Source organism: Salvelinus alpinus, chromosome 2, assembly GCF_045679555.1.
Source record: "Salvelinus alpinus chromosome 2, SLU_Salpinus.1, whole genome shotgun sequence".
NCBI lineage: Eukaryota > Metazoa > Chordata > Actinopteri > Salmoniformes > Salmonidae > Salvelinus > Salvelinus alpinus.
Window position 1 is genome coordinate 31,179,531 of NC_092087.1, and position 72,089 is coordinate 31,251,619.

Here is a 72,089-nt window from a genome sequence, read left to right on the forward strand (position 1 = left end):
CCTCCAAATGTTTTCTTAGATTGTTTGTATAAGAGACAGGTAACCATCTGGAATAATGGTACTGTGCTGTCTGCATATGCCATAATGTTGTGTTTCATTGAAGAGAATATAACGATGTCAAGGATTATTTCACGGCTGTCTGACCATGACGGTGGAAGGGAGAGACAAAGATAGACTGTGGCTGGGTTAGAGTTGACTGGTCCTATCGAAATGACATAGAGGACTTATAAAACATAGTGGTTAGTGCAAAGAGAATGTTAAAAAATATTTCCATAAAACACAAACATACTGTTCAGTATACTGTAAAACCTGTTTTTTCCCCAGTTACTGTAATTTGCCTCCTTTTGAAATCTATATGCAAAATGTTCCCTCCAGCGGGATATCATCAAGGTCATACTAATTACAGCTCTCATCCGAACTCGTTGGAAATGCAGTTGGAACACTGTGAAAACCAACCAACACATCGGTTGTCTATTTTTAGATTTAGAGGCAGAATACAAAGCTGTGTGTGGTTGGAAAGGTTGACAGGTTGACTTTACTCAAAAGTGTCCTATTTCCTGCTTTATTCTAAATGTATTCCCATTAGCCTCATTACTAGAGGTGGGTAGGGAAGCCAAGAGGCACCAATCCCCTCTCCCAAATTCTGCTGTGTTGTAGTGGATTCATACCACACTCCACTCAGATAAGATTGAAGTCATTGAAAGCGCCCAGCGATTCCTCCCTATTCCAAAAGCTCCTTTAACGGCCATCTCTTCCTCCTCTCTCCCTCTATCAGGACAGGAAGAGCCTTGCCCGGAGCACCCAGCACTGATATGGGACAACAGCTCCACTTCCCTCTGCTTTCCCTTTTCCCAGCTCTGGGGCTGTGTCAACAGGAAGGAGACACAGCATCCTGCTACGCGTTAAGAGAGTAGTGTAAGAGGCAGAGGGATTCTACTGTACAAACAACGACAGCACAGGATGGGCAAAACCCCCGAGAGAGACAGAGCACTTTGTGGGAGCATGTCAGCATATTGTTAACAATATCTCTGTGAGAGAAAACAGGCCCTCAAAGAGACGTCACTAGTGTAGTCATGTTTTCCTAGTCCAGAGCTAGTCCTGTCACCCTGAGAAACCAAGTATCACCGTGTTTCCCAACAGAGGGAGGTCAGGAGATACAGTAGGGATAGATAGGGATGAGACAGGATTCTCAGAGACGTGCTAACCAGAGCCTAACACCTCACAAACACACAGTCCAATAAATGGGGCACTCCCTCCCTGCTGCACGCTGGCTTTTGTGTTCTGGAATGTGGGCACAGGCACATGTCCTCACTCCTGTGTCATAGTCCTTATAAGACATGGGCAAACAGTACTATGTCATCCTCGTTCAGTGGTGTAGTATTGTACAGTAATATTAGCAAATAATGAATCAAAGCACGTTCAGTGTGTGGGGGCAGTTATAATATGTGCCAAGCAGGCGTTGATTTCTTCCCTGGTGACTCAGAGGGAAAAGAGAGAGAAAGAGGAAGAGGGAAAGAGAGAGAGAGCGAGAGAGAAGGAAGGATGGGGGGAGAGGAGACTAGTCACTGGGGTGACACAAGAAGAGTAGCCTCCCACACTGACCACAGAGTTCTGACTCATATTTTGGCTGCCTGGCACACAAGACGGGTAGGGGAAGTGGCCAGCCCAGAGACAAAGTTCTGCCAGAGGCCCTCCGTTTAAATCATCTCAACACAAACCCCAGCTCCCACTCTGAAACCAGCCATACTGTAATGCCAATCTCAAGATCAACATGGGGGAGACAGACAATTATCCTCATAATTCAATGTGACCGTGGAGAATACAGTCATGGATGTCACCCCCTATTTCATTTAGTTATGGGTGTGTAAGCTACCAGGCACCAATGAGTGGTTGTTATTAAGTCCTGTGCTCAGCCATATATTTATTTTATAATTATACTGCACTTATGATTTGTTTTGGTAGGTTTGGACTATGCTGGACTGTTGTTAATGATCTTGTCTATGCTTTAGACACTAAAATGAAATGTGCTGCTTTATTTGTAGACCTGTCAAAAGTTTTTGATACTGTTGATCATGCTATTTTATTGAATAAGTTGACCTAGATAGGCCTGAGCTCTGATGCCTCGATAGGCCAAATCTCAAATCAAATCAAATTTTATTTGTCACATACACGTGGTTAGCAGATGTTATTGAAGGTGTAGCGAAAATGCTTGTGTTTCTAGCTCCGACAGTGCAATAAAATCTAACAAGTAATATCTAACAATTTCACAACATATACCTCATACACACAAATCTAAGTAAAGGAATGGAATTAAGAATATATAAATATATGGATCAGCAATGTCAGAACGGCATAGACTAAGATAAGTAGAATAGTATAGAATACAGTATATACATATGAGATGAGTAATTGTCGTGTTCGTCGTATGAAGGAGACCAAGGCGCAGCGTGGTATGCGTACATTCTTCTTTATTAAAAGAATGAACACCGAACAAACTAACAAAATAACAAACAAACGTGAAGCTATACACTATAGTGCTGACAGGCAACTACACATAGACAAGATCCCACAACACAAACAAGGAAAATGGCTACCTAAATATGATCCCCAATCAGAGACAACGATAAACAGCTGTCTCCAATTGGGAACCATATCAGGCCAACATAAACATACAAAAACCCCAGATGACATACAAAACCCTAGACGACATACAAAAACCCTAGACATACAAAACGAGAGTACCCACCCTAGTCACACCCTGACCTAACCAAAATATAGTGAAAAACAGAGATATCTAAGGTCAGGGCGTGACAGTAATGCAAGATATCTAAACATTATTAAAGTGACTAGTGTTCCATTTATTAAATGGAAGTCCAAGACCCAGTTGCATAGGGCGGGGTTCAGACCCAGGGCCTCAAGTTTAATGATGAGCTTGGAGGGTACTATGGTGTTGAATGCTGAGCTGTCGTCAATGAGCAGCATTCTTACATAGGTTCCTCTTGTCCAGATGGGATAGGGCAGTGTGCAGTGTGATGGTGATTGCATCGTGTGGATCTATTGGGGTGGTAAGCAAATTGAAGTGGGTCTAGGGTGACAGGTAAGGTAAAGGTGATATGATCCTTGACTAGTCTCTAGTTGAATAGTCTTTAGCACGGGTACTTTCTGTTTGAGTTTCTGCCTATAGGAAGGGAGGAGCAAAATGGAGTCGTGGTCAGATTTGCTGAAAGGAGGGCGGAGAGGGGGGGCTTTTAGGCATCCCGGAAGTTGGAGTAGTAGTGATCGAGTGTTTTAGCAGTGCGAGTACTAGAGTCGATGTGTTGATAGAACTTCGGCAGCTTTTTCCTAAAATGTGCTTTGTTAAAATCCCCAGCTACAATAAATGCAGCCTCAGGATATGTGGTTTCCAGTTTGCAAAAAGTCCACTTGAGGGGGGATATACACGGCCATGACTATAACCAAAGACAATTATCTTGGGAGATAATACAGTCTGCATTTGATTGTGAGGTATTCTAGGTTAGGTGAACAAAAGGACTTGAGTTCCTGTACATTATCACAATTACACCATGAGTCGTTAATCATGTAACATACACCCCCTTCTTCTTCTTCCCGGAGAGATATTTATTCCTGACTGCGCGATGAACTGAGAACCCAACTGGCCGTACCAACTCAGACAGTATATCCCGAGAGTCATGTTTCCGTGAAACAGAGTATGCTGCAATTCCTGATGTCTCTCTGGAAAGAAACCCTCGCCCTGAGCTCATCAACTTTATTATCCAGAGACTGAACATTAGCGAGTAATATACTCGGAAGAGGTGGGTGGTGTGCCCAAAGTCGGACTAGAAAACCACTACGAGTACCTCTCCTCCTCCGGCTTTGTTTTGGGTCGGCCTCTGGAATCAGTTAAATTGCCCTGGGGGGTGCGAACAAAGGAGCCGCCACTCTGATATCCAGTAGTTCTTTGCGGCTGTATGTAATAACACAAAACATTTTCTGGGCTAATAATGTAAAAAAATAAAAAAATACTGCAAAGTTTCCTAAGAGCTAGAAGCGAGGCTGCCCTCTCTGTCAGAGCCATTTTTCCTAATTACTCCTTTTTGTTTACAAGGCCCTACTTCATAAACTTCCATCTTATCTAACTTTGCTGTTGAAGTATAGACACCTGAGTTGCCTAACCTGTTCACAGGATTGGTTAACCCTTGAGGTTCCTAGGGTCTCCACCGAGCAAGGTAAATCTGCTTTTAGTTTTAATGCACCGTATTGCTGGAACAAAATTCTAAATATGTTTCATCTTGTTCTGGTGCCGTTCTGGCAATTTAAAGTATTGATTGGGGACTTATTTGTTGAGGAATGTAACTGTTTTCTGGGTGATTTGTGATGTTTTATTTGTGCTTCCCATGACTGTGAAGACATCAAAACTATACAATAACACATATGGAATCATGTAGTAACCAAAAAAAAGTGTTAAACAAATGTCATTTCTCTTTGCTTATTTGAGCTGTTCTTGCCATAATATGGACTTTTACCAAATAGGGCTATCTTCTGTTACCACCCCTACCTTGTCACAACACAACTGAATGGCTCAAATGCATTAAGGAGGAAAGAAATTCCATGAATTAATTTTTAACAAAGCACACCAGCTACTTTGAAGAATCTCAACTATAAAATATATCTTGATTTGTTTAACACTTTTTTGGTTACTACATGATTCCATATGTGTTATTTCATAGTTGTGATGTCTACAATGTAGAAAATAGTACAAATAAAGAAAAACCCTTGAATGAGTAGGTGTGTCCAAACTTTTGACTGGTACTATCAGGAATCAAGGTAAGACCCAAGTGCAGACTGTGTGAAGTAACAATGTTTATTGGAACCACAGGGGCAGGTAAACGACAGGTCAAGGCAGGCAGGGGTCGATAATCCAGAGCAGGAGCCAAGGTACAGGACGACAGGCAGGCTCAGGTCAGGCAGGGGTCGATAATCCAGAGCAGGGGCCAAGGTACAGGACGACAGGCAGGCTCAGGTCAGGCAGGGGTCGATAATCCAGAGCAGGGGCCAAGGTACAGGACGACAGGCAGGCTCAGGTCAGGCAGGGGTCGATAATCCAGAGCAGGGGCCAAGGTACAGGACGACAGGCAGGCTCAGGTCAGGCAGGGGTTGATAATCCAGAGCAGGGGCCAAGGTACAGGACGACAGGCAGGCTCAGGTCAGGCAGGGGTCGATAATCCAGAGCAGGGGCCAAGGTACAGGACGACAGGCAGGCTCAGGTCAGGCAGGGGTCGATAATCCAGAGCAGGGGCCAAGGTACAGGACGACAGGCAGGCTCAGGTCAGGCAGGGGTCGATAATCCAGAGCAGGGGCCAAGGTACAGGACGACAGGCAGGCTCAGGGTCAGAGACAGACAGTGGTCAGGTGGGCGGGTACAGGGTCAGGACAGGCAAAGGTAAAAAAACAAAACAATAGGAGGACGAGAAAAAGAGAGACTAGGGACAAACAGGAGCTGAGACAAAATGCTGGTAGGCTTGAACAAACAAGATGAACTGGTGACAGAGGCAGAAAACACAGGTATAAATACACAGGGGATAATGGGGAAGATGGGCGACACCTGGAGAGGGGTGGAGACAAGCTCAAGGACAAGTGAAACAGATCAGGGTGTGACAGGTACGGTATATACAAGGCACATTTGTCACAGAGAGCTAGGTCTCAATGTCTTCCCTGTTAAAATAAAGGTTAAATTAATACAAATAAATCATATAAATGCCTACGTCAGAAGTGGTTGTTTGCATGGCCTCAGCATCTGGCACATTGTGTGCTAGCTTGTTATTGAAGTTCCCTCTGTTTCTACAGTCTGTCATATTCACATTACATAACAGGGCCATTCCCTGCTGAACAATGTCCAACACTGTCCAGTGTGCCATCCTCTCTCTTCGAAGAGAACGCCATATAAACTGCTGTACTTTTTTTTAAACTTTGAGAATACCTATAAATGTAGGTGTGGATTCTCTGTCACCCACCAGAGAACAATAGTGCTAATTTTCCTTCTATTTCCTATAAAATCCCACTAACCTACAGTGAAACCAGATACTTAGACCTGCACTGTCTCTCAAACACACTTTCCTCAAAACACTAATGTTCTATGTATCTCCCCAATATCCATTCACAGTCACAGAGAACAAAAGCTGTGTCCCTGGAGTGTACTATTCACGTTGTCCCAATTGTGCTTCTACCTTTGCACTGTCCCCTGAGTATCTAATTCTTATGTTGTTTCTCATCTGTTTTGGCCCATCTCTGTCCCCAGTGAATTTAATTCCCTCATTGTTGTTTCCTTTGTGTCCAAAGAGCGTATGATAGGGTTCTGTGTTTGTTTCCGCCTTTAACTTCCGCTTTCTAGTTGTTTACCTCTCACTGTGTCCCCAGTGTATTTACAATCCCTCAGTGTCTTAGTACATCCTGTTACCTACCACACAGCAGGCCTGATAACCACTCAGTTCTCATATGGACAACCAGACAAGGCCTATTGATTATGCCCCAGGTTGAATGGCCAATGCCCAGTCTGTAGTCTCATCAAGACTAAATACACATGTGACACCAATAGGTTCCCTTCCCAGCACTGGGGAAGACTCCAGGCTATTTACTGATGGGACAAGATGAAATCCCCTCTGGCTACGGAAGGAACAGAGTGACACACGGACTAAGAACTCTGTTCATTGAATGCACATGCTAACTCTTACTCAGTTGCCCAGGGGGTAAGTCATGTTTGTCATTGGGTACCCCCTCATTTGACTAATTGCAGCTCTCGCTATGTGACTATGAGTCAACTACTGGCAGAAAATAATGAGTGTTTCACTTAGATTTTTGTTTGTGATAGGCGAGGAGTAGGAGGTGGCATGTGTGCAGTGTGCCTCCCTGAGGTTTTCTCTTGGTGAATCTTTGTGCAGAGAAAAAAAAAACTGTAGACCTTTTATAATCAATGTACCTGCGTAGGCATAACCCAACACCTAAACCAGCTGGGTACTCAAGCACTATTTGAGAAGGTCCGGTCACACACATTTTCTAGGTGGCAAAGGTCCGGATGGATAATGTAATTTATCAGTCTAGTAACAAACCCCCACCTTCCAACCCATGTGACCCCAAACTGTTTACACACCTTTTTTAGAGTGACTAAAAGGCTGAACATTACAGAATTGTGATGTATCCTTCCCCCTTGTATTTCAATGGTTTACAGGGCTTCAGAGAAACAATGGAGATGATCATTATGCCATCATGCTCCCAAAGGCCTGGGAATAGATAATCAGTATGCAGCCAACTCAACCAAACCTCTCCACAGCTCACCCCCTCCTCTTCGCTGGGCTGTGTGGGCCAGCCAATGAGCCATGGATGAGAACACAAAGCCTTGGGAGAATAATAACCCTGTGGCACATCCTGTATTTACAGAGTTCACAATTCTGGTAAACAGAGAAAACCTAAACAGTCATTATCCCAGAAACCCATTCCACCCACATGCTTGGTTGGTTCTAAGGAACAGGACTTGTGTTAGAGTCTACTAATTACTCTGGTCTTCTGTGATGACTTCAGATCTCAATGCATTTTGTGTGGTGGAAGGCAGTTGTGGTGGGTCTAGGGTTTCATCCACATACAAGCCCACACATTGTTTGTTTGACGTGTTGCCCTAGTGATAGAGTCACCCCTCAGTAGTGGAACTGAATAGATTAAGCAGGGGAAGAGTTGTTGTCAGTTTGTTCTGAGCATTATCTTTTAGATGTACATACCTCCCCTGATAACAACACTGAATAGGGCCTATCAAAAGCCAGACATGTGTTAGGGTGTTTGCGCTAGTTAGCATTATTTGTGTGCACTTGTGGAAGCTTTAGACATTCATACATTTGTCCCTTTGCAAGCATCCAATCGCAGGTCCACTTTCCTGGCTTTCCAAATATCTAGGTGGGTGTGTAGCTAGGCTACTAATCAGATTGAGAGCCAGAGTCCTGTATGCATCAACAGATTTGCAGCACCGGAGAATAGGAGCTGCAGCTCTTTGGGCCTGTCTAGCTCATTCCCTTTCAGCACTACCATTTCCCCCTGCTGTGTCTTGGGCAAACCCTTTCTAATAGATTAGATCAGTACATAATGTTCACTCAGTCTGAGAGCTGTGAGTATGGGATTGGTAACCTTACACTGCAAGGAGAAAGACTGGGTGTCTGTGTGCCATAGAGGCTCTCTTGTGACAGCGACTGAGGGGCCGGGGAGGGGCAGTGGCCCTGTTGTTTGTTCCTACGTGACCTGACTCAATGGGCCCATCTCTGCTCTGTTAGCTATTTGATAGGCAGGATATATATATGGCCGTCTCCTGATTGTTTTATGGCCCCTTGGCACCAGCCTGTCTGACTCTCGCCAGGTAGGATCTGCACCTGTGGATTTAATAGGAGAGATATGACACAGACAACGATACAGACTGAGCTCTGGAGACAGCTACCAGCTTCACGCAGGTTGAGATTCTTCATGAGTAAATCAAATACAGGTGCTGTGTAGAATGGCACTGGTTATTATCAGTTGTGGACCTGATATCGAAGTCACATTAGTGACAAAGTGGACATATGTCAGATTTATTACTGGGAAAAAGTCTGGAGTCAGAGGGACACAACCTAGAGGTCACAAAAAAAGACTATTTATTGAATTTATAACCCTGCGCCACAGTACTGGATTCCAGTCATCTCATGCCTATAAAAATAGGTCATTAATCAAATCAAGGTAACAAGGTCTTGTCTTTAATATGTGGCACAAATGCAAATTAGTTTAATAGGTGTGATTTCACACTCGGAGAAGGCACACGCTTGAGTCAGATCGACTTGGAGCAATTCCAAAGGCTTGTCATCTGTGACCGGTTGAACCAGACCTGTCAGATCTATTAGTGTCCTTTCTCCCTGCACAGAGGGTGGGGTTTACTCATGTCCTGTCTGTTTGAGACAACATAGGAGAGTCCCCTCTTCCATATCCTGTACAACAGAAGAAGAGTTCCTCACCTCAGGGGCTGGGCATTCAGATCTCTAAACCCATAAGATCATTCAATATATGTAGAGCATCCTTACAGCTGAAATCCAATGTACACAGCATGTCAAGTACCATGTTGTGGTGCCGTTAGATTTAGGCAGCGGAAGTGTGTGACTGCTTGGACAGGCATTCAACATCATGCTTCCTAACTCATTGTGCAATAGACTGCCTTCATATTTACCTCAGAGTGTGCTTGGGTCTGTGTGTCTGTGGGTTTGCATGCATGTGTACATGTGTACTAACATTGTACAGTCTGTCCATGCATGAGTGGATGTATTGTGTAATATTTACCTGGACACTTTCACCACCAGTTTGAGTTTTGTGGTTTTGTATGTAAAGTTATTTCTAAGGTTGAATAAATCAAGCACAGCCTCTCACTGAACTGAGCACGTGTTTGAAAAAAACGTCAAACAGGTAAGTCAGGATTTATGAAAGCAGTAAAATGTGTGGCTGCGAGGTTCACCAAGTGCTGTACAACACAAGACATACCCGCTGATAATAACCTTGGTCAACCCCTCCCCTCCATGCTCCCTATCTTTCCCTTTCCTTTATTTTGAACATACATACATACATATGTTTGTGTGCGCTGGGGTCGCCTGTGTATGTGTGTGTGCGCACTGGGGTCTCTGTGTGTGTGTGTAAATGTGTGTGTGTGTGTGTGTATGTGTTTGTAAGTGTGCAGTGCTTGCCCCAGTTACCTCTCTGCATGTGTCATATGGTCAGGGTTTACAAACAGAGAGTCTTCCATTAGCGAAGACCGGGTCTATTCAGGCCTCCCCTCCTGAGGGTTGCATGTGGAAGTCTACATACAGGCAAAGGTCATCAGGTCACATTCTACCAGCCCGCTGGCATTCTGCCCCAGAGTTACTGTGTATGTGTGTGTCTGTGCGTGCGTCTGTGTGTTTGCATATGCATGCATATCTGCATTAAGGAGCCTTCCTGCAATGCTTCTTTACACTAACAGAATGCAGTTTGTGGCATGCTCAACACACAGGGAGACACACAGGCACACACACACGTTTTGTTTTTCTATCTTCATGCGGACCTAAAATGTATTCCCATTCAAAATCCTATTTTCCTTAACCCTAAACCTAACCCTAACCCTAACCTTAACCCTAACCCTAACCCTAACCTTAACTCTAACCCAACTTCTAACCCCCCCCCCATAAGCAGGCACCAGCAGTACTAATCTACAGTACAGTGTGTAGGGAAATTCTAGAATGGCAAGTTGAAACAAAAGTGCTGAGGGAAATTACCATGTGCTTGATCCTTCAGAGTCGATTTCAGGAAAGTGCTCTATAGTTGAATTGGAGTCTTTTTAAAGCTTTAACATTTAATTTGCATTGGTATAAGTAAATGCAGTTTCATAAGTGAGTCATAACTCTAGGTCAGTGTCTGTCAAATGATTGGGATGTCAGAAGCTCCTCTTGGTGTATTATAAGCTAGCCTCTGCTGTGTGATAGCATGTTTTGTTGTGACAGTCCAGTGAGAGGTGTAGCTAATCCCTGGCTGAAAGACGATCTGCTCAGTCTGGACAGCAGCAGCTAGGCAGGGTGGGCAGGTGGCCAGTGGCCCCGTAGAGGGAGACACAGCAGGTCTCTCTGTCTGTCCATGGTGGGTGGTGGGACAGGCGTGGGACTGAGAGAAGACAGAGTGTTTTTCTTCTTGATAGAACAAAGCAAGTTATATCATAGCACTACCAACCACCTGCACTGAGAATAAATGCCTTTAAAGGGCAACTCCACCACTTTTCAACTTAATTTTCATAATCTCCAGCACAATACCAGTGTCAACATATGTGAAAATGGCAAATTCCTACGTTTTGTAGAAACAAATTATAAAGTAAAAAAGTTCTACCCAATGACATCATCAAAAGTTAAAACATTTTTTAAAAACTGTGATTTTCAAACACTGCGATTTGCGGTGATGTGGGGAGCAACAAAATACCCTCCCTTGGGCTAGAAACTCATTGCAGATGTAAAAAATCACAGCTTTTTCAATCCTACCCTGTGATGTTGGTGAAGCATTTTTTAGGATCTTTCTTCTAACCTTTTTAATCATAGATCATAGAAACACGCTGTTTTTACACATGTAGACACTGGTTTGGTGCTGGAGATGATGAATATGAGGATGAAAAGTGGCAGAATTGCCCTTTAAGACTGACTGAGGCTCATAGCCACGGGAAGTAGGGGTGCTGAGGGTGCTGCAGCACCCTCTGAAAGATAAGAATAAACAAATCTGAATACAAAAATATATATGTGTGGGCCTTTAGTAGTCCTGTATTAGCGGACCGATATAGCCGTCTGTAGCGCGGGCAAAACATGTATATTTGCCCACCCGGAGAAATAAAATCGCAGCACCCCCACCTCCAAACATCTTCCAGTGGCTATGCTGAGGCTTTAACTATCTTTTGAGACACACAGTGGGGAGTGAGTTTGTGTTGTTATTATACTGTATACAGCAGTAACCAAGGGATTGGTTTGTTTACGGCAGAGAACTGAGGCCAGACTTGACTAGAACCCAAACAAGGCAGCGTCCCTGGGCTTCCTGGAGCTCCGTTCCCTGAAATTCCAAGACACTTGCCGGAAATCCGACATGAGGCAACAGGCAACCCCCCCCCCACCCCAAAAGGGGGTGTAGAGCGTGAATGAGTCCACAGAGTGAGCAAGGCTATGGCTGCCAGACGAACTGAGTCAGCGCCGCATTCCAGTGGAGTCAACCATCCACTTTACCCCCACCACACACACACACACACACACACACACACACACACACACACACACACACACACACACACACACACACACACACACACACACACACACACACACACACACACACACACACACACACACACACACACACACACACACACACACACACACACACCTCTCCAGCACACAGTCACACATACACCCACATGTTAACCATATAAACATACACTCCACACCTACACATACAGACTCAAGTAATAGCCTACGCACTAGTGATGGGGAAAATAATCGATACAGTTACATATCTGGATATAGTTTTGTACGAAGTATCGTATAGTTTTTACAGTATCGCAGTATTATTTTGGACGAAGTATCGTATAGTTTTTATAGTATCGCAGTATTATTTTGGACGAAGTATCGTATAGTTTTTACAGTATCGCAATATTATTTTTGCGCTAGTTAGCCGTACCTGCACCAAAACTCCAGTATTTTTCCTTCATCGCTTATTTTCCATCTTCTTTTTAAATAGGGAGCCAATTTATTTCCAGCAATTTTATTTCCATGACTGATTAAAACTTATTTTCTCATATCTCTCTCTTGTCCCTCTGCAGCAGACATATGGTGAGCAATATGTTTGGAACATCGAATTGCAATAAAATCACAGTATTGATTTTGTAGAATTGTGAGAATCGTGAAAATCGCAATACATATCATATCGGCACAAAAGTATTGTGATAATATAGTATTGTGATAATATAGTATTGTGATAATATAGTATTGTGATAATATAGTATTGTGAAGTCCCTGGCAATTCCCAGGCCTACTACGCATGTCAACAATCAATTTTATGCCTGCCACACACTCCCACACGTCAACAATCAACTTTATTCTCACCATACACTCCACATTTACATCTGTAAAACACACAAACTATAACCTGCTTGTAAATCAAATACAATATTGCACATTTTCTCCCTTTACAAGCACCAGTCACTAACAACCACATAAAGTAAAAGCAAGCTCTTTCACACAAGCATAACATCTCTTTGTATTTTAATAGTCTCACACACACACAGACACGGGTCAATCTTCATATTTGTCTCATTGCTCATCATTGAAGGACCACAGTAATGTAGCCCTCACATAGGGCTGTGGCGGTTTAGCATCTCCCGGCTTCCACGTATAGCCTACAAGCAGACCTTTGGAACATCTACATTTTAAAAAGTCTAATAAATCCATGTAATATAGCCTACACCATCACAATCAATCCATTATTTATTTTAGACAGGTCTAAAGAAACATGATATGACAAAAATGTTGTCTATTTCAGAAGCATAGGCTATTCTTAGTTGTCCTTTAAACAATGCTATTTTTGGGAAATTTGGCAAAGGGTAAGGTCTACAAAACTTTGTCCACTCTGTTCGCAACAGATTTTAGTTTTGGGAACTGTATTGAGGTCAAATGTTTCATCGATGAGAACATTTTTACAGAATGTCGGACAAAATCTCTCGTTCCATCTTCTCCCACTGCCGGCCACTGAGCTTCCTTTCACTACCATATTTGGTAGTGAGTGGAAACGCCAAGCGGATGCTTCATATTTATACATCCGGTGAAATATCTTTCTCATTGTTCTATCTGTGGATATTCTGTGTTGAGCGGTTAACAAAGAAACAGGTACTCCTATATGCTTAATTTAGAGTTATTTATGTAACTTTACTCATAATACAAACATTGGGCTATTTGTTGCGATTTTTTACACATTCTAAGGCTTCATGATGCATCTAATGATGACTTAAAAAAGTAAAATGAAAGGTATGAGCTCTGCTTTGTTTTTTTGATGCAGGCTGTACAAACTTCATCAGTCTCTCATTCACAATTTGACAAGCACTTGATAATGCTTCGAATTTCCAGGCTGCATCCCCTTTGTGTGGCCTTAACGCCCCTTAAAAAAATCCATGCCTTTTGCGGACAGTGGCCGTTCTGCCCTTGGGCTGAATATAATAATTATAATTCCGTTCTCCCGGATGCATGCCGAAGCACCTCCCACTCACAGGGCTCTCAGTCATGTGATCGGGTCTTTCTCACAGGCTACAAGTAAAGACGAATACATCGGGGATGCAACTGCCTGCGTCCTTATCCAATTCTGAGGTGTATATTGAAGATATTGGAAGAACTGTCCACATCTACTTTTCATCAGCCAACAAGATGAGTATGCATAACAAACAGCAAAAGCACTAGCCTATGTCAACCTACTATCTCCCATAGTACAAAATCTGACCTATTCTAGTCAGTGCGAGAACTAAATATTCCCAAAATAGTCTGGAACAGTTGTGGGATGCGATAGATCCCAAATTAATACAACAACTAGCATAAACTGTTTTAAGCAATGAACCTGACGCTACAGATGAGAACATTTAGCTTAAAATGTTGATCAACTATTAGGCTATTTCTTCACATTATAAGCGCAGCAATGCGTACACGGCAGGAGGCTATAAGCATGAATGTTCCATTAGCAGGAAAACACCGTTCTCAAAAGTGACCACAAATGTGATTAGGCATGTAATGCTGTTATTATAAAGGTGCATTTTTATGGTGAAATGATCTCCCCACACTTGAAACTCACACACTACATTTGCTTGCCGGTTAGGCTCTACACCAGTTGTAAAGTGGTTTAGTGTGCTTCATTTTAACTTCTTATGGCTGGGGGCAGTATTGAGTAGCTTGGATGAATAAGGTGCCCAGAGGTGCCCAGAGTAAACTGCCTGCTCCCCAGCCCCAGTTGATAATATATGCATATTATTAGTATATTTGGATGGCAAACACTCTGAAGTTTCTAAAAATGTTTGAATGATGTCTGTGAGTATAACAGAACTCATATGGCAGGCAAAAACCTGAGAAAAAATCCAACCAGGAAGTGGGAAATCTGAGGTTGGTCGATTTTCAACTCAGCCCCTATTGAAGATACAGTGGGATATTGGTCATGTTGCACTTCCTAAGGCTTCCACTAGATGTCAACCGTCTTTAGAAACTTGTTTGAGGCATCTACTGTAAAGGGGGGCAGAATGAGAGGGGATTGAGTCTGGCAAATTGCCAGGAGCAGGTCATGAGCATTCAGATGAGAGGTAGCTCCCGTTCCATTGGCTTTTTCTGAAGACAAAGGAATTCTCCGGTTGGAACATTATTGAAGATTTATGTTAAAAACATCCTCAAGATTGATTCTATACATCGTTTGAAATGTTTCTACGGACGGTAACGGAACTTTTTGACATTTCGTCTGCAACTGGTGAACGCGCTTCGTGAGTTTTGATTTGTTTACCAAATGCGCTAACAAAAGTAGCTATTTGGACATAAATGATGGACATTATCGAACAAATCAAAAATGTATTGTGGAACTGGGATTCCTGGGAGTGCATTCTGATGAAGATCATCAAAGGTAAGTGCATATTTATAATGTTATTTCTGACTTCTGTTGACTGCACAATATGGCGGATATCTTTTTGTCTTGAGTGGGCTCTGAGCGCCGACCTCAGATTATTGCATGGTTTGCTTTTTCCGTAAAGCTTTTTTGAAATCTGACACAGCGGTTGCATTAAGGAGAAGTGGATCTAAAATTCCATGTATAACACTTGTATCTTTGATCAACGTTTATTATGAGTATTTCTGGAAATTGATGTGTCTCTCTGCAAAATCACTGGATGTTTTTGGAACTACTGAACATAACGCGCCAATGTATACTGAGATTTTTTTATATAAATATGAACTTTACCAAACAAAACATACATGTATTGTGTAACATGAAGTCCAATGAGTGTCATCTGATGAAGATCATCAAAGGTTAGTGATTCATTTTATCTCTATTTCTGCTTTTTGTGACCCCTGTCTTTGGCTGGAAAAATGGCTGTGTTTTTCTGTGATTTGGCGGTGACCTAACATAATCGTTTGTGGTGCTTTTGCTGTAAAGCCTTTTTGAAATCGGACACTGTGGTGGGATTAACAACAAGATTACCTTTAAAATGGTATAAGATACTTGTATGTTTGAGGAATTTTAATTATGAGATTTCTGTTGTTTGAATTTGGCGCCCTGCACTTTCACTGGCTGTTAAGAAAGAAATGATAAGAAATTATCTGGCCACTAGTTGTGATACAGACCTAATCTAAACATATAGGCCTATGGGCTAGGCTACATGAAGAGTGTGACTATGATTTGAAAAAGTCGCAAAAAAAAGCATGTGCTGTTTCTTGCCTTAAGATGGGCATCATTCACAAGTGATAGGCTAATATTTTCACTCATCACACTATTATTGATTTAATGTTGTCTTTACATATACTAAATCCCGTATGTGTGAAATTTGTGTTGATTTAGAGTGGACCATTATCATGCACCTGTCTCGAAACAGGGGCAGCGGGAAAAAAAATACGTCATCTATGCACTTAAATAGCAAATGGACGACGCTTTTCCGTGGTTCATTTTCATGCCAGCAAGGTAGGCTATACTCCTGTTGTAAAGCAATGTGCTTAATATTAGGAAAGTTGAGAAATAAATATAGTAGGCCTAGTCTATAAAATACTGATTGGATCCTGCTCTTTTTAGTAGAGGTCATCACTTTGTTTTCTCGCGCAATTGCATAGCCTATAGAAATGTTGCGCAACATGAGCTCATGGGCTCTCATTAAGTGTTTGATTAGATTTTCAATTACATTTGCATTGATGTCAGAGGGATTAGAGGGACAATAGAGTGCTGAGTACCAGGCAGTTAGCACGTTTGGTAGGCTACTAATGACCATCAGCAGAGTCAGAGATTAGAGAAAGCTAATTACCTGACTAAACAGTCACGTGGAATTTGACTGCTGTCATGACTCGTGACCGCTGGTGTGGCGGTAAGATGGTCACGTAACAGCCCTACCCTCATACACAGTACAGTATATCCCACCCAGTTGCCTACTGGTCAGGTCTGGATGCTGCTGGCAGACCAACCACCACTCACCCACCTTATGTCTAATCCACTACAGACTTTTACCAGGAGTCCTGTATGGGGGTAAGCACATAGAGACAGGTAGTAATTAGGAAATATTGACTTTATCTGAACAAAGTGACTTGCCTGTATTCCAGGATGTGTGGATGGAATGAATCATTCAATATGGTGGTCCACACATTGCATATATCTTGAAAGAAGGTTAGCAAAGCCCTGCACCTGGCTACATAAAATAGATGTTTCGTTTTATGCTCTCATGAAATGAATTAATGTCCGGTTATACTGTATGTGGTCTAGCAACTGTATGAGTCAGACGGTACAGTCATGGATTTTGGAATGACACAATTTGCCAGTAATGGCCTGTAGCCATCTACTGTATATCTAAATATATTGAATCAATATTGAATCACTAAGCTTGTAATAAGTGACTCAAGCTGAGACAGGCTCCTGAACTGACCCTACTTCCCTCTTTCTCCCTTTGTCTATCATTATTTCCTTACCTTTCTTTTTTTATCCTTTAATTTCCTTCTCTCACTCTTTCTGTCCCTCCCCCTCTCTCTCTTTGGGGCAGGCGGTGGTCTGCTGTGCTGTGTGGAGGTGTATGATTAGTATATGCTTAGTCAGATACAGCTGTTTTGCAAGCTAAGGGAGGCCTTTGAACACCTTCCGTCTTATTTTAGCTTTATTCATGGTTGCATGTTTCGTCACAATATTGTTTTGGACTGATGCACAACTGAGCATTCTACTCAAAGCACTGATGAAACAACTGCCCGAGTTACACCAGGAACGCACAATCCCTCCATCAGTGCTCAGACTGTCCACTATAGGCTGAGAGAGGCTGGACTGAGGGCTTGTAGGCCGGTCCTCACCAGACATCACCGGCAACAACGTCGCCTATGTGCACAAACCCACTGTCGCTGGACCAGACAGGAATGGCAAAAAGTGCTCTTCCCTGACGAGTCGCGGTTTTGTCTCACCAGGGGTGATGGTCGGATTTGCGTTTATCGTCGAAGGAATGAGCATTACACCGAGGCCTGTACTCTGGAGCGTGATGGATTTGGAGGTGAAGGGTCAGTCATGGTCTGGGGTGGTGTGTCACAGCATCATCGGACTGAGCTTGTTGTCATTGCAGGCAATCTCAACGCTGTGTGTTACAGGGAAGACATCCTCCTCCCTCATGTGGTACCCTTCCTGCAGGCTTATCCTAACATGACCCTTCAGCATGACAATGCCACCAGCCATACTGCTCGTTCTGTGCGTGATTTCCTGCAAGACAGGAATGTCAGTGTTCTGCCATGGCCAGCGAAGAGCCCGGATCTCAATCCCATTGAGCACGTCTGGGAACTGTTGGATCAGAAGGTGAGGGCTAGGGCCATTCCCCCGAGAAATGTCTGGGAACTTGCAGGTGCCTTGGTGGAAGAGTGGGGTAACATGCGAAAACCTGAGGAAAATCCATCCAGGAAGTGGGATTTTTTTGATGTGGGTAGTTTTCAATTGAATGCCTAAAGAGTATCTAATGGGTTAGGACCCAGATTGCAGTTCCTATGGTTTCCACTAGATGTCAACAGTCTTTAGACATTGTATCATGCTTGTTTTCTGAAAAATTAAGAAGAATGAGACCTTTCTGTTAGTGGACTGTAGATTCATGCAGTGCTGGTTTGCGCGCGTGACCGAGTGCGCGCCCTTCGTTGTTTTTCCTGTCTATTGAATACGCTATTGTCCGGTTGAAATATTATCGATTATTTAGCCAATTGACAACCTGAGGATGAATTATAAACATCGTTTGACATGTTTCGACAAACTTTACCGGTACTATTAGGATGTATTCGTCTGCATGTTTTGACCTCCTTCGAACACAACGCACCAACAAAACTGCATTTTTGGGATATAAAGAGGGACTTTATCAAACAAAACAAACATTTATTGTGTAGCTGGGATTCTTGTGACTGCAACCAGATGAAGATCTTCAAAGGTAAGTGATTGATTGTATCGCTATTTCTGACTTTCGTGACTCCTCTACTTGGTTGGAAAATGTTTGTATGCTTTTGTAAGCGGGGCGCTGTCCTCAGATAATCGCATGGTATGCTTTCGCCGTAAAAGCCTTTTTGAAATCTGACAAAGCGGCTGGATTAACAAGAAGTTCATATTTAAGCCGATGTATAACACTTGCATTTTTATGAATGTTTATTATGACTATTTCTGTATTTTGAATTTGGCGCTGCAATTTCACCGGATGTTGTCGAGGTGGGTCGCTAGCGGAACGCCTGCGCCAGAAAGGTTATGTTTGCTGAAAATAAACGGAGTTGAGAGTGAGAGGATGTTTCTTTTTTGCTGAGTTTATATTTTAGGGTTAAGGATAACAGACACAGCTGATGAGAAACCAACTGAAAGTGGGTTTGACTTACAGCTGTTATTTCCTGCAGTGACCTCCCCTGTGTCCCAATGCCACATGTTGTCAACACCTGAGACATTTTTTATGCATGACAATGGTGATGACTACTCATGTCACCTACTGTAAGTACTGCAATGTGGATTTTCCTGTAAGGTCACCTAAGTGACGTAAAAGCTCAGTGTCTAAAGAGCCCAACTGAGTCATATTTCCCTGTAAAACGGGACATACTTCAGTAAATACAGCCCTACAACATCTGTAGTTATTAAAGCTGATGCCTTTGTTCACAAACAATGTATATACTTTATCAAGGCCCACGCAAGTCTGTCAATATTATACAAACAGTCTGAGCAATGTCACAGAACAATAACATTACTCTGTCAAAAGTATTCATGGGTTGCAAGTTTCCTCACAATATTGTTTTGAACATTCATTTTAGGACTGATGCCCAGCTGAGCATTCTACTCAATGGAGTCTCAGTAGGTGCTGACAAAGATTTAGATTAAAGTGTATTACTGTGGCTTGGAAACATGATGACATTCCAAAAGGAGGCAAATAATTAGTAGGACAAGCTTTTGTCATTATTGTGATGTCGCCAGATTGACTGTAGATGCAGTATAACTTTAGCTAGCTAGCTAGATTGAGGGTAGCACTGACATTTTTAGCTAGCTAATGTTAGAATTGCTAGCTATTTCTGACAAACTTTACTAGCTCATGGCAACATTGCCATCTCTCTAGTAAACTTGACCACATTATAATGATGGCAAAATTGTTTTCTACTATGTTTTCTACTACGTATTTGTCTTCTTTAGCAATGTCATCATTTGCAATGTAATCATATTTCCAGACCCTTTCAGTGTAATTTTGATGAAACATTCATTAGCCCCCGTTCAGAAAGACTGAGCATCAAGCATCAGTCGGACATCAATACGCTGCGGCATCTGTAGAACGTTGATAACAATGGCAACAACGAGACCGAGTGATGGACGTGCAACCCATGAACATGCCAAATAAAATATATTGTGTCCTATTCTGCAGTATATTTCCACGTTTTTCTCCAAGCTTATTCTCGAATTCATTTATGGCCTAAAATATTTGCACAATTTTGCAAACTAAGATCATAAACAAAGTTTAAAAACTAGCATGTACTGTACAGTAGGAGGTACAGTGGGGCAAAAAAAGTATTTAGTCAGCCACCAATTGTGCAAGTTCTCCCACTTAAAAAGATGAGAGAGGCCTGTAATTTTCATCATAGGTACACTTCAACTATGACAGACAAAATGAGAAGAAAATAAATCCAGAAAATAACATTGTAGGATTTTTAATGATATTATTTGCAAATTATAGTGGAAAATAAGTATTTGGTCACCTACAAACAAGCAAGATTTCTGGCTCTCACAGACCTGTAACTTCTTCTTTAAGAGGCTCCTCTGTCCTCCACTCGTTACCTGTATTAATGGCACCTGTTTGAACTTGTTATCAGTATAAAAGACACCTGTCCACAACCTCAAACAGTCACACTCCAAACTTCACTATGGCCAAGACCAAAGAGCTGTCAAAGGACACCAGAAACAAAATTGTAGACCTGCACCAGGCTGGGAAGACTGAATCTGCAATAGGTAAGCAGCTTGGTTTGAAGAAATCAACTGTGGGAGCAATTATTAGGAAATGGAAGACATACAAGACCACTGATAATCTCCCTCGATCTGGGGCTCCACGCAAGATCTCACCCCGTGGGGTCAAAATGATCACAAGAACGGTGAGCAAAAATCCCAGAACCACACGGGGGGACCTAGTGAATGACCTGCAGAGAGCTGGGACCAAAGTAACAAAGACTACCATCAGTAACACACTACGCCACCAGGGACTCAAATCCTGCAGTGCCAGACGTGTCACCCTGCTTAAGCCAGTACATGTCCAGGCCCGTCTGAAGTTTGCTAGAGAGCATTTGGATGATCCAGAAGAAGATTGGGAGAATGTCATGTGGTCAGATGAAACCATAATAGAACTTTTTGGTAAAAACTCAACTCGTCGTGTTTGGAGGACAAAGAATGCTGAGTTGCATCCCAAGAACACCATACCTACTGTGAAGCATGGGGGTGTAAACATCATGCTTTGGGGCTGTTTCTCTGCAAAGGGACCAGGACGACTGATCCGTGTAAAGGAAAGAATGAATGGGGCCATGTATCGTGAGATTTTGAGTGAAAACCTTCCATCAGCAAGGGCATTGGAGATGAAACGTGGCTGGGTCTTTCAGCATGACAATGATCCCAAACACACCGCCCGGGCAATGAAGGAGTGGCTTCGTAAGAAGCATTTCAAGGTCCTGGAGTGGCCTAGCCAGTCTCCAGATCTCAAACCCATAGAACATCTTTGGAGGGAGTTGAAAGTCCGTGTTGCCCAGCAACAGCCCCAAAACATCACTGCTCTAGAGGAGATCTGCATGGAGGAATGGGCCAAAATACCAGCAACAGTGTGTGAAAACCTTGTGAAGACTTACAGAAAACGTTTGACCTCTGTCATTGCCAACAAAGGGTATATAACAAAGTATTGAGATAAACTTTTGTTATTGACCAAATACTTATTTTCCACCATAATTTGCAAATAAATTCATTAAAAATCCTACAATGTGATTTTCTGGATTTTTCTTTCTCATTTTGTCTGTCATAGTTGAAGTGTACCTATGATGAAAATTACAGGCCTCTATCATCTTTTTAAGTGGGAGAACTTGCACAATTGGTGGCTGACTAAATACTTTTTTGCCCCACTGTATAGGGGCAATACCACAGCATTCACTGCAATATCTACCATATCAGTCATTTTGGCAGCTGGAAGCTACATAATATACTAGGTTGTCCCACACCACCAATACAGTAAATCATGAAGTCGGTTTAAATCCCTCTGAAAGTTGATACTTTAAATCGAATGAAAAGAGCAGATCTCACCCTTTTCATCTTATCATCTTCCTGTTCCGCAAGATTATTTTCCTCCCATATTCTGTTCGCTTCTATCCCTATTCATTCTCTCTCTCTTTCTCTCTCTACCGCCCTTGGGCCAGCAGCACTAAAAATAATTGAAATAGTGTTTGAATGGACAGGGGAATAAGATAGCTATAATGATAGAGTAACAATGGTAATGATAGGAGTCAATGCAGTGAATGGCACTGCTTCTCTGTCCTGTAGCAAGGGATACTGTGACTGTGGATTCCGGAATGATGGTGTTCTATGTCAAAACGAACATCAAAATTGATGAGAGGCTGTTGTGTCAAAGGGGGCATCGCACATACATGATACAATCTACCCTATATTATACCCCATTTAGAAGACTAAAGTAGATTTATGGTCAAACAGAGCCTTGACATTTAACTAATCAGTAAGAGCTTAATAAAGCGTGTCTGTGTTGTTTCTAAATGCTCACCTGGTGATTAAGAAATAATTGCAATGAACTATCTGCCTTATAATGAGTTGGAGGTGGGATGTATGAAGGAGGAAATGACTGTGCTTTGCGGTGCATTACGGGGCGGGCAGCATTAGGTGAACTACCCAGGAATAACTGGGAGTGTGGTTATGGTTCTGGCAGATCCCAACCTGCACTGGGGATGACAGAGACAGACACCCTGAGGGTCAGACTGTGTCAGTTGGGCTGTTTCTAAAAACAGACACCCCCTCCTCCTTTATTCTCCACAGCAGATGCTAAGTCCTGTCTGTCTTCAGAGGAAGGCAATTACTTGAGTCAGAGAGAAAGGCACTCCTCGCTCTAATAAACCAGCATCAAATCACCCACTGAGTGACAGACTGTCACTGACTCACGTGTGGATCTAGAACAGGAAAGGAGGACAGGAGAGAGGACGGAGGGAAGGAGGGAGAGAGGGAAAAGGGTGAAAGGTTTACAGAGAAAGAAAAAGGTTAATTATTGAGAGAGACACCATCTCTTATACTTTCAAAGCTGCTTTGACATTGAGTGGTCATACAGAACATTCTTCATCCCATTCTTGCCTCTTCCTTTACCTCTCTCCCTGCCTGTCAACCTGTATCCCTCTGCTCTGTCTCTCTCTCGCTCTGCCTGACTGTTAGTGTACCTCCCTGCCTCTTCACCATGGCTTCTCAGCCTCTTACGTAAGGCTGACCTGGTAAAATTCCACAGCTCACTCACTGACTCGCTCGCTCCCCGCTCCCCCATTTCCCTGTGGCGACAACAATTTGGTACTGTTCAGAACCAGCCGCCCACTTGTGGGATGTTTTTCCAGCTGTTCACAACAGGGCTACCTCAGTTTGGGGCTACTGGACTATGCATAGTCACTTCATCTCTACCTACATGTACAAATTACCTCAACTAACTAACATGTACCCCCTGACTCGGTACCGGTACCCCCTGTATATAGCCTCGTTATTGTTATTTTATTATGTTACTTTTTATTATTTTTTACTTTAGTTTATTTGGTAAATATTTTCTTAACTCTCCTTGAACTGCACTGTTGGTTAAGGGCTTGTAAGTAAGCATTTCCCGGTAAGGTCTACACTTGTTGTATTCGGCGCATGTGACAAATACAATTGGATTTGATTTGATTTATATGAGGTCTGGATGGATGAGGAAGTTTCTAGGAGGGAAGAGGGAAGAGACAAAGACACATGCCAATAATGATCACTGAGAATGACATCCATTTGACCATAGAGTAACTTCTGCTGTATAGTAGTTCTGCTCCTCTCTGACCTTCTCCACATTTTCATGTCAAAACAAAGTCGACAGCAAATGTAAATGTCCTCTCGAAAAACACATGTTCTGTTTGATGTAATGAAGAACAGGTGCAAACAGGTCTACTGTCCTGGGTGTTATTGTGCAAGGAGTCTGTTAGCGAGTGTGTTGCATCATGCAGGTCACAGGAATTAGCTAGCTACAGTAAACGGAACACTAGTTTTGCTAATGTCCCCAAAGTTTGCACAGCTGCTGATAACATCAGCCAACATGCAGTATCAACAGTCAGGCATTCAACTCAATCAATCATTGCTCCCTCTGTGACCCCTCAACCCACTCACTCTTTCACTCTCTCCTTTCCACCATCTTTTACACTCTCTCCTTTCCACCATCTTTTACACTCTCTCCTTTCCACCATCTTTTACACTCTCTCCTTTCCACCATCTTTTACACTCTCTCCTTTCCACCATCTTTTACACTCTCTCCTTTCTTTCATCCTCACATACACTGTCATACATTCAAAACCCACTCATCCAGCTTTACACTTTGTCACATGCCTCTTCCCCAGGCATTCACTCTGTCACTGATATCTCTTTAGACACTCACACTTCCTTTCTTACCATTGCAGAGTGCATAGCTCCTCTCATGCTACAGCATCCTCTCCCAGCCTCTCATACCCACAAGGGTCAATAAACTCACTCACCCTCTTCTCTAGTGTGTTAGACTACAAGGTGAAGAAGCCACTGGCAGAGATGGAGTCACACACACATATCCCTGGTTTGTACTGCAAACCCTTTTGTGAATTAAGTGCCAAGGGCAACCTCTCCCTGACCTGCAACCTGCTGGTTAGACACTCTGTAGTGCAAACAGGATTGGTCCTAAGTCGTGGACATGATGCAACAACATCCGATAAAGTGGATTCTAAGGATTTGGATCATTGGCATTCACTGTTGTTTACTCTTACTTTTCTCATTTGCTGGTTTGGTAAGTTATTACAACAGTCAACTCTGATATGGAGGTTACAGCTCAGCATCAGGTTAAAACATCAACCTGTCCCGGTATATTTCTAACTCTATGCCATAGTCTGTGCAAGGGTATGCATTCATGTGGAACTAACTTACAACTATAGTTAGCTTCATTCATTTACATATAACATATTCGTATACTGCAGCTGTATGATATATGATAAATATACAAACTCCAAAACACACACACACACACACACACACACACACACACACACACACACACACACACACACACACACACACACACACACACACACACACACACACACACACACACACACACACACACACACACACACACACACACACACACACACACACCCACACACACACACCCACATACTTTGAAGTCCGGAAGAACAAGTTGGACCACTGAAAAGGAGGCGGGCAGGACGCTACGATAAATTGTGTGCTTAACCCTTGGAGGCAAGCTAAAAGGCACAGTGCGTAAGCCTTAGAGGCAAGGAAGTCATTTTAAGCTGTTTTGTCAAGGACAGACTGGTCTATACTGATGGGCTGGTTTGATTTACTGTTGTTGATGTAGTCATTAATGTGAGCAGTGTGTTGTGAACTGCATGGTGTACTCTACAGCACAGCTGGGTTGGTGCTGCTTGGCCTCCCTGCTTTGGCACAGCAGGATCCCCACTTTCCCACACTTTCACTATGCAGTGTCAGGCACTGGAGCTGATCAAGACAGATGGCCTCATGTTCAGCAGCACATTTTAGTATTCCACTTCCTGGCTGGGCTGGGCCGGGCCGGCTGTCTTCTGCTCTGCCTGCTCTACTATGGCTGGTTAATAATTTGTCAGGTCCTGTGGGGTACGAGGCCAGCATGTCGACAACAGGCTCACTGTTCCTCTGGCCAACGATGGAGATTAGAGCGAGGCTGATCCAGCCATTCTGCGGCCAGGGGGGAAGGTGGGGATGAGTGAAGGGGGTGGGCACTAAGCCTGTTTCTCTCTCAGCTCACAGAGGACTGAATGGAGCGGTCAGAGAGTTTTGCAACAGTCTCAGCCTTCGCAAAGCAGTGGTTCCATAGTTTCTGTAGGCCAGCTATGTAAACACTGCTTTGAACACACACACACACACACACACACACACACACACACACACACACACACACACACACACACACACACACACACACACACACACACACACACACACACACACACACACACACACACACACACACACACACACACACACACACACACACAATAATCTTAACTGGTGTCCGCATAACATTTTTTAATAATAATCCTCATCAAAATCATCAGTTTAAGCTAGAGATATATTTTTTGCATGGGTTGCATCTCAATCCACCACATCCTCCGATGTCGGCATTCCACATCAGCGGGGGAAAGTGGCAGAGCTACAGAGATGTTTGTCTGATCTGGACACATCCCGAGAATCGGTCTCCTCACGAAAACGTCTGTAGGGTCCGAACAGTTTGGGCTTCACACTTTTATGACCCCACCATCGAAAGGTGAGACTCTCATGCACAAGTACATGTCGGTTGTTTCACCCACAAGCCTCACAAGACTCGTCTGAAGGTAGCCCGGTACCAGTTTAAAAAATGAATGGCAGTATATATGGAAGTACAAAAAAGTGACAAAAAAGGGTATAAATATACATGTATCTTATACATGTATCTCTCAGATACAGGACAGACATTTTTGATTTATTTTTGGATTATCTGTTCTGACATCTATGAATATGTTATTCAATGAGCTTTTATGGGCTAATAGCATTATGGCCAAATTCAATATTTAATCAAATAATGTTTTTTTTATATACTTACAGGAGTCCTACATTTTTTATCAAATAGCTAAATGATCCTAATGACCTTCTTAAAACAATTCCACATGTTAGCTTATTAGAAACCCAGCCCTGGGCCCTTGACATGTAAGTGAAAATACACAAAATCAATTACTGATTAGAGTGTACCCATTCCTCTATGTTTATGTTCAATGCAAATGTAATCTCTGCTGCATTTGTAAAACATGTCTGCAATTAACCAATAGCTACAATCCTATTATGCAGGTCATAACGTTGACCAAAGGAAAACAACAGACTAATCAAACATGTTGTTTTCGTTTGCAGGACCATTATGTTTGTTCAGAACAACCAGTCTTGTACAGTGAGGAAAGACAACCATTGGTTCCCAGTAGGCAGGTACACTCACCTCTGTTATCAACTGTCCAAACAGCCTGCATGTGTACACACTACCCACACAGACAGAAACCCTGGAATCCCCTCAACCTCCACCTCCACCACAGGAACTCAGATTCTCTCCCCACATCAGGGCTCTGACCCCTACGAATAAGATAAATATCATACGTTTGTGAAAAAGAATGTCCACATTAAAACTTATTACAGGAAATCTCCCCATGTAAAGAGTTCTTAGTGTTTCTTGTGGTGTGTCAGTGTGTTATAAACCCACACCTGACACCTAGTGGTGAAACTGTATGCTGCATTCAAATATATATATCTGTCTTTCTTCTGACAGAGTTGCATGCTTCCTTTCAAAAATAAGATGTTTATCTCAGTCTACTGCCCGCACAACATCTTTCTGCAATACAGGAACAATGTGCACAGATGCACACACATAAAACTCACCTCAAATATATTGTATAGCATTTTCACTATAGTTCACTGTATATCACAAACTGATGTTAAAAACCGAATAGTATCATGCCGTAAAAAATGTAAACTTGGGTGGAAAGTAGACACACTGTACTAAAGTGAAACATCAAGTGTTTCATCACAAACATTGGTGTGTGTTTATCTGCTCACGTCAAGATCTCTGACAAGATAAAGGAAAGTCCACAGTACCTGATTTAACTAGTATCCAAACACACACCAACAATGTATGTATTGTCTGTTAGACATCATCTGTTACATAATTAAAGAGCTGTGAATAAGTACATTTAAGTATAGCCTTATTATATACAGTAAAGGGTGTAGTTATCACACTGATCATGATAGTTAGTAAAACAAATTCAAAGGATGGTGTTTTAAAGGGGCAATCAGCAGTTGAAAAAATAACAAAATCATCAACTCCGCCACTGTTTCAGTAAAAAGCTGAGGGATGTGGCTGGATAAATGTAACCACTCTCAGAATCATAGACAGAGCTATGTTTGCAAGGATTGACCATCCATGATATCAAAATCATAGTTCTAACCATGTTTTGAAGCTATACAGTGTTTATTTACATTTACTTTGTTTACAAACATTGGAGTAAAACAAGCTTATATTTTGGGTTCTGAAGGGGGACGACAGTTCAAATAAGATCATGAGGCATTTATAAGTTATATTCTTCAAGAATCAATGGGTACATAACATGAATTCATAAATCAAAAGATTATTGTAGCAACTACAGATTGCCCCTTTAAGGTTAAAAGGTGTTTATTGTTTAATGCAAAATACCTGGAGGAAGCTGGAAATGTGCCGTTTTGCCTAGATGAAAATGGACAAATAAAATGACATGCAAAGGTGAATGCAAAACATTTGTAAAAATAGTATCCAGGGCTTAATAGAAATACAGTATGCAAAAATCATAGAGAAAGCAAATTCATCTATCACATTCAACTCCAACTTCAATTTAACCTTAAGACTATAATGGTAGAAGTAGATATATTATGCTAATATTGATTTTGGTAAATGTTGAACAGCTTTTGCTAACAGAGTGGTATCGGCAGCAGAAAAGGACAGGAGAGAGACGAATAGATTCCACGGGGACTCAAACACACACAAGGCCACCAGTGAGGTTCTACTGTCTTATAAAAAACGATGCAAATCAGGTATGTGGTATTAAAGTGCTAATATCTTCTAACCCCCAACAACGCACTACACTGACCAGGCCTGATCAGCCAACCACAAGCAAATATCAATAAAATGCTCAGGGTGTGTGGGACAATAACCTGTCACCTGGTTATTGTCATATGTTGGTGTATTGTTTCAAACATCTTCATGTCCACCACTAATGTAAATGTAAATGCACCTCAGGCGTCATGTTGACAGCAACAGCACACCTATGGTGAGACCTCCCACTGGGCAAAAACTGGTTGAATCAACATTGTTTGCACATCATTATTATTATTTTTTGGAATACGATGATGTTGAATCAACATGGAAAAGTGATTGGAATTGCAAAAAGTCAACAACGTCAAGACATTTTGTCTTTTTTTTTACCCAACTTTTCAAATCAAATCAAATTTTATTAGTCACATGCGCCGAATACAACAGGTGTAGATTTTACAGTGAAATGCTTACTTACGAGCCCCTAACCAACAGTGAAGTTAAAAAAAATACGGATAAGAATAAGGGATAAAAGTAACAAGTAATTAAAGAGCAGCAGTAAAAAATAACAGTATATACAGGGGGGTGCCGGTACAGAGTCAATGTGCGGCGGCACCGGTTAGTTGAGGTAGTATGTACATGTAGGTAGAGTTAATTAAAGTGACTATGCATAGATGACAACAGAGAGTGGCAGTGGTGTGGAGAGGGGAGGGGAGGGGGGACAATGCAAATAGTCTGGGTAGCCATTTGACTAGATGTTCAAGAGTCTTATTGCTTGGGGGTAGAAGCTGTTTAGAAGCCTCTTGGACCTAGACTTGGCTCTCTGGTACCGCTTGCCGCGCAGTAGCAGAGAGAACAGTCTATGAGTAGGGTGGCTGGAGTCTTGGACAATTTTTAGGGCCTTCCTCTGACACCGCCTGGTATAGAGGTCCTGGATGGCAGGAAGCTTGGCCCCAGTGATGTACTGGGCCGTTCGCACTACCCTCTGTAGTACCTTGCGGTCAGAGGCCGAGCAGTTGCCATACCAGGCAGTGATGCAACTAGTCAGAATGGTCTCGATGGTGCAGCTGTAGAACCTTTTGAGGATCTGAGGACCCATGCCAAATCTTTTCAGTCTCCTGAGGGGGAAAAGGTTTTGTCGTGCCCGCTTAACGACTGTCATGGTGTACTTGGACCATATTAGTTTGTTGGTGACGTGGACACCAAGGAACTTTAAGCTCTCAACCTGCTCCACTACAGCCCTGTCAATGAGAATGGGGGCGTGCTCGGTCCTCCTTCTCCTGTAGTCCACAATCATCTCCTTTGTCTTGATCACGTTGAGGGAGAGGTTGTTGTCCTGGCACCACATGGCCAGGTCTCTGACCTCCTCCCTATAGGCTGTCTCGTTGTTGTCGGTGATCAGGCCTACCACTGTTGTGTCATCAGCAAATTACGTTTTTAACCCAAACCCAATGACATTGTGAAATGTTTTGTTGATTTCACGTTAGTTGACAACTCAACCAAATGTAAATCCAAACTAGACGTTGAACTGACGTCTGTGCCCAGTGGGCCATAGCCTGCCCCCAGGTATTCAGTTCACCACTCATCACAATACAGGAGACATAGGAGGTGCAGACAGACTGAGAGAACAGTTCTCCCCATCGACTTGCTGGGGTGTTAAGGTACCCATAATGGTGAGCCTCTCCATTACTCTGTAACTGGTTGGCAAATTACCTTTCTCTCACAGCATCAGTTTCTCTCTCTCTCTCTCTCTCTCTCTCTCTCTCTCTCTCTCTCTCTCTCTCTCTCTCTCTCTCTCTCTCTCTCATGCCTACTTTACTCTCTGACGTTTGCCATGTCCTCTCAACATGTCTCTTCCTGCCCTCAGCAGCATGGCAGTGCCATTGAGACTGCTGGTTCTATGCTGGCTGTTTGGAGCAGGGTGTAGTCAGAGCTCTCCATCATGGTTCCAGAACATCACTACAACTCTGTTCAACCCCTATGCTTATGTTCAATGTAAATGTAGACTGATGTCTACTTTGTTGCATCTGTAAAACATGTCTGCAATTAACCAATAGCTACAATCCTATTATGCAGGTCATAACGTTGACCAAAGGAAAACAACAGACTAATCAAACATGTTGTTTTCGTTTGCAGGACCATTATGTTTGTTCAGAACAACCAGTCTTGTACAGTGAGGAAAGACAACCATTGGTTCCCAGTAGGCAGGTACACTCACCTCTGTTATCAACTGTCCAAACAGCCTGCATGTGTACACACTACCCACACAGACAGAAACCCTGGAATCCCCTCAACCTCCACCTCCACCACAGGAACTCAGATTCTCTCCCCACATCAGGGCTCTGACCCCCACGAATGAGATAAATATCATACCTTTGTGAAAAAGAATGTCCACATTAAAACTTATTACAGGAAATCTCCCCATGTAAAGAGTTCTTAGTGTTTCTTGTGGTGTGTCAGTGTGTTATAAACCCACACCTGACACCTAGTGGTGAAACTGTATGCTGTGTACACTGAGTGTACAAAACATTAAGAATACATGCTCTTTTCATGACATAGCCTGGCCAGGTGAATCCAGGTGAAAGCTATGATCCCTTATTGATGTCACTTGTTAAATCCACGTCAATCAGTGTAGATGAAGGGGAGGATACAGGTAAAAATATATATATTTTAAGCCTTGAGACATTTGAGACATGGATTGTGTGTGTGCCATTCAGAGGGTGAATGGGAAAGACAAAATACTAACTTTTAGGAAGGTGTTCTTGATGTTTTGTACACTCAGTGTATATAGATCTGTCTTTCATCTGACAAGGTGTGTGTGTGTGTGTGTGTGTGTGTGTGTGTGTCCTGGAACCTTATCCCAGGAAAGCTTTAGGAAGGCTGGAGGTGGATTCATGGCGTAGGCTACTAAAGAACCAAACAAAAAAACGTCCATTGACAAACAAGATGTTTATCTCAGTCTACTGACCACGCAACATCTTGCTCAAATAAAGGATCGACATAAAACCTACCTCACAGGTGTGTACACATGCAAACAAGCAAAAACATGGATGAACAGAAATTGTATCTCCTTTTCGCTATAGTTCACTTTATATCACAAACTGATGTTAAAAAGGAAATAGTATCATGCCGTAAAAAATGTAAACTTGGGTGGAAAGTAGACACACTGTACTAAAGTGAAACATCAAGTGTTTCATCACAAACATTGGTGTGTGTTTATCTGCTCACGTCAAGATCTCTGACAAGATAAAGGAAAGTCCACAGTACCTGATTTAACTAGTATCCAAACACACACCAACAATGTATGTATTGTCTGTTAGACATCATCTGTTACATAATTAAAGAGCTGTGAATAAGTACATTTAAGTATAGCCTTATTATATACAGTAAAGGGTGTAGTTATCACACTGATCATGATAGTTAGTAAAACAAATTCAGAGGATGGTGTTTTAAAGGGGCAATCAGCAGTTGAAAAAATAACAAAATCATCAACTCCGCCACTGTTTCAGTAAAAAGCTGAGGGATGTGGCTGGATAAATGTAACCACTCTCAAAATCATAGACAGAGCTATGTTTGCAAGGATTGACCATCCATGATATCAAAATCATAGTTCTAACCATGTTTTGAAGCTATACAGTGTTTATTTACATTTACTTTGTTTACAAACATTGGAGTAAAACAAGCTTATATTTTGGGTTCTGAAGGGGGACGACAGTTCAAATAAGATCATGAGGCATTTATAAGTTATATTCTTCAAGAATCAATGGGTACATAACATGAATTCATAAATCAAAAGATTATTGTAGCAACTACAGATTGCCCCTTTAAGGTTAAAAGGTGTTTATTGTTTAATGCAAAATACCTGGAGGAAGCTGGAAATGTGCCGTTCTGCCTAGATGAAAATGGACAAATAAAATGACATGCAAAGGTGAATGCAAAACATTGGTAAAACTAGTATCCAGGGCTTAATAGAAATATGCCAAAGTCACAGAGAAAACAAACCCAACTATCACACTTCAACTCCAACTTCAACTTAACTTTAAGATTATAATGGTAGAAGTAGATATATTATGCTAATATTGATTTTGGTAAATGTTGAACAGCTTGTGCTAACAGAGTGGTATCGGCAGCAGAAAAAGACAGGAGACGAATAGGCTTCTGTTGATTTGCGACCTGACACCTGATTCTCCTAAAAATTATATGTCTATGGATAACACTTTATACGGATAGTCCATCTGTAGATGCTCTACAGACTATCTACAGACTATCAGTAAAGTTTCTACTAACCCTAACTCTAACCCTAACCTTAACCCTTATCCTAACCCTAACCCTAAACTTAACCCTAGCCCTAATCCTAACCTTAACCTTATTCTAAACCTAACCATAAATGTAAACTTAGCAAGCGGTTGCTTATCAACAGAGAGTTTGTTGATAGTAACATATTTGTTGATAGTAAACAGATACTTTGTTGATCAGTAGAGCATCTACATATGGAAAATCCGGACAATCCAAATAAAGTGTGACCGGTCTATGAAATGGAGATACCACAGGGACACATCAAACACACACAAAGCCACCTGTGAGGTTTTACTGTCTTATAAAAACGGTGCAAATCAGGCATTCTTCCTGTTTTTTGTGGTGTATCAGTGTATTATAAACCCACACCTGACACCTAGTGGTGAAAGTGTATGCTGTGTTGTGCTAAAATATATACAGTAGATCTGTCTTTCATCTGAAAATGTGTGTGTGTGTGTGTGTGTGTGTGTGTGTGTGTGTCCTGGAACCTTATCACTGGAAAGTTTTAGGAAGGCTGTGGGTGGATTCATGGCTTAGCCTACCAAAGAACCAAACAAAAAAATGCCATTCACAAACAAGATGTTTATCTGAGTCTACTGCCCGCGCAACATCTTGCTAAAATACATAACAATGTGCACAGCAGTGGAGGCTGCTGAGAGGAGGATGGCTCACAGTAACGGCTGGAACGGAGCAACTGGACTGGAATAAAATGCATGGAAACCATGTGTTTGATACCATTCCACTAATTCCGCTCTAGCCAATTCCATGAACTTGTCCTCCCCAATTAAGATGCCACCAACCTCCTGTGGTGCATAGATGCACACACATAAAACCCACCTCACAGTAGTGTACACGTGCAAACAAGCAAAAATGTGTATAATGAACAGAAATATTAAACACTGTCTCTGTGTGAGAGCACTTTACATCATCAACTGAAGGTAAAGAGGAAAAATGTGGGTGGAAAGTAGACAACCAGTACTAAAGTGAAACATCAAGTTTGATCACAATGTGCCTACCTGCTCACGCCAAGATCTCAGACAAGATAGAGGAAAGTCCACAGTACCTGATTTAACTAGTGTCCAAACACACACCTTAATACGGGCTTAATACAAATATGCAAAAATCCTAGAGAGAAAACAGAAACGCTCAGCTGTCACACTTCAACTGCAACTCAACCTTAAAGAAAAGGTTCACCCATTTTGAATGTTACATCATTCTGGTGCATCTCTGAGTGATGTTCTATCGATTCCCGCGGTCATTTCATGTTTCCATGTGTATCTGAGCTGTTTCATCATATGCGAAACTCCTCATACCGGCTGTATTTCTGCCTGCCTGAACGGCAATAGTTCAGATACACATGAAAACATGAAATGACCGCGGCAGCAGAAAAGGACAGGAGAGAGACAGATAGGCTTCTGTTGATTTGCCACCTGACATCTGATTTTCCTAAATATTATAGATCTATGAAATGGAGATACCAGAGGGACTCATCAAACACACACATGGTCACCAGGGAGGTTTTACTGTCTTATAAAATTGGTGCAAATCAGGTTTGTGGTATCTTCTAACCCCCAACAACGCACTACACTGACGAGGCCTGATCAGCCAACCACAAGCAAATATCAATAAAATGCTCTGGAAGTGTGGTACAATAACCTGTCACCTGGTGATTTTCATATGTTGGTGTCTCATTTCAAACATCTTCACATGCACCATCAATTTAAATGCAAATATACCTCCGGAGTCATGCTGACAGCAACTGCACACCTGTGATGAGACCTGTAGTCTGGCACAGGACAGCCTGACCCCAGGTATTCAGTTCACCACTCATCACAATACAGGAGACACAGGAGGTGCAGACAGACTGATAGAACAGTTCTCCCCATTGACTCGCTGGGCTGTGAAAGTACCCATACAGGTGAGCCTCTCCATCACTCTGTAACTGGTTGGCAAATTACCTTTCTCTCACAGCATCAGCTGCTGACTCTGTCTCTTCTTTCTCTCTCTCCCTCTCACCCTTCATTTATCTCTCAATGCATCTCTTTAAACTCTCATTTGTTGATGCCTTTTTTACTCTCTGATGTTTGCCATGTCCTCTCAACATGTCTCTTCCTGCCCTCAGCAGCATGGCAGTGCCATTGAGACTGCTGGTTCTATGCTGGCTGTTTGGAGCAGGGTGTAGTCAGAGCTCTCCACCATGGTTCCAGAACATCACTACAACTCTGTTCAACTCCTCGGGAGACATCCTCCTCGGGGGGCTCTTCCCCATCAATGATCTCACCAGCAACTTGAGCCAGAGAGTAGAGCCGGACAGCATTAGCTGTGACAGGTACAGTAACACAAGACCCACTTATAATGAATGATTAATGTACTTTTGTCTGAATATGACGTTTGTTCTATGTCTAGTGCCTTTATACTGTAATTGTATTTGCAGATTCCACATGTTTCATTCTAAGTATTGCTTGCTTCTAATATGTTTGAATCATCTGATCATGGAGAGCACTATAACAGCCCCTCCCTGTCCTGTGTTTGGAATGGCAGTATTAATACGTTTGGTTTGGGTATGGCCCTGGTGATGAAGTACACAGTGGATGAGATCAACGCCAACTCCACCCTACTCCCTGGCATCAGGCTGGGCTATGAGATCTTCGACACCTGCAAGCAGTCTGCCGTCATCGTGAAGCCCACCCTCTTCTTTCTCACAGAGGGCTCCAGCCGAGAGCTGGCCATCATGTGTAACTACACGGACTACGTAACCCGTGTGGTGGCTGTCATCGGCCCATCCACCTCAGAGATGGTCTCAGTCATAGGAAAACTACTGGGATTCTTCCTCATGCCGCAGGTTTGTTTGGTCACATGTTGGAAAGTTGTCTTTCAATGCAAACAATAACATACTCAAAAAACAAGGTGATAAAAAAAATTGGAATACAGCTTTTGCCCCTCTACAACAATCCCTTAAATGTCATTTGGATTGAACTGTGTGCTGTGGTGAAACTAAGATGAACATATGAGATACAACTGCAATGAGTATAGACATAACCGTTTGTTTTTAATCTACTGTTGTTTCATCTGTTTCATTACCATGTGCCCCCTGTAGATCAGCTACAGTGCCACCAGTGACAAGTTCAGTGACAAGAGTCTGTACCCATCGTTCCTGCGCACAGTGCCCAGTGACAAGAGGCAGGTGGAGGCCATGGTGCGTCTGATGAACAGGTTCCAGTGGAACTGGGTGGCTGTCGTGGGCAGTGAGGATGAGTATGGACGTCAGGGCCAGCGCCAGTTTTCTACCCTGGCAGCAGAGAGCTCCATCTGTGTGGCGTACGAGGGGTTAATCCCCATCTATAGCGACCCACAGCCTGTGGTCAGAGAGATGCTGGACCGCATCACAGAGAGCAAAGTGGGTGTGGTGGTGGTGTTTTCTCTCTCCCAGCCCGCCAGAGCCTTCTTCACTGAGGTCAGTAAGACAGCAAGTCACACAAGAGGTCTAGAGAATTTTACAAAGTTGTAAAAAGTTTCTCAGAAGCTTTTCAAAAGGCTTTATGCAGCCGTTGATTTGACTGCTTTTAAGTACAGTAATGCTACTCATTTATAGCATCTACATTCAGATTAGAGGGATACACGAATACCAGTGGAGGCTGGTGGGAGGAGCTATAGGAGGACAGACTCATTGGAATGGCTGGAAAGGAATAAATGGAACAGAGTCAAATGTGGTTTCCAGATGTTTGTTGTGTTTGATACTGTTCCATTTATTGCATTCCAGCCATTGCAAAGAGCCGTCCTTCTATAGCTTCTTCCACCAGCCTCCTCTGAATAATACATTTGTCTGTAAGAACTGGGGCAACGTAAGATCCCAACATGCTGTTTGTGATCAGGTGATCAGGAGGAATCTGACAGGGGTCTGGGTGGCCAGCGATGCGTGGGCCCTGAACAGTGACTTGTCAACTCTCCCAAACATCCACACTGTGGGCACTATCATTGCCTTCACAGTCCACAGCCAGACCCTGGGCCTGCTCACACCCTACACCAGGGAACTCTTCTCCAGGATCAGAGAGGAGAGGGCCAGGCAGCCCTCACCAGGTCCAGATACAGAGCCAACCCATAGTATGAACCCATGCCCAGACTGCTGGAACCTGTCCCTAGACAACATAAGTCTAGTGACAAAGCCCATACTGCAGAGGTCAGCTTTCAGGGTCTATGCTGCCATCTACAGTGTTGCACACGCACTGCACAACATGCTCAGGTGCAATGCTAAGAGCTGCCTGAGGGACGCTAAAAGCAAACTCTACCCCTGGCAGGTACATTCTCCCTCAGTATTTTTTTCTCCAAACAATGATTATGTGAAGCTGTGCAAGGTACTTTACACATGCAATTAACAAAGATAAATAACACATTGATTGACACCCTGCAGCTTTTGGAGGTGCTCAAGGAGGTTAACTTCAGTCTAAATGGAAGTCATTTTGAGTTTGACAGTAATGGAAACCCAAACATTGGCTACAACATACTACAGTGGGTCTGGGGCAACAACAATCTGAGTTTCAAAGATGTCGGCACCTTCTATGAGAACCTGTCAATCAATAACACTCTCATCCAATGGCATACAGTATGTGCTAAGGTAATCTCCGCCCGCATCTCCTCATCAAACATTATGTTGCACTTTATCGGCTTTTCACATTTTCCCCTCTGGGACTAAACATTTCAATGTGCCAGCTACGCCCTGCAAAGTAGTTCTCTCTGACACCACCTCTGCTGCAGGCCCCTGAGTCTACCTGTTCCTCTGAGTGTGGCCCTGGCCAGGTGCGCAGAGTGAAAGGCTTCCATTCCTGCTGCTTTGACTGTATTGACTGTTTACCGGGCACCTTCCAGAATGGCAGAAGTGGGTGATTCACAGACTTCCATCAATCTATGCATTAAAACTCGATAACTCTTGAGATTATGTTTTGTAGATTTATTTGATATTTTTCTCTAGCAACATGGACATCAGCTTTACACTTTTCTCACATGCTGACAAACGCTGTGTTAAAAAAATGCTCAATACATCTACAAAACTGAAAGGTGTGAGTGGTGGCGTTATAAGACTGGCCTTAAGACTTTCTACTCTTATCAGGTTCTATCATTCTAACTACACGTCTCTGCTCCCTCTCTGACTCTAGTGGACATCCAGTGTACCCAGTGTCTAGAGGGCCAGTGGTCCCTGGTACGTAGCACCAACTGCACCGAGCCTACCTTTGACTTCCTGACCTGGGGCCAGCCTGAGTCCTTGGGGCTGCTGCTGGCCATGCTGGTGCTGCTGGCCTGTCAGGGGGCTGTGGGGGTCCTGTTCCTGCAGCACCGGGGTTCTCCGCTGGTGAGAGCCTCTGGGGGGCCCCTGGGTGGTGTGTCCCTACTCAGCATGATGGTAGGCTGTGCCTGCCTGCTGCTGTTCCTGGTCCAGCCAGGGGACATGGTGTGTCGTCTGCAGCTTCCCCTCAGCTCCATCTTCCACACGGTCACCCTGTCCACCATCCTAGCCTTCTCACTGCAGGTAAAGCCTAGACCTGTAGAACACCAGACAAACATGAATCATTGAGATATTATACATCTACACTATATGACCAAAAGTATGTGGACATCTGCTCGTCGAACATCTCATTCCAAAATCATGAGCATTAATACGGAATTGGCCCCCCTTTGCTTCTATAACAGCCTCCACTCTTCTGGGAAGGCTTTCTACTAGATGTTGGAACATTGCTGCGGGGTCCTGCTTCCATTCAGCCACAAGAGCATTAGTGAGGTTGGGCACTGACATTGGGCAATTATGCCTGGCTCGCTGTCAGCGTTCCAATTTATCGCAAAGGTGTTTGATGGGGTTGAGGTCAGGGCTTTGTGCAGGCCAGTCAATTTCTCCCACACCGATCTGAACAAACCATTTCTGTATGGACCTCGCTTCGTGCACAGGGGCTTTGTCATGCTGAAACAGGAACGGGCCTTCCTCAAACTGTTGCCACAAAGTTGGAAGCACAGAATCATCTACAATGTCATTGTAGAATGTCATTTTTACTACACGGACCCCTGCTGATCAATCACGACTGGTCTGCCGACGTAACCGCACGAGGGGGCTACAACAGACTTTTTCCTTTGCGACGTCCCTTCTGCTAGCCCCGGCCCGCTAGCTGTCTGAATCGCCGTGTCACCAGCCCGTCCAGCTACTCATTGGACCCTGTGATCACTCGGCTACGCATGCCTCTCCCTAATGTCAATATGCCTTGTCCATTGCTGTTTTGGTTAGTGATTATTCTCTTATTTCACTGTAGAGCCTCCAGCCCTGCTCAATATGCCTCAGCTAACCCTCTTGTCCTACCTTCCACACATGCGGTGACCTCACCTGGTTTAATTGATGTCTCTAGAGACAATACCTCTCTCATCGTCACTCAATGCCTAGGTTTACTTCCACTGTATTCACATCCTACCATACCTTTGTCTGTACATTATGCACTATTCTACCGCGCCCAGAAACCTGCTCCTTATACTCTCTGTTCCGAACGTACTAGACGACCAGTTCTTATAGCCCTTAGCCGTACCCTTATCCTACTCCTCCTCTGCTCCTCTGGTGATGTAGTGGTTAATCCAGGCCCTGCAGTGCCTAGCTCCACTCCCATTCCCCAGGCGCTCTCATTTGTTGACTTCTGTAACTGTAAAAGCCTTGGTTTCATGCATGTTAACATTAGAAGCCTCCTCCCTATGTTTGTTTTATTCACTGCTTTAGCACACTCTGCCAACCCGGATGTCCTAGCCGTGTCTGAATCCTGGCTTAGGAAGGCCACCAAAAACCCTGAAATTTCCATCCCTAACTATAACATTTTCCGACAAGATAGAACTGCCAAAGGGGGCGGAGTTGCAATCTACTGCAGATATAGCCTACAGAGTTCTGTCTTACTATCCAGGTCTGTGCCCAAACAATTTGAGTTTCTACTTTAAAAATCCACCTTTCCAGAAACAAATCTCTCACCGTTACTGCTTGCTATAGACCACCTTCTGCCCCCAACTGTGCCCTGAACACCATATGTGAATTGATTGCCCCCCATCTATCTTCAGAGCTTGTGCTGTTAGGTGACCTAAACTGGGACATGCATAACATCCCGGCCATCCTACAATCTAAGCTTGATGCCCTCAATCTCACACAAATTATCAATGAACCTACCAGGTACAACCCCAAATCTGTAAACACTGGCACCCTCATAGATATCATCCTAACCAACCTGCCCTCCAAATACACCTCTGCTGTCTTCAACCAGGATCTCAGCAATCACTGCCTCATTGCTTGCGTCCGTAATGGGTCTGCGACCAAACGACCACCCCTCATCACTGTCAAACGCTCCCTAAAACACTTCAGCGAACAGGCCTTTCTAATCGACCTGGCCCGGGTATCCTGGAAGGATATTGACTTCATTCCGTCAGTGGACGATGCCTGGTTACTCTTTAAAAGTGCTGTCCTCACAATCTTAAATAAGCATGCACCATTCAAAAAACAGCACAAAAACATCCTGTGGCGTACGGCATTAGCATCGAATAGCCCCCGCGATCAACTTTTCAGGGAACTGAAAAGTCAGGAACCAATATATTCAGTCAGTTAGGAAAGCTAAGGTTATCTTTTTCATACAAAAATTGTCATCCTGTAGCACCAACTCCAAACATTTTGGGACACTGTAAAGTCCATGTAGAATAAGAGCACCTCCTCCCAGCTTCCCACTGCACTGAGGATAGGAAACACAGTCACCACTGATGATAATCGGTGATTATCTACGATAATCTATAATTTCAATAAGCATTTTTCTACGGCTGGCCATGCTTTCCACCTGGCTACCCCTTCCCCGGCCAACATCTCAGCACCCCCTGCAGCAACTTGCCCAAGCCCCCCCCCCCCCCCCTCCCACCGCTTCTCCTTCACCCAAATCCAGACAGCTGATGTTCTGAAAGAGCTGCAAAATCTGAATCCCTACAAATCAGCTGGGCTAGACAATCTGGACTCTCTCTTTCTAGAATGATCCGCTGAAATTGTTGCAACCCCTATTACTAGCCTATTCAACCTCTCTTTCGTATCGTCTGAGTTCCCCAAAGATTGGAGAGCTGCCGAAGGTCATCCCCGTCTTCAAAGGGGAGACACTCTAGACCCAAACTGCTACAGACCTATATCTATCCTACCCTGCCTTTCTAAGGTCTTCAAAAGCCAAGTTAACAAACAGATCACTGACCATTTCGAATCCCACCGTACCTTCTCCGCTATGCAATCTAGTTTCCGAGCTGGTCATGGGTGCACCTTAGCCACGCTCAAGGTCCTAAACAATATTATAACCACCATCGATAAGAGACAATACTGTGCAGCTGTATTCATCGACCTGGCCAAGGCTTCCGACTCTGTCAATCATCACATTCTTATCGGCAGACTCAACAGCCTTGGTTTCTCAAATGACTGCCTCGCCTGGTTCACCAACTACTTCGCAGACAGAGTCAGTGTGTCAAATCGGAGGGCATGTTGTCCGGATCTCTGGCAGTCTCTATGGGGGTGCCACAGGGTTCAATTCTTGAGACGACTCTTTTCTCTGTATACATCAATGATGTCGCTCTTGCTGCTGGTGAGTCTCTGATCCACCTCTACGCAGACGACACCATTCTGTATACATTTACATTTAACATTTACATTTAAGTTAAGTATAGTTAAGTATACTTCTGGACCTTCTTTGGACACTGTGTTAACTAACCTCCAGACGAGCTTCAATGCCATACAACACTCCTTCCGTGGACTCCAACTCCTCTTAAATGCAAGTCAAACTAAATACATGCTCTTCAACCAATCGCTGCCGCACCTGCTCGCCTGTCCAGCATCACTACTCTGGACGGTTCTGACTTAGAATATGTGGACAACTACAAATACCTAGGTGTCTGGTTAGACTGTAAACTCTCCTTCCAGACTCACATTAAGCATCTCCAATCCAAAATTAAATCTAGAATCGGCTTCATATTTCGCAACAAAGCATCCTTCACTCATGCTGCCAAACATACCCTCGTAAAACTGACTATCCTGCCGATCCTTGACTTCGGCGATGTCATTTACAAAATAGCCTCCAACACTCTACCAAGCAAATTTGATGCAGTCTATCACAGTGCCATCCATTTGTCACCAAAGCCCCATATACTACCCACCACTGCGACCTGTATGCTCTCGTTAGCTGGCCCTCGCTTCATATTTGTCGCCAAATCCACTGGCTCCAGGTCATCTATAAGTCTTTGCTAGGTAAAGCCCCACCTTATCTCAGCTCACTGGTCACCATAGCAGCACCCACCCATAGCACGCGCTCCAGCAGGTATATTTCACTGGTCACCCCCACAGCCAACTCCTCCTTTGGCTGCCTTTACTTCCAGTTCTCTGCTGCCAATGACTGGAACAAATTGCAAAAATCACTGAAGCTGGAAGCTCATATCTCCCTCACTAACTTTAAGCACCAGTTGTCAGAGCAGCTCACAGATCACTGCACCTGTAAGTAGCCCATCCATCTACCTCATCCCCATACTGTTATTTTTTTCTCTCTCCTTTGCACCCCAGTATATCTATCACTCCAGTGTTTAATTGGTAAATTGTCATTATTTCGCCACTATGGCCTATTTATTGCCTTACCTCCCTTATCTTACCTCATTTGCACACACTGTACATATACTTTTTTTATATTGTGTTAATGACTGTATGTTTGTTTATTCCATGTGTAACTCTGTGTTGTTGTTTGTGTAGCATTAATTTGTTTTTTCTTGGCCAGGTATTAGTTGTAAATGAGAACTTGTTCTCAACTAGCCTACCTGTTTAAATAAAGGTGAAATAAAAAAAATTGTATGCTGTAGCATTAAGATTTCCCTTCACTGGAACTAAGGGGCCTAGACCGAACTATGAAAAACAGCCCGGGATCATTATTCTTCCTCCACCAAACTGTACAGTTGGCACTATGCATTCAGGTAGGTAGCGTTCTCCTGGCATCTGCGAAACCCAGATTCGTCCGTCGGACTGCCAGATGGTGAAGCGTGATTCATCACTCCAGACAATGCGTTTCCACTGCTCCAGAGTCCAATGGTGGCGAGCTTTATACCACTCCACCCGACGTTTGGCATTGCGCATGGCGATTTTAGGCTTGTGTGCGGCTGTTTGGCCATGGAAACCCATTTCATGAAACTCCCGACTAACAGTTATTGTGCTGATGTTGCTTCCAGAGGCAGTTTGGAACTCCAGAGGCAGTTCCAGAGGCAGTTTGGTAGTGAGTCCAGAGGCAGTCCAGAGGCAGTTTGGTAGTGAGTCCAGAGGCAGTCCAGAGGCAATTCAAGAGGCAGTTTGGTAGTGTGTTTTGCAACTGAGAACAGACTATTTTTACGCACTTCAGCACTCGGCGGGCCTGTTCGATGAGCTTGTGTGGCCTACAACTTCATGGCTGTGCCTTTGTTGCTCCTAGAAGTTTCCACTTCACAATAACAGCACTTACAGTTGACCGGGGCAGCTCTAGTAGGGCAGACATTTGAGGAACTGACTTGTTGGAAAGGTGGCATCCTATAACGGTGCCACGTTGAAAGTCACTGAGCTCTTCAGTAAGATCATTCTACTGGCAATGTTTGTCTATGGAGGTTGCATGGCTGTGTGCTCGATTTTATACACCTGTCAGCAATGGGTGTGACTGAAATAGCCAAATCCACTAAAACATACTTTTCTATATACAGTATAGTTTAAATAGGTTTTCTTTGATGTAAAAGAAAGCCAACAGTCCAGGAGACATTTGAATGAATATGAGTGAGGAAGACCCAGAGTATCTTGAATCAAATATTAGCTAATTTTCCATCCTCCTCCCTCTTTTGACAGATTGTGTATGTGACTGAGTTCCCTGAGAAGGCTCCGTCTCATCTGGTTACACTGAGAGGCCCTGGAGGCTGGCTGCTGGTACTGGCCTGCTGTGGTGTGCAGGCAGGGATCTGTGGCTATTATGTCCAGGAGGGGCCCTCTCTATCCCGGTACCTGGCCAAGATAAAGGTGACCTTTGTGAGAAAGTTCCTACGATGCCCTGTGGAGCCCATCTTATGTCTGGGCCTGATGCAGGGCTTCAATGGCCTCCTCGCCCTCATATCCTTCATGTGCACCTTCATGGCTGTGAAGCCCATTCGCCAATACAACCTGGCCAGAGATATCACCTTCTCCACCCTGGCCTACTGCGTGGTTTGGGTGGTCTTCATCCCCATCTACACTGGTCTGAATGACAAGGAACGCTCCATTGTCCATGTATCTGTCAGTTTGCTCAGTAACATGGGGCTGATGGCGGCCTACTATCTGCCAAAATGTCACCTGCTGCTGAAGAAACCTGAGCTCAACACAGCAGAGCACTTCCGTACCTTCCTCGAGTGGGCTCCAGGAACTCCTCAAGAGGAACAGGACCAGGGACCTGCAGGGGAGGGACAAGTATCAGGGGAGAGACAGGGACAGTGAAATGTATTCTGTTTAATGTTTCAATAATATATACAATTTAATTTTGTGTGTTATACATTTCATGTGCATGTATACTAGTTTGATTGAGTGATTTCAGTTATCTTTGCAGAAATGGTGAATAAACATTTACATTTACATTTACATTTAAGTCATTTAGCAGACGCTCTTATCCAGAGCGACTTACAAATTGGTGCATTCACCTTATGATATCCAGTGGAACAACCACTTTACAATAGTGCATCTAACTCTTTTAAGGGGGGGGGGGTTAGAAGGATTACTTTATCCTATCCTAGGTATTCCTTAAAGAGGTGGGGTTTCAGGTGTCTCCGGAAGGTGGTGATTGACTCCGCTGACCTGGCGTCGTGAGGGAGTTTGTTCCACCATTGGGGTGCCAGAGCAGCGAACAGATCAACGCACTGTAAAGGAGCAGGGCCGTGCACAGACCTTTCAGGGGGTGCTCAAAATGAAAAATAAATAACATACCAAATATCTCTGTAGCAATTTTTTGTTCTTGCATAGACCTATTTATTTCTGCAACAACACACTCACTCATCATCACAAACTGTAAGGAAGCTAGTAACAGTGCCTCCTAAAGATATTATTGACATCGGGAAAAGAGGGTGGGCTATCAGCTGACCCTGGGGTGGGCTATCAGCTGTTTAATGTAAATATGCTAGTTATATAGCTCCATTTCTTTTAGTGATTGTGATTTACCTCTATATCTTTCTGCCTCTCTCTACTGCGTGTACCAGACAACCAGACCAGATATTGATGATGATGTAGGATAAATTAAGTGTTTATCAAATGTTATGATTCTGTAGCAGTACTGTTGGGATTTAAACTAGATAGTTAGCTACACATGCTAGAACGGTGACCGCATCTCTCAAGCCATGCATGTTTGGATACCAGGTACGAGCAATCTCCATAGAGCCCCACAGTGGAGGTGTCATAATACCCATAAAACCTAGAGGTCAAACAGGGAAATGGTATCCAATCAATATTCCACCATTAATTTTTCCAATAGGGAATTTTAGAATCACTTAAAATAAGGGCTGTGTTTTGTGTAGGCTTACCCTGGCGTGATGTTTTGATAACCATGTAAATCTCTCTAGGACAAGGTGACTTTTCTCAATATATTAGGCTCTATTTACTCTCAGATACGAAACTGCTAAGGGTCAGATCGTAAGTTACTGGGGGGAGGGGTGGTCCAAAATAGGGGAGGGTTGTGTGATTTTTTATTAGGCACTGGGGAGGGAAGTTAATTTTTTCCCTGGTTTACAATCGCTCTTCTGCTTGTATTTTCCCTATAAACAATGGCCTTACTTACTTTTGATATCACCCTGATAAAGTTAAGAAACATTTGTGAAAGTTTGGTATGGTGTGGCTATTATTAAGCTTTAGCTAATGCTGGCCTATGATATGAAGGCAGTGCGCCCCAGTGTAGTACTAATGTAGCTGGATTTGGCTGATTTTTTTATGGAATATCTACATACTGTAGGTGTAAAGAGAGAGGCCCATTATCAGCAACCATCACTCCTGTGTTCCAATGGCACGTTGTGTTAGCTAATCCAAATGTATCATTTTAAAAGGCTAATTGATCATTAGAAAACCCTTTTGCAATTATGTTAGCACAGCTGAAAACTGTTGTTCTGATTAAAGAAGCAATAAAACTAAAACTAAACCTTCTTTAGACTAGTTGAGTATCTGGAGCATCAGCATTTGTGGGTTCGATTACAGGCTCAAAATGGCCAGAAACAAAGAACTTTCTTCTGAAACTTGTCAGTCTATTCTTGCTCTGAGAAATGAAGGCTATTCCATGTGAGAAATTGCCAAGAAACTGAAGATCTCGTACAAAACTGTGTACTACACCCTTCACAGAACAGCGCAAACTGGCTCTAACCAGAATAGAAAGAGGAGTGGGAGGCCCCGGTGCACAACTGAGCAAGAGGACAAGTACATTAAGAGTGTCTCGTTTAAGAAACAGACGCCTCACAAGTCCTCAACTGGCAGCTTCATTAAATAGTACCCACAAAACATCAGTCTCAACATCAACAGCGAAGAGGCAACTCCAGGATGCTGACCTTCTAGGCCCGAGTTGCAAAGAAAAAGCCATATCTCAGACTGGCCAATAAAAAGAAAAGATTAAGATGGGCAAAAGAACACAGACAATGGACAGAGGAAGATCGGAAAAAAGTGTTATGGACAGACAAATCTAAGTTTGAGGTGTTTGGATCACAAAGAACATTCGTGAGATGCAGAAAGAATTTAAATATGCTGGAGGAGTGCTTGACACCAGCTGTCAAGCATGGTGGAGGCAATGTGATGGTCTTGGGTGCTTTGGTGGTGGTAAAGTGGGAGGGTAAAAGGGATCTTGAAGAAGGAAGGCTATCACTCCATTTTGCAACGCCATACCATACCCTGAGAATTGCGCTTAATTGGAGCCAATGTCCTCCTACAACAGGACAATGACCTGAAGCACAGCTCCAAACTATGCAATAACTATTTAGGGAAGAAGCAGTCAGCTGGTATTCTGTCTATAATGGAGTGGCCAGCACAGTCACAGGATCTCAACCCTATTGAGCTGTTGTGGAAGCAGCTTGACCGTATGGTACGTAAGAAGTGCCCATCAAGCCAATCCAACTTGTGGGAGGTGCTTCAGGAAGCATGGGGTGAAATCTCTTCCAATTACCTCAGCAAATTGACAACTAGAATGCCAAAGGTCTGCAAGACTGTAATTGCTGCAAATGGAAGATTCTTTGACGAAAGCAAAGTTTGAAGGACACAATTATTATTTCAATTAAAAATCATTATTTATAACCTTGCCAACATCTTGACTATATTTCCTATTCATTTTTCAACTAATTTCATGTATGTTTTCATGGAAAACAAGGACATGTCTAAGTGACCCCAAACTTTTGAACGGTAGCGTAGTATCCAAAAAAGTGTTAAACAAATCAAAATATATTTTATATTTGAGATTCTTCAAAGTAAACACCCTTTGCCTTGATGACAGCTTTGCACACTCTTGGCATTCTCTCAACCAGCTTCATGTCTGTGAATGTCCTTGGGTGGCCCAGCGACATACCCAAGAAGACTTGAGGCTGTAATTGCTGCCAAAGGTGCTTGAACAAAGTACTGAGTAAGGGGTCTGAATACTTATGCAAATGTAATATTTCAACCCCCCCCAAAAAACAGTTTTTGCTTTGTCAATATGAGGTATTGTGTGAAGATTGATGAGGTAAAAACATTTTAAAATAGATTTTAGAATAATGGTGTAACGTAACAAAATGTAGAAAAAGTCAAGGGGTCTGAATACTTTCCGAATGCACTGAATATGTGTTTTTTTAACTGACAAATTAAATCAGTCAATCAATCAATCCAAACTGTGCAGCGGCCAATAGATGAATGGAAATAGACATCCGTTACAAAACACCAAAAAGGTTAATGACATTCAGAGATTGTCAAGCCAAGCCTTTGGTACTGGAGAAGCCTACAAGGTATATATTTTCTGTTTGTCGAGATTGAAATAATCTCTTTATTGTGGTGTTGAAAACGCAAACCATGATATTGAAGTACCCAAAATCGGTATGCTTTGTTTATTGGGTGTGTCATGCATTGGCACAGAAACCTGTTGGTGGAAAATTTGGCATCAAAATGTTGAAAATCTGATTTCCCCAAGCTGATCATTATCTGCTGCCGGATCTGATCGTAATGTAATGAAACAGGCAGGGAGAGGTAGCTCGTATGTGGTGATCAGTGAAAACTCAACCTTCTGGCCCATAGCTCTGCGTGCCATCGACTGTGCCACAAAAGCATGCTGAAGCGGCAAAGTCGACATCCACATTTATAACACAGAATCACTATAGTTATTGTTATGTGTGGTCGTAAACATTATTTGAGTTAATTCTATGATGGGTGAGGGTGTAAAATTTATTTTACAATACAAGGGGAGGGTCATGCTAAAAAAACAACAACAACATTGGTACATTTATTTTTATGACACCTTGAGTTGGACCAGCCCCTCCCCCCAGTAAATTTCGATCTGTCCCTAATTGGCATCAAAGTAAACATCATGCAAGACTACAAATCCCTGCAATCTCCTGCACCTAGCTTACATCTTTGCTAACATCTTTTGTTTTCGTGTCAATTTAAAACTTGCACAAGACAGTTCACTGAATTTTCAATTTAAAGAAATGTAGCCAATTCATGAATTACTAAATGTACCTTTGCCTTGTTTCGGCAGTCTCGTCCAGATCATCATGGCATTTGTAGTTCTTTATGATAGCCACATTAGCAGCTAATTAGCGATTCATTTCTGGGGGGTTAATACAGGCGAATATATTGATAAAATTCCCCTATTCCTAGAGAGACTTACACGGTTATCAAAATGTCACGCCGGGGTAAGCCTACACGAAACACAGCCCTTATTTAAGGTTTTATGGGTATTATGACTCATACTGTTGTACTCTATACAGGGCAGACTGGGGGAAAAAGGAGTCATGGGTAACTGAAAGTAGGGGGCAACAGTAGAGGGAAAATCAACAGAAGTGGGTGTTTGGAAAGCGAATCAGCTAATTGGCCAGATTTGTTGCCACTCAAGACCGTTTTGCTAGGCTGATTGAGCTGCACAACCAGTCATTGTTGACAACTGTAGCATTTTAGCTAAGACTAACACTAACCTTTTTCCTAACCTTAGCCTCTTTCTACTAACCGGCCATAGTAATTATCCTAAGCTGCTATGTTAATTCCGCTAAACAGGTACATTAGTTCTCTTAACCTGCCATGAAAACATTAAGCTGACAAGAGGTGCACCTGTCTATGGCTGGTTTAACCAATAATGGAGTGTTGATGTTACACCCATCGCTGTTGAGCCTCCCACTTCTTTTGAAATGCCCACTTTCAGACAGACTCTAACTATGCAGTCAACCATACTTGGACCCCATATTTGGGAAAAAGGCGCAACTGTGCGCCAGCGTAATCCGTACAGGGCAGATCAACGGATGGGGTGGGTGGTCGCAAACTTGACGACAACTTGGGGGCAGTGGGTCCAGTACAACAATGACAAAACATTTATACCAAAAAAAATGGGGGGGGGGGGGGGGGGGATTGTACCTCAACCCAAAAGGGCACGTGCCTGTAAAGAAGGAAGTGGTGTTCAACCAGATGATGTGCTAAAAGGTGCAAAACAGGCCTACTGCATTTGCCTGCTATGATCAGTGATGTAGTTTGCTAGATCACCCACCAGAGGACGCAATCAGATAATTTATCAGCCATAAACAGACAAAAAGACATTAGGGAAAGATATTAGGGTCAGTGTGGATTGAACTGAAGAGTATATGTCTAATGACTTTTACAATAAAACAACACCCGGTTCCATTATAATGGGTTGGTTTGATCATCCTATTCGTGAAAAAACACAATATTTCGCTAAATACTATAACGATGTGATGCTACTATGAATAGGCCTATTGTACTTTTATAACGATGTGATGCTACTATGAATAGGCCTATTGTACTTTTATAACGATGTGATGCTACTATGAATAGGCCTATTGTACTTTTATAACGATGTGATGCTACTATGAATAGGCCTATTGTACTTTTATAACGATGTGATGCTACTATGAATAGGCCTATTGTACTTTTATAACGATGTGATGCTACTATGAATAGGCCTATTGTACTTTTATAACGATGTGATGCTACTATGAATAGGCCTATTGTACTTTTATAACGATGTGATGCTACTATGAATAGGCCTATTGTACTTTTATAACGATGTGATGCTACTATGAATAGGCCTATTGTACTTTTATAACGATGTGATGCTACTATGAATATAGGCCTATTGTACTTTTATAACGATGTGATGCTACTATGAATAGGCCTATTGTACTTTTATAACGATGTGATGCTACTATGAATAGGCCTATTGTACTTTTATAACGATGTGATGCTACTATGAATAGGCCTATTGTACTTTTATAACGATGTGATGCTACTATGAATAGGCCTATTGTACTTTTATAACGATGTGATGCTACTATGAATAGGCCTATTGTACTTTTATAACGATGTGATGCTACTATGAATAGGCCTATTGTACTTTTATAACGATGTGATGCTACTATGAATAGGCCTATTGTACTTTTATAACGATGTGATGCTACTATGAATAGGCCTATTGTACTTTTATAACGATGTGATGCTACTATGAATAGGCCTATTGTACTTTTATAACGATGTGATGCTACTATGAATAGGCCTATTGTACTTTTATAACGATGTGATGCTACTATGAATAGGCCTATTGTACTTTTATAACGATGTGATGCTACTATGAATAGGCCTATTGTTACTTTTATAACGATGTGATGCTACTATGAATAGGCCTATTGTACTTTTATAACGATGTGATGCTACTATGAATAGGCCTATTGTACTTTTATAACGATGTGATGCTACTATGAATAGGCCTATTGTACTTTTATAACGATGTGATGCTACTATGAATAGGCCTATTGTACTTTTATAACGATGTGATGCTACTATGAATAGGCCTATTGTACTTTTATAACGATGTGATGCTACTATGAATAGGCCTATTGTACTTTTATAACGATGTGATGCTACTATGAATAGGCCTATTGTACTTTTATAACGATGTGATGCTACTATGAATAGGCCTATTGTACTTTTATAACGATGTGATGCTACTATGAATAGGCCTATTGTACTTTTATAACGATGTGATGCTACTATGAATAGGCCTATTGTACTTTTATAACGATGTGATGCTACTATGAATAGGCCTATTGTACTTTTATAACGATGTGATGCTACTATGAATAGGCCTATTGTACTTTTATAACGACGATGTGATGCTACTATGAATAGGCCTATTGTACTTTTATAACGATGTGATGCTACTATGAATAGGCCTATTGTACTTTTATAACGATGTGATGCTACTATGAATAGGCCTATTGTACTTTTATAACGATGTGATGCTACTATGAATAGGCCTATTGTACTTTTATAACGATGTGATGCTACTATGAATAGGCCTATTGTACTTTTATAACGATGTGATGCTACTATGAATAGGCCTATTGTACTTTTATAACGATGTGATGCTACTATGAATAGGCCTATTGTACTTTTATAACGATGTGATGCTACTATGAATAGGCCTATTGTACTTTTATAACGATGTGATGCTACTATGAATAGGCCTATTGTACTTTTATAACGATGTGATGCTACTATGAATAGGCCTATTGTACTTTTATAACGATGTGATGCTACTATGAATAGGCCTATTGTACTTTTATAACGATGTGATGCTACTATGAATAGGCCTATTGTACTTTTATAACGATGTGATGCTCTACTATGAATAGGCCTATTGTACTTTTATAACGATGTGATGCTACTATGAATAGGCCTATTGTACTTTTATAACGATGTGATGCTACTATGAATAGGCCTATTGTACTTTTATAACGATGTGATGCTACTATGAATAGGCCTATTGTACTTTTATAACGATGTGATGCTACTATGAATAGGCCTATTGTACTTTTATAACGATGTGATGCTACTATGAATAGGCCTATTGTACTTTTATAACGATGTGATGCTACTATGAATAGGCCTATTGTACTTTTATAACGATGTGATGCTACTATGAATAGGCCTATTGTACTTTTATAACGATGTGATGCTACTATGAATAGGCCTATTGTACTTTTATAACGATGTGATGCTACTATGAATAGGCCTATTGTACTTTTATAACGATGTGATGCTACTATGAATAGGCCTATTGTACTTTTATAACGATGTGATGCTACTATGAATAGGCCTATTGTACTTTTATAACGATGTGATGCTACTATGAATAAATAGGCCTATTGTACTTTTATAACGATGTGATGCTACTATGAATAGGCCTATTGTACTTTTATAACGATGTGATGCTACTATGAATAGGCCTATTGTACTTTTATAACGATGTGATGCTACTATGAATAGGCCTATTGTACTTTTATAACGATGTGATGCTACTATGAATAGGCCTATTGTACTTTTATAACGATGTGATGCTACTATGAATAGGCCTATTGTACTTTTATAACGATGTGATGCTACTATGAATAGGCCTATTGTACTTTTATAACGATGTGATGCTACTATGAATAGGCCTATTGTACTTTTATAACGATGTGATGCTACTATGAATAGGCCTATTGTACTTTTATAACGATGTGATGCTACTATGAATAGGCCTATTGTACTTTTATAACGATGTGATGCTACTATGAATAGGCCTATTGTACTTTTATAACGATGTGATGCTACTATGAATAGGCCTATTGTACTTTTATAACGATGTGATGCTACTATGAATAGGCCTATTGTTGTACTTTTATAACGATGTGATGCTACTATGAATAGGCCTATTGTACTTTTATAACGATGTGATGCTACTATGAATAGGCCTATTGTACTTTTATAACGATGTGATGCTACTATGAATAGGCCTATTGTACTTTTATAACGATGTGATGCTACTATGAATAGGCCTATTGTACTTTTATAACGATGTGATGCTACTATGAATAGGCCTATTGTACTTTTATAACGATGTGATGCTACTATGAATAGGCCTATTGTACTTTTATAACGATGTGATGCTACTATGAATAGGCCTATTGTACTTTTATAACGATGTGATGCTACTATGAATAGGCCTATTGTACTTTTATAACGATGTGATGCTACTATGAATAGGCCTATTGTACTTTTATAACGATGTGATGCTACTATGAATAGGCCTATTGTACTTTTATAACGATGTGATGCTACTATGAATAGGCCTATTGTACTTTTATAACGATGTGATGCTACTATGAATAGGCCTATTGTACTTTTATAATAACGATGTGATGCTACTATGAATAGGCCTATTGTACTTTTATAACGATGTGATGCTACTATGAATAGGCCTATTGTACTTTTATAACGATGTGATGCTACTATGAATAGGCCTATTGTACTTTTATAACGATGTGATGCTACTATGAATAGGCCTATTGTACTTTTGATGAATCATTTGTGTTAAGAATCAATTGAGTGATGTGGTAGGCCTAGGCTATATGTACATCTGAGTGAATTAGGCAACAGATAATTGAATACGGAAGATGTTTAATACAGCCCACTAAATTGTTGTGATTAATCTGCTGTTAGCCTCTGGCATGTTTGACCTTTTCTATATCTATTTCAACCTATGAGTTTGAAGATTTAAAAGGTAAATTGCCGAACCAAAATGAAAAACCAAATCCGTCAACTATAAATCACAACACTATAACCATTTGATTATTTTTTCTCTAAATTCTGCAATGTCGTGCTCAACTTTACGTTTTCTGTTGTTGAAAGGCAGGCCGGTGTAATGAACCTATGCGCTATAGTCCGGTAGACCTATCCTACATGGTTTGCTGAAACTAAATACGGATATATCCTCTGGTTATTAACATCGATAAGTCACCGCTATGACCAACTCCACACATGACATGGATGTGGAAGCTGCGTAAAGCTGAAATCCGGTGCCCTCGAACATGACCCGCTCTTAATAATTGTCCATTAATATATTTAGACTAGTGTCCGTCTGTCATAGGCTGCCTAATGTGCATAGTAGGCTAATATCTAACAGCGTTAATGCATGATAAAGATTCACTCAATGAATCCAATTTCTTGAGCAATTTGGAATAATAAGCACTTTTTTTATTGCGTTTGAAAAAATGAAACTTTCATTGAGGTCGGTGCTTGAGTTCTCTTCAGAATAATTTAACATTTTAATAGTGATAATATGATCACTTAAACATGAAGCACAACATGCAGTGGTTTGTACGAAACAATTCACCTTTATTAAGCATTGGAAAACTGTATTCCCTTATATTAAGAATGATAAAAACAACATGTTGGTCTTCACTCCGCTTCATAAAAGCATCACCTCATTTCAGAATGGAGTTTTGGATTGAAGATTAAGACTAGGCTATTTACCAAATGGCTACAGGTATGACTGTGTGATGAAGTCTGGTATTGAAGTGAGCTGTCTATTGTTACCCAACGAGACATAACACAAAAGGAAAAACCTCACTACATGGTCCGTGCGTTCTATTCTTCTGGGCAGGCTGATTACTGCGCGGGATAAAAGTTGTTTCCACAATAATGTGGGGAATCAGAGAGCACTAATGAAGCCATTAGGGATAGAGCAGCGCAGCTCTAATGCGGTCCCTTAACGCCCTGATTACTAAAGGCTTGGTTTTATTGGGAAACAACCGGCATCAAATGTGTTTATTATGAGTAGGGAAGTCCGGTGGAGGCATGAACCACCATCCACCGGGGAACGGGTGCAGCAGCGGGAGAACCGCGCGACCAAAGAGCCTCGTGTCCTCTTTCGCTCTCTCCCTCTCTTTACACTCATTGCCTCTGGCGTGTTTAAAGCTTGTTTTACTGTTTCGAGTTTTAATAATAATCCTCCAAACTAAAGGCGATTTTTTGTCTGGGCAGAATGTATGGCCATTTTCATCGCAATTATTTAATCACGAGCCGCAGCTTAATTTTCTTTATCAACTTCTGAAACAGGCAAGAATGAAACGCTAAGTGTGGAGACTTGCCAAAAATGGAGGATTTAATTTATGGCCATTGTAGCCCAGACGGCTATTGTTAATGTGAGCGCAGAGACGGAGTAAGGATGGTACACGGCTTTTGTTAACACGTTTTTAACGGGAAATACTCAAAGTAGACGTTTCGGATATTTCAGCAGAGAGTCGACAATAATGTTTAATTGTTTGAATACTTAACCATTTCTTGAACCCCACAAGATGGCACAGACTATTTGCCAAAAAAGAGAAACTCAAAAATGGAAGATATCAGCTCAATTATTTCTTCAGGGTTTTAAACATTTCATCAGGTATTTTAAATGAGAATGTATTGAAAAAAGTATATTTATATTCGATTTAGTGGATCATTAGATTAGTCCTACAAATAGCTATCATTAATTGGTCTAGATTAAAAGTAGTTTAGTCAGTTATTGAAACAAAAATGACATGTTATCTATAATCAATTCCTCTATCAGTTCAGGTAGCCTAAATGTTACATAAACAGGAATAAATCGTGCCAGTCTCATATAACACACCTACAAAAAATTATGAATCATGAAAATATATCCCCTAAATGTTCACAAAACTGAGAATTTAGAAGTAGGCTATTAATTTGTTTTACATTTGTGAAAACAAAAAATGCCTTTATGCAATAAGAAATATCTTTCTTCAGTCTCCCGGTAACATCTGGCTGCTGCAGAGGGGTTAAGGTTAGTAAGAGCCCTGAAGAGAAAAATAAATTCCATCACGTCCATATTGGGTGGAGCTGTCTGGACTCTTGTTATAGTGATAGTCATCACACTGGAGGTTCCACGGAGTAGACAGAGGTTAGGGATAGTCTCTCTCTCTCTCTCTCTCTCTCTCTCTAGCAATAACCTCCCTCAGACTCAATCATTAGGCTACATAATTGATAACAGTCATACAATACTACAAGCTATTAAGTTTGGAAGCATAACCTGATGCTTCCTCTAAATAATTTTTCACAGTTTGGGACATGATATCGCCAAGTTGGCCTATCAAATCGAGACACAAATGAAATATGTGGTTAATTTCGGTTTTTGTTAGAAGTATCTATGTTAATTAGGCTACATTTAAGTAATTAAAAAAATCCAATGTAGGCCTAGATCATTATCTGAATTAAAATGAGTGATAAAGTAACCTAATGTGTCTCAGGCCAGGGGGAGATGGCAGGAAATGCTGGACAACCATCTTTCAGGTGTGTTCAGTGTTCAGCAGTAGATTTGCAATTCACAAAAGGTCTGAAAGAGACTGCAATAAATACCAGTTGGTAACCCTCCTACCTGGACTCGGGCTAGAGGAGGCTGGTGGGAGGAGCTATGGGAGGATGGGCTCATTATAATGGCTGGAATGGAATCAATGGAACAGAGTCAAACATGTGGTTTCCATATGTTTGATATGTTTGATAAGTGCCATTCATTCCAGTCCAGTCTTTACAGTGAGTAATTAATGACTTTTAATGACTGCAAAATGCATCATATTTAGCAGACCATGTAGGCTAAGTGCCAAATATAGTTTCATAAACCAAATGATTGTGTGAGAGCATTATGGTGAAACCAACCAAACATTGTAGCCTAACACGAATACCAGAAAATGGCTGAAAGTGAACTTAATTCATTGTACAGCATAGCACTGATAGCTAACATGTAGGCATACATTTGATTACAGGAAAATAATACAATCCATGCAATAAGGAGGAACATGAATTCATGAAATGACCAAAATGTGTGCAAGGCCGGAACTAAGAACAATATGGCTGTTGAGAGAGTGAAGTGGACTGACGAAACACCTTGGATTGGTGGAGGCATGGGCTAGAGTGCATTTTCACCATATTTCTTGTACTTGGAGGGGAACAAGTGGAGGGGAACAAGTGCACACTTTGGGAGGGAGGAGAGATAATTGGGATGTAGCCTGTGTCTGCCTAGTAAAACCTAAGGACTGAGGCACAGTCAAGGTTAAAAGGACCATAAGTGCTGCAGACAGGAGAGCTTAACCATAGACAGAGGTCTCTCTCTCTCTTTCTCTCTCTCTTTCTCATCCAGTCAAAGCCCTGCTGCTTCTCAACACTATAGAAATTCTACACATAATGTGTATGTATTTGTAGATGTCTATTCAACCTGAGCCCTCCATGGCACCACAGTTCCATCCCCTCTCTACCTGTTTCTCTGCTCTCTCATTAGCATACTCCAAGCTCCAGCACTACATTGACTCAAGGCCTAGTTTTAATTTGTACCGATTGAGTGGCAGTGTGTGTGTGAGTGAGAGACAGAAAGAGAGAGAGAAAGAGCAAACGAGAGGTGTGTGTGATCTGCAGGGGTCATGCCTGTGCATTTGAATATGTGTCTCATGAATATGCACAATTTAAGGTGGAGCTGTGTTGTTAATGGATGGTCAGTGTGACACACACACACACACACACACACACACACACACACACACACACACACACACACACACACACACACACACACACACACACACACACACACACACACACACACACACACACACACACACACACACACACACGCACAAATACAAATACAGTGAAGCCTTTGGTTTTCCCTTCCGGTTGGTTCTACCTCAAAAAGCACAAGAGAGAGGATTTCAACACCCACGATGTCAGATTGTTCTGAAATCCTATCTGTAGTTAGAAACAGATACGATTAGCATTCCTGGAACATTATTTAGTTGAAATGTAATTTGATCTCTGAGAAATTAAGCTAATCAAATGTCTTTTTCCCCTTTTCAGAGAAATTAGTCGCTTTCATATTTACCATAAAGTATTGTGAAAGGACCAGGTTTTCTTGCTGGTTTCACCAGGTGGGTGCAATTAAGGGGAACAATTGCAGTGGGACTGGCTTTGAGGTCCAGAGTTGAGTTTGAGGGTTCTCCCCCATGTGACCTCCTTGATGTGTGTATGTACTGACATGTATGTGTAACTGAAAGATGCCCACGCACACACTACATGTTAAATGTTTTTAAATGTATGCACATTTATAAAAAGTATTTTATCTGTAATGTCTTAGTCGTTACTTGTCGAACCCCAGTAAGACTAGCTGTTACCATTCGTGTCAGCTAATGGGGATCCTAATAAATACACAAATATACCACAACACTTCTCGAAGCTAATGCCTACTCAGTACTCAAAGTTCATAATGTGTAGAATATAGTAAAGAATATAACTTAAGTACTTATAACGTAGAATAAATACATTACTTTGATTAGTACAACTTTCTCACCTTGTCATTACCAAAACAACTAAGGATTAACTTTATTGTTTATGCTTCCATTGTCAGTGGAGAATTTATAAACAAATTATATGGGGAAAAATGAATTGTCATGGAAGTCCTTCATTGATAAATAATATTGTGTTGTTTAGTTGTTGTTGTATAGAGTGATGAATTTACTCTGAGTGTGTGTTGTCTCGTGATTGTGTTTTCGTCTTTAAGACGAGGCCCTTAGTGGCTGAGGAATGCCCTCCCCTTTGTGTGTGTGTGTGCACGCCTGTGTGCACGTCCATTTGTGTGTGTGTGTACGGCCTCAGAATGCCCTTCCCTTTAGTGCCAGTGGGGGGGGGGGGGGGGGTTGGGGGCCGAGGGGCCCGGGTCGGGGGCTTAGTGAGGGGCCCTGTGTTTTGTTCTGTTACACATCAATGGGACGTCAAGCCGGGTTTGGGTCTGACAGTCCCGGGATTAAAGGCTTTCTACTAGAGGCTGTACGAGCCTCCCCCTGACACACACACACACACACACACACACACACACACACACACACACACACACACACACACACACACACACACACACACACACACACACACACACACACACACACACACACACACACACACACACACACACACACACACACACAGACACACACACAATGGGCTGAAAGAACGCAGTCTTAACTCTTCGAGTACTAAGTTGTAATTTGCAGGTGGCTACAGCCTGCAGGGCTAGCCCCACACGATAAGGGGAAAGAGAGGGCAGGGTGGTGTGTGTCTCTCTCTCCTCCCCGCTCCTATTCCAGCCCGTCAGAACTATAAATCCAAACTAGTCTATAAATCTAGCATGGGGAAATGATGATAATGATTAGAGCTCAGGTTTCCATCTCCTGATAAGAGGCCACATCTGGCCTGGCTGGGACAGAGGAGAGAGAGAAGAGGGAAGGAGACTGATCAGGGATCTGTGTGTGTGTGTGTGTGTGTGTGTGTGTGTGTGTGTGTGTGTGTGTGTGTGTGTGTGTGTGTGTGTGTGTGTGTGTGTGTGTGTGTGTGTGTGTGTGTGTGTGTGTGTGTGTGTGTGTGTGTGTGTGTGGCCTTAATCCTTGCTATCCATCTGTGAGATGGTGAGAGATATAGAAAGAAAGAAACACACAGAGACACACACATGTTGAGTACACGGCAGTCAGGGGTAAGGGAGATGGAGGCTACGGCAAACAATAGCCAGATGCTCCTAGGGAACGCTCAGGGATGGAAGTGTGTATCCGTGGTGACAACAAGCAGTTGTTATTGTCCTGCTGTTTGGAAGATTCGCAGCAGTGAACTGAAGACAGACCAAGGAGAGGGGGAGGGAGAGAGAGAGAAAGGGGGAAGGAGAGAGGGAGAGAGAAAGAGATAAGAAGAATAGAAAAGAGGAGGGAGAGAGAGAGAGAGAGAGAGAGAAGAGGGTAGGGAACAGTAGAGGTACAAGGAGAGATGGGAGGGAGAGGAAGGAGAACAGCAACTGTGCCTACATGTTTTCTTGCATGCATGTCTGGACAGATAATGAAAAATGACATAGTGTATTGGGGGGAAAAGTGCTAAATTCAACTTTTGAACTGGAACAGACTGGGGGCTATGGTTGCACAAATACCTTTTTTTATAGCCTGTTGTTATGCTTATGATGGCCAGAAGGTGGTGCTGTGGGTAAGTGGTGGTGAAGAGTCAGTGGAGGAAAAGTGCAAGGAGGGCCTAACTAACCCAACTTTAGTTTGACTGTATGCAGGTGGAGGGGTGAGTGTGAGAGTGGGACTAATGGTAACATACCAGTGATTTTGAAGGATTCTTTGTGTCAGAGTTGCAGTTTGAGTTCAGTAAAATACAATCTCGGTGTTTGTAATGCACTAGTGCTCTTCATGATGACAATCCTATAGGTAATGGTTTAAAATATAACCGTTTATTAAGACACACAGACCAGAACAGACCAAGACAAGGAGACACTCAATTTCTCACCAACACACAGAGTACCATTGGTCTCTTACAGTTTGGACTAGAGCCCTAGCTGTACGGAGTTGGACTTACTCTAACTGAGATACATAATTGTCATGGACACCATGTTGGCTCAAAAACCTCGAAGACTATTCAGTACTAGTACCAATATCAATTAGAATATTGTTGTCATGGAACACTTGGCTGTTGTGGACTGCACAGTCTGAGCACAGACAGGTGGAGGGTTAGGTGTCAGGGGTTATGGGCTAAATCAGATGGTCCTCCCTACTGCCCCAGATGTACATAATTGGTACTCAGGCACAGATCTAGGATCAGCTTACCATCCCCAAATCCTAACCTTTACCATCAGGGGAAAAAGAGGACAGTTTGTTTAGCATCCGGAAGCAGTGTTCCTGTCAACACACACACACACACACACACACACACACACACACACACACACACACACACACACACACACACACACACACACACACACACACACACACACACACACACACACACACACACACACACACACACACACACACACACACACACACACACACACACACACACACACACACACACACACACACACACACACATTTGACTTGCTCTTACTGTGGCTTTATCTTAAGCAAACCGCTCCTGTATTGCCTCTGTTAAATCAGAGGGCTCTTTATTCCCCAGCTCTGGAATGCTGCATGCTTCCGATCTGGAATGTTAGAACTCTGGACGAGCAGCACTCTGGCTCCGGCTCTGCTCCACACAGTTCCGAGCCGTCCCAACTAAAATGTTTTTATTGACGGGGGAAAGTGGTCCCGCCGACAGCACCGATTGGCAGTAATTGCCCCTGCCTGGTCAATGGCGTGTTTCAAAACCCCCCTCTGCAAAGTGGCTGTTTAAAAGCAGCCGTCGGCATCTACCTCTTCCACCCCCTCATCCACCACCCCCCTCCATCCTGCAGCGCTCTCCTGTCACCACTAACGGAACCCAGATGGAACATGGGGAAGCAATCAGGCCTCTATTTGTCTTGGTGCTGATCAGGTTATGTAGTGTCTGCAGTAGGAGTAGTGTTTGGAGGGTGTAGTGCGTGCTAGCTCCAGGGCTTTACTAGGTAAGAAGGCTACAGGTACAGCTACCCTCCCCAAATCCTCACCTTAACCATTCAAGTTATTACATGCAAAACTGATCTAAGGTCAGCATCTAAGGGCAAATTCATAAAACTTTGCTGAACGATATTGATAGAGCCAGTACAGGGCCAGGTATGTACACTAGGTAGGGACTGAGGACTAGGTAAATAATGGGAAGGGCAGGCTCTGAGTGTCAGCTGTTTGGTTTGGGACATGGCCATAAAAACAGCAGGACTACAGCTCGGGCTGCTCACTGGGGTGAGACTCCACCACTGTAGTGTAATGTTCCAGACTGTGATAGTCTGTCAATGCAAGGCCACTGGATCTAACCTCTTAAGACTGCCACTGATTGGAAAACTTTTTAGTGACGTTCTGCTATGGGCTATATGTGTAGGTATTACTGTGTATCGAGGTCTGTCAGTCAGACACACAGATGGTTTGTTTTAAAGCAGTGAAATGAATAACAGGCTTGCATTAGTGACAGCAGGGGAAAAGAATCAGCGATGTCCACAAGCCTCGCTAAGCGAGTGACGGAATGCACCAAGAATTTATTCAAGGACTTTCAGCAAAGCATTAGGTAGCCTCTCCTTAAAGCTGCCTTATAGAAGAAGGCAGGCTACTACAGAAGTGATTGGATTTGTTGTGGAGTATTCCCTATCGCTCTATGGGGAACGTTCCTGTGTAGACAAGGATCAAGATGCTTTCTGAAAGATCCTCTCAGAATTCCGCTGTAGCCTTCAGAAAGGAGGAGAGAAGGAGGTAGAGAGTCTGTGAGGTTGAGTCAGAGAGAGAGTGAAAAGAAGAAGAATGAAACGGGATAAAAAGAGAGCGAAAGAGAGTCAGAGAGGAAAAGTACACTATATGACCAAAATTATGTGGACATCTGCTCGTCGAACATCTCATTCCAAAATCATCGGCATTAATATAGAGTTGGTGTCTCCTTTGCTGAAATAACAGCCTCCACTCTTCTGGGAAGGCTTTCCACTAGATGCTGGAACGTTGCTGTGGGGACTTGCTTCCATTCAACCAAAAGAGCATTAGTGAGGTCAGGCACTGATGTTGGGCGATTAGGCCTGGCTCGCAGTCGGAGTTCCAATTCATCCCAAAGGTGTTCATTGGGGTTGAGGTCCAGGGCTCTGTGCTGGCCAGTCAAGTTCTTCCACTCCAATCTCCCCCCAAAATTCTGTATGGACCTCGCTTTGTGTACGGGGGCATTGTCATGTTGAAACAGGAAAGGGCCTTCCCCAAACTGTTGCCACAAAGTTGGAAGCATAGAATCATCTAGAATGTCATTGTATGCCGTAGCGTTAAGATTTCCCTTCACTGGAACTAAGGGGCCTAGTCCAAACCATGAAAAACAGCCCCAGACAATTATTCCTCCTCCACCAAACATTATAGTTGGCACTATGCATTCGGCAGGTAGCGTTCTCCTGGCATCTGCCAAATCAAGATTCGCATGTCCGACTGCCAGATGGTGAAGAGTGATTCATCACTCCGTCAAACTCGATTCCACTGCTCCAGAGATCAATGGCGGCGAGCTATAAAACACTCCAGACGACGATTGGCATTGCGAATGGTGATCTTAGGCTTGTGTGCGGCTGCTCGGCCATGGAAACTAATTTCATGAAGCTCCCGACGAACAGTTCTTGGGCTGATGTTGCTTCCAGAGGCAGTTTGGAACTCCATAGTGAATGTTGCAACCAAGGACAGGTCATTTTTACACGCTACATGCTTCAGAACTCAACGGTCCTGTTCTGTGAACTTGTGTGGCCTACCACTTCGCGGCTGAGCCATTGTTGCTCCTAGATGTTTCCACTTCACAAGAACAGCACTAGGAGTTGACCAGGGCAGAAATTTGATGAACTAAGTTGTTGGAAAGGTGGCATCTTATGACTGGGCCACGTTGAAAGTCACTGAGCTCTACATTAAGGCCATTCTACTGCCAATGTTGTTTATGGAGATTGCATGGCTGTGTGGTCGATTTTATAGACCTGTCAGCAACTGGTATGGCTGAAATAGCCAAATCCTATAATTTTAAGGGGTGTCCTCATACTTTTGTTTATATTGTGTACGTGAGCAGAAAAGACAGAGGGAGAAAGCATCACCGTGAGTGAAACCTAATCCCACCTTCTCTGCTGTCCTCTGATTGGCTAGCCCTGCTGTGAACCCTGACCTCTAACCCTGTCTGGGTCTCCTGACCTTGCTTCATGTACAGACACCACGTCACATCTTTTTCTGGACCCCCACCGTTTTCTTCCTCCTCTTTTTCCCTTTCTTTTCCCCTTCTGCCCATCCGTCTCCATAGAGCGGGTGAAATGGGAGAGAGGGGGGCTGCACAAATGTCAGGGAGACATTAAACAGCGTACGTCTGTGTGTGCTCTCACAGAACAACCTGTCTGCTTTTCCCTTTTCTCCCTCTTCTCTTTTCTCTGCTCTAACCCACTATCTCCCTCCTCCTCCTCCTCCTCAAACTGTCTGCTACGGTTAGGTATGGGACAGTATTGGCTGTCGTATGAGTAACTGTAACACACACACGCACACACACACACACACGCGCGCGCACACACACACACACACACACACACACACACACACACACACACACACACACACACACACACACACACACACACACACACACACACACACACACACACACACACACACACACACACACACACACACACACACACACACACACACACACACACCTTCACTATGGATACATACACAATTATTGGAGCTTGAGGGAGAACCTGTAGTTGTCTCCCTGTGTTATCTTTAGGTTTAACTATGTCTTTGCCTTAATTGAGTGTGAGTTTTATTCCCCCTCTGAAGTGCTGCTTTAGTATCCTTCCCTCAGTACCAGGCCAAGAGGCCTCCTCACAGCCCTACAGGCATCTAGCATTCGTGCTGTAACTTCATACCTACCTCTCTCTCCCTCCTCTGTCTCTCTCTATCCCTCCTCTGTCTCTCTCTGTGTATGTGTGCTGTTTGTGTGTTGTGTGCTGTCCGTGTGTGTATTGTGTGTGTGTGTTTGTGTGTTGTCGGTGTGTGTATGTGTGTGTTTGCGGTGACTAAAGGAAGCAGCTTTGAAACTCATCCAGCAGTGTTTTTCCCCAGCAGCACCAGAGGGGTTGACAGATGAGAGGACGTGTAGACAGAATCCTGGAAACCAGAGAGCTCCACTCCAAAACCACCAGCCACCCGGCCCTGGCCTGCACCTCTCGCCCCCTCAACAACCCTCCCAGCGCCACCTCCGCCCCCATCACCCCCACCCCATGCAGACACACAAAGCTAAGTGCCTCAAAACCAATGACCTCCATCTCTCGTGCCCCCCTCAACCATCGTTGTCCCCCCTCCTTGCATCCAACCTTTCACACCAGACACACACGCAGACACCAAGGTTGGTTTCTCTGAGGTCTCCCAGAGTAAAGAACAGCCCAGCCCAGTCCAGCCCAGCCCAGTCCAGTGCAGCCCATTACAGTGCAGCCCAGTGCAGCCCATTCCAGTGCAGCCCAGCCCAGCCCAGTCCAGTGCAGCCCAGCCCAGTGCAGCTCATTCCATTGCAGCCCAGCCCAGCCCAGTCCAATGCAGCCCAGCCCAGCCCAGTCCAGCCCAGCCCAGTCCAGTGCAGCCCAGCCCAATCCAGTCCAGCCATGTCCAGTGCAGCCCAGTCCAGTGCAGCCCAGCCCAGTGCAGCCCAGCCCAGTCCAGTGCAGCCCAGTCCAGTGCAGCACAGTCCAGCCCAGTCCAGTGCAGCCCAGTCCAGTCCAGTGCAGACCAGCCCAGCCCAGCCCAATGCAGCCCAGTCCAGCCCAGTCCAGTGCAGCCCAGCCCAGTTTAGTGTAGCCCAGTCCAGCCCAGCCCAGTCCAGCGCAGCCCAGCCCAGCCCAGTCCAGTGCAGTCCATTCCAGCCCAGCCCAGTCCAGTGCAGTCCAGTCCAGTCCAGTGCAGCCCAGTCCAGTGCAGACCAGCCCAGTCCAGTGCATCCCAGTCCAGTGCAGCCCAGCCCAGTCCAGCCCAGTGCAGCCAAGCCCAGTCCAGTCCAGTGCAGACCAGTCCAGCCCAGCCAAGTCCAGTCCAGTGCAGCCCAGCCCAGCCCAGTCCAGTGCAGCTCAGCCCAGTCCAGTGCAGCCCAGTCCAGCCCAGTCCAGTGCAACCCAGACCAGCCCAGTCCAGTCTAGTGAAGTTCAGTCCAGTGCAGCCATGTCCAGTCCAGTGCAGCCCAGTCCAGCCCAGTCCAGTCCAGCCCAGGCCAGCCCAGTCCAGTCCACCCAGCCCAGTCCAGTGCAGCCCTGTCAAGCCCAGTGTAGCCTAGCCCAACCCAATCCAGTCCAGTGCAGCCCAGTCCAGCCCAGTCCAGCCAAGCCCAGCCCAGTCCAGCCAAGCCCAGCCCAGTCCAGTCCAGTCCAGTGCAGCCCAGTCCAGTGCAGCCCAGCCCAGTCCAGTGCAGCCCAGCCCAGCCCAGTCCAGTCCAGTGCAGCCCAGCCCAGCCCAGCCCAGTGCAGCCCAGCCCAGTCCAGTACAGCCAAGCCCAGTGCAACCCAGCCCAATCCAGTCCAATCCAGTGCAGCCCAGTCTAGTGCAGCCCAATCCAGACCGGCCCAGTCCAGGGCAACCCAGCCCAGTACAGTACAGCCCAGCCCAGCCCAGCCCAGTCCAGTCCAGTCCAGTCCAACCCAGCCCAGTCCACTGCAGCCCAGCCCAGTCCAGTGCATTCCAGCCCAGCCAAGTCCAGTGCAGTGCAGCCCAGCCCAGTTCAGTGCAGCGCAGTTCAGCCCAGCCCAGCCCAGCCCAGCCCAGTCCAGTGCAGCCCAGCCCAGTCCAGTGCAGTCCAGTCCAGTGCAGCCCAGCCCAGTGCAGCCCAGCCCAGCCCAGTGCAGCCCAGCCCCGCCCAGTCCAGTGCAGCCCAGCCCACTGCATCCCAGCCCAGTGCAGTGCAGTCCAGTGCAGTCTAGTGCAGTCCAGTCCAGTCTAGTGCAGCCCAGCCCAGTCCAGTGCAGCCCAGCCCAGTGAAGCCCAGCCGTCCAGTTCAGTGCAGCTTAGTCCAGTGCAGCCCAGCCCAGTCCAGTCCAGCCCAGTACAGCCCAGTCCAGTTCAGTGCAGCTTAGTCCAGTGCAGCCCAGTCCAGCTCAGCCCAGCCCAGTCCAGTGCAGCCCTGCCCAGCCCAGCCCAGTCCAGTCCAGTGGAGTCCAGTCCAGTGCAGCCCAGCCCAGTCCAGTGCAGTCCAGTCCAGTGCAGCCCAGCCCAGTCCAGTGCAGTCCAGTCCAGTGCAGCCCAGCCCAGTCTAGTGCAGTCCAGTCCAGTCCAGTGCAGCCCAGCCCCACCCAGTTCATTGCAGCCCTGCCCAGTCCAGTCCAGCCCAGCCCTCCGCAGCCCAGCCCAGTGCAGTGCAGTCCAGTGCAGTCTAGTGCAGTCCAGTCCAGTCTAGTGCAGCCCAGCCCAGTCCAGTGCAGCCCAGCCCAGTGCAGCCCAGCCCAGTGCAGTCCAGTCCAGTGCAGTCTTGTGCAGTCCAGTGCAGCCTAGTGCAGCCTAGTGCAGCCCAGCCCAGTCCAGTGCAGCCCAGCCAAGTGCAGCCCAGTCCAGCCCAGTCCAGTTCAGTGCAGCTTAGTCCAGTGCAGCCCAGTCCAGCCCAGCCCAGTCCAGTCCAGTGGAGTCCAGTGCAGCCCAGCCCAGTCCAGTGCAGTCCAGTCCAGTGCAGCCCCGCCCAGTTCAGTCCAGCCCTGCCCAGTCCAGTCCAGTGCAGCCCAGCCCACTGCAGCCCAGCCCAGTGCAGTGCAGTCCAGTGCAGTCCAGTGCAGTCTTGTGCAGTCCAGTGCAGCCTTGTGCAGTCCAATCCAGTCTAGTGCAGCCCAGCCCAGCCCAGCACGGGGCAGCAATGCAGAGCAGAGTGCACTGGTGTTTATTTTATTGGATGTTATTTCACTCTGTAAATCATGCCACTTAGGAACCTGTGGAGGGATATGTGTACTCACTCCTCCACTTTTCCCTCTCTCTCTCTACCTGTTCCTCCCCCTTTCTCTCTCTCGTTCTCCCCCACATATTTTCCCCCTCTCTCCATCTCTCCCCTCCCTACCTTTTTCTTCCCCTCTCTCTTCACCTCTCTCACCTCTCTTCCTCTCCTGCTACCTCTTCCTCCCTCCCCTCTCCCTCTCTCTTTCCACTCCCCTCTCACCTCTTTATCCGTCTCTCCACTCTCCACTCCCCCCTCACCTCCCTATCCCTCTCTCCCCTCCACCTCAACTCTCTATCCCTCTCTCCACTCACCCCTCACTCTTCCCTCTCTCCCTCCATATTTCTCCATCTCCTAGTGTAAACATGGAGTATGTCTTGGCTGTTTCCTCCAGAAAAACGTTTATATCAGTAATCTGTTCAGTCAGACATTTTAAACAACATCTCTACGTGTTTATAAACACTGCCCTGGTCCTCTAATGAATTTATGGTAATGCCTTACTCTACTGCTGCTGCTGCCAGTGTGTGTGTGTGTGTGTGTGTGTGTGTGTGTGTGTGTGTGTGTGTGTGTGTGTGTGTGTGTGTGTGTGTGTGTGTGTGTGTGTGTGTGTGTGTGTGTGTGTGTGTGTGTGTGTGTGTGTGTGTGTGTGTGTGTGTGTGTGCGTGCGTGCGTGCGTGCGTGCGTGCGTGCGTGCGTGCGTGCGTGCGTGCGTGCGTGTGAGTGTGATGTTGCCACTGACGGTAGTACCCCCTCCGATCGGCACCAATAAAAGTCTGTTGTGGCAGTTGAGATAGGGTAGCCCAACTCAGGCTAAACTTGTCTCAAGTACACACAGACAGTCATGCATGTTGAGTGTATGTACTGAACAGAGTCCAAAATAAACAGGAGAGGATGTGCAGGGAGTGTGAGTACAGCTGTCCTGTTAGATGAATGTTGTCCTACAGTGGGTGACTCGATTGTTATTATTCTTGGGGAAATCTCTTCTGGACAGACACTTTGTTCCGGTACCCAGATTCTTCATCACAAATCACGATTCGCACGTGCTTGCATCTCTCTAATTTCGGAAAGAGAGGGGTCATTTGGTCCATAGACTTGCCTGAAACTTGCAGAGAGAGGGGGCTGGGGCAACTGCTCTGCTTCCGATCCTCGTTCCGCTATCTTTCTAACACATCTCCCCTGAGAACTTAATTGAGCATCTGACGCTATTACACAAGATTTGAGTTCCGGGTTTGTTACTGAGAGAACATCCACCGATCAGCATCTAATGATATGTATGATGTTCCATTTTCTTTTAATCAATTCAACAAACAATTTCAAAATGGTAACATGTCAGTGTAAGATATACAGCCGTAATATCAATATCATCAAAAGCACAAGACACAATTACTCATGGGAAGAGACAGATTGCCATCTTGCTGTAAAATTAACAGTGGTTCTGGCTCTGACTCTGATCTCAGCACATGGGACTAGGAGGTGTGTATGTGTGTGTGACAGAGAGTGAGAGAGAGAGAGAGAGCGTGTGTGTGTGTGTGTGTGTCTGACTGAATGACAGGCAGATTGCAGAGTACATTGATGGGAGATGAGAAGCTCTTCAGCCAATGAAGCCCCCTCGTCGCTGTTTGTGTGTGTATGTGTGGTGTGTGTGTGCTCTCTCCCTCTCAGAATAACCCGTCATTAGTCGGTGCTGTCTCATCAGGACAGACAGGTGTGATTATATTCAAATGAGACGTCCATCAATGTGATGGCTTCATCTGTAATGTGTGCCTCTTTTCATACGCCTAATGGAAGTTGATGTGGGAATTCTTAACGTTCAAATATTACAAGATAGTACACCTATCAGGTAAATAATGTTCTGTAAAATCAAGTGTAATTTATTCATTTGACGGTATAAAGGACGGTAAGAAAATGCAATGGAAGTGTGTGTGAGTATGAGCGTGTGTGTGTGTATTCGTGTGTGTGTATATGTTTATGTGTGTGTGTGTGTGTGTGTTTCGAGTTTGACTGTGCTTCATACATTTGAGAGGATCAAAGGTGAAACAAGTGATTTGTTGCAGTCACAAAATCAAATCCAATTTTATTTGTCACATACGCCGAATACAACAGGTGTAGTAGACCTTACAAAATGAAATGAAATGCTTACTTACAAGCCCTTAACCAGCAATGCAGTTTTAAGAAAAATACATTTTAAGTCAAAAATAATAGTCATTTGTGTGTGATGCTGCTGGCCAGGTCTCCACACACACAGCCAACCACCAGGTCTTCTGAACAGGCTGTTCCTTCCAAGCATCTTTAACCAGGAGAAGTCCCTCACATCAACCTCTCTCTGTAAAAATATGACTTTCCACCCCCCCCACTCCTCACTGGCTGGTGACTGTCAATTCCTGTGTATGTATGTGTGGCTGACAGTTTACGGTATCTGTGTCCGACTGAGTGTGTAGTAAGACAGATAGTGGAAAAATATATATTTCCAGCTCCGCATATATTTACCCAGAGTATCCAACCTTTTAAACAATAAGGTCTGGATATGTGCATACGTGTGCGTTTGTGTGCATGCCGGCGTCTGCATGTGTGTGTGTGTGTGTGTGTGTGCATGCATGTATGTGTGTGTCTAGCCCTTAAAGAATCGATCTGAATTGTCATGTAGCTGTTGCTGCTGCTTCCATGCTACAGAGCCATAAAGCCTACAGATAGAAATGTCTCCTGTATTTGTTGGCTGGATAGAACATAACATATCAGAGACAGAGAGCACAGGAGGTTGGTGGCACCTTAATTGGGGAGGATGGGCTCGTGGTAATCGCTAAAGCGGAATGAGTGGAATGGTATCAGCCATTATTATGAGCCTTCCTCCCTTCAGCAGCCTCCACTGATAGAGAGAGAAAGACAGAAGGAGAGCTGGACGGGACAGAGAGAAAGACAGAAGGAGAGCTGGACGGGGCAGAGAGAAAGACAGAAAGAGAGCTGGACGGGGAAGAGCGAAAGACAGAAAGAGAGCTGGACGGGACAGAGAGAAAGACAGAAGGAGAGCTGGACGGGGCAGAGAGAAAGACAGAAGGAGAGCTGGACGGGGCAGAGAGAAAGACAGAAGGAGAGCTGGACGGGGCAGAGAGAAAGACAGAAAGAGAGCTGGACGGGGAAGAGAGAAAGACAGAAAGAGAGCTGGACGGGACAGCGAGAAAGACAGAAGGAGAGCTGGACGAGGCAGAGAGAAAGAGAGGAAGAGAGCTGGATGGGGCAGAGAGAAGGACAGAAGGAGAGCTGGATGGGGCAGAGAGAAAGACAGAAGGAGAGCTGGACGGGGCAGAGAGAAAGAGAGAAAGAGAGCTGGACGGGGCAGAGAGAAAGAGAGAAGGAGAGCTGGACGGGGCAGAGAGAAAGAGAGAAAGCGAGCTGGACGGGACAGAGAGAAAGACAGAAGGAGAGCTGGACGGGGCAGAGAGAAAGAGAGAAAGAGAGCTGGACGGGGCAGAGAGAAGGACAGAAGGAGAGCTGGATGGGGCAGAGAGAAGGACAGAAGGAGAGCTGGACGGGGCAGAGAGAAAGAGAGAAAGGGAGCTGGACGGGGCAGAGAGAATGACAAAAGGAGAGCTGGACGGGGCAGAGAGAAAGAGAGAAAGAGAGCTGGACAGGGCAGAGAGAAAGATAGAAAGAGAGCTGGACGGGGCAGAGAGAAATACAGAAGGAGAGATGGACGGGGCAGAGAGAAAGACAGAAGGAGAGCTGGACGGGGCAGTGAGAAAGACAGACAGAGAGCTGGACGGGGTAGAGAGAAAGACAGAAGGAGAGCTGGACGGGGCAGAGAGCAAGACAGAAGGAGAGCTGGACGGGGCAGAGAGAAAGAGGGAAGGAGAGCTGGACAAGGCAGAGAGAAAGACAGAAGAAGAGCTGGACGGGGCAGAGAGAAAGACAGAAGGAGAGCTGGACGAGGCAGAGAGAAAGACAGAAGGAGAGCTGGACGGGGCAGAGAGAAGGACAGAAGGAGAGCTGGACGGGGCAGAGAGAAAGACAGAAGGAGAGCTGGACGAGGCAGAGAGAAAGACAGGAGGAGAGCTGGACGGGGCAGAGAGAAGGCCAGAAGGAGAGCTGGACGGGGCAGAGAGAAAGAGAGAAGGAGAGCTGGACAGGGCAGAGAGAAAGACAGATGTAGAGCTGGACGAGGCAGAGAGAAAGACAGAAGGAGAGCTGGACGGGGCAGAGAGAAAGACAGAAGGAGAGCTGGACAGAGAGAAAGACAGAAGGAGAGCTGGACGGGGCAGAGAGAAAGACAGAAGGAGAGCTGGACAGAGAGAAAGAGAGAAGGAGAGCTGGACGGGGCAGAGAAAAAGACAGAAGGAGAGCTGGACAGGGCAGAGAGAAAGACAGAAGGAGAGCTGGACGGGGCAGATAGAACGACAGAAGGAGAGCTGGACAGAGAGAAAGACAGAAGGAGAGCTGGACGGGGCAGAGAAAAATACAGAAGGAGAGCTGGACAGGGCAGAGAGAAAGACAGAAAGAGAGCTGGACAGGGCAGAGAGAAAGACAGAAGGAGAGCTGGACAGAGAGAAAGAGAGAAGGAGAGCTGGACGGGGCAGAGAGTAAGAGAGGAGAGTTGAACGGGGCAGAGAGAAAGACAGAAGGAGAGCTGGACAGAGAGAAAGAGAGAAGGAGAGCTGGACGGGGCAGAGAGAAAGAGAGGAGAGTTGGACAGGGCAGAGA

At 44.0% G+C, this 72,089-nt stretch overlaps 2 protein-coding genes across 2 annotated transcripts; both read left to right on the plus strand.

Annotated features, from left to right (window-relative positions):
• The first annotated feature begins 35,012 nt into the window (after positions 1-35,012).
• On the plus strand, positions 35,013-44,830 carry LOC139558723 (taste receptor type 1 member 3-like). The gene is made up of 8 exons (XM_071374095.1): positions 35,013-35,270; positions 35,483-35,783; positions 36,039-36,395; positions 36,814-37,236; positions 37,350-37,553; positions 37,694-37,814; positions 38,092-38,462; positions 43,809-44,830. The coding sequence occupies exons 1-8, from the start codon at positions 35,044-35,046 to the stop codon at positions 44,424-44,426; spliced, it is 2,622 nt and encodes an 873-aa protein (XP_071230196.1). The 5' UTR covers positions 35,013-35,043; the 3' UTR covers positions 44,427-44,830.
• An 18,067-nt stretch (positions 44,831-62,897) lies between these two features.
• LOC139540709 (uncharacterized) lies at positions 62,898-66,422 on the plus strand. Its single transcript, XM_071344600.1, has 3 exons — positions 62,898-62,915; positions 64,525-65,622; positions 65,778-66,422. The coding sequence occupies exons 1-3, from the start codon at positions 62,898-62,900 to the stop codon at positions 66,420-66,422; spliced, it is 1,761 nt and encodes a 586-aa protein (XP_071200701.1).
• Positions 66,423-72,089: the final 5,667 nt, after the last annotated feature.

Excerpts from the sequence above, each read along its gene's own strand:
- LOC139540709 (XM_071344600.1), top strand. Across the intron at positions 65,623-65,777 it reads ACCCAGACCAGCCCAGTCCA|TCCAGTGCAGCCCAGTCCAG; the intron begins GTCTAGTGAAGT and ends AACCCAATCCAG.
- LOC139558723 (XM_071374095.1), top strand. The coding sequence starts at position 35,044 with ATGTCTCTTCCTGCCCTCAGCAGCATGGCAGTGCCATTGAGACTGCTG. Across the intron at positions 37,237-37,349 it reads GCAAACTCTACCCCTGGCAG|CTTTTGGAGGTGCTCAAGGA; the intron begins GTACATTCTCCC and ends GACACCCTGCAG. Across the intron at positions 37,554-37,693 it reads GGCATACAGTATGTGCTAAG|GCCCCTGAGTCTACCTGTTC; the intron begins GTAATCTCCGCC and ends CCTCTGCTGCAG.